Consider the following 68,961-nt stretch of genomic DNA (forward strand, 5'->3'; position numbering starts at 1 on the left):
GGGGCCGTGTGGGACCCATAATCCATACTCGCTTTCCCTTCTCCGTTTACACCTGCTGCCTGCTAGGTGCTAGCTGCTTTGCTCTCTACTATTTTTTTTTCATGAGTTTCATTCACCTCTCTGTTCGCCGAGTGTGTATCCTCTGAGATACCTTATATTTTGCGTGACTGACGTGTCCGGTGCCTATTCGGGGATAGCGCAGGGGCTTGTATTATTTCAGCTTTGAGATTCGTGCACAACGTATTTGAACGGTTTAGATTTTGAAAAAAGTTGCGCAAAATATGAGATATCTCAGAGGATGCGAATTCCCCTGTTCCTCACTCACCTTTTTTTAATCTTTATATTACCTTGTTTTTATAATGCTACCCTTCACCAGAAAAAAATACCCCACACCGATAAAAGAAGCTCCATTTCCTCTCTCTCTCTATTCCTCTCTAGATCAGAGAGAGGATTGAACGCAAAGAAAGATAACACCGCACCAAAAAGCCGCTTTTCAAGTTGAGATAGAGCTAGAGAAACCGAGAGAGAGAATTCTCTGTAGCTAAGCGTGTGAGAGAGGGACAGAGACAGTAAGATTTGCTTTTGAAAAAGAAGGAAATTTTGAGAAGCCACACAGATGTCCGGACAGTCGCCGCCGCCGTCGAATGGGACGGCCCCTGCGGCTTCGCCGCCGACCTCTCCTGCCCCCACTCCACCTCCGGTTGTCCCTGCGCCGCCACCTAAAGCTCCATCTCCCGCATCTCCACCTCCGGTTGCCCCTGCGCCGCCACCTAAAGCCCCACCTCCCACATCTCCATCTCCACCTCCACCGACGGCAAACCCACCTCCTGTTACCCCGGCGTCACCTCCTTCTACTCCAGACGCACCAGTGGCCCCACCACCTCCCGTGACGCCAGACACTCCACCATCCTCGCCATCTCCGCCTTCGCCTTCCAATCCTTCTCCTTCCAACCCTACTCCTTCAAACCCCTCGCCATCTAAGCCCAATTCTCCACCGTCTCCGCCATCTACACCGTCTTCATCTCCACCGTCTTCTGCCTCATTGTCGACTCCTATAGTCGTTGGAATTGCAGCTGGTGGTATTGTGGTGTTGCTAATAGCGAGCTTGATATGCGTCTTATGCATGAAGAAGAAGAAGAGGCGCCGTGAGGATAATATTCCGATGCAATACAGTGGGCCCCCGCCTCCACCCGGGATGTATAAAGGTATGATCATTGACTCGTTGGATCAGATCTGGTTGCATGCTTGTGAATTGGGGTTTTAGATCGAGATTTGATGAGTTTATTTTACGGATTTGGATTTCAAATGGGTTTTCTTTAGTTATGTTATTGTTGGATAAAGATTGAAAAGAAATCAACTTGAGGGAAATCAACCATTTTTTACTTGGTTTTTTTTTTTACTGCTTTACCACTTGCATAGTTGTATAGGAAATCGATTTTGTTTGTTTGTACTTAGGTTAAATTAGTCAGCTTTGATCTAAACTAAGATTTTTACAGTTGAAAGGAATTTTTGTTGAAATCTTCTTGTCGTGTTTGTTTGATTATGTTGTTTAGCTGATTTTTGTAAACAGAAGTCGTTTTCTATTGATGTTGATTTGCATGCAGAATTACTTGGTCTGTTAATTTCTCTAGATACTATTTGCATGGGAAAATCGATTTTGCTTTTAATGCTGCACCAAAACATGACCCAAAATCTTGTGACCGTCACTGTTTTGATTTTTGTTCTATTCACATGGCATGCAATGTATCATATTTGGCACCATGTAAATACAATTAGCATTATATTTATTTTGACACCATATATAATTGTCACCTTAATTGAATCATTACAGACAAATTTAATTGTTCCAACCTCGAATTCCTTTACAAAATAATTTGGTTATGTTAACAGTGAATTTTTGTTATATCATCTTTTTTTTTTTTTAGGTTATTGTTGAGGATTTGTTTTTAACCAAATGATCTGATGGATTATATGTCTAAACATATCACTCTAAATGACATCAAACTAAACACATCACTGAATCCTTCTTTTAACAATAAATTACTTTTCAACAGAGGACCCATATGTCAGGCCATACCAGCAATGGCAACAGCCGTCTGACCATGTGGTGAAGCCATCCATGGACCCAGGCCCACCCCCTCCATATGGTTCACGACCTCCACAAGGACCCCCGACCCCACCACCACCTCCTCCTGGGCAAATAAACAGTGGCGGTTCAGGCTCCAACTACTCCGGCGGGGACCATCACCCCCCTCCTTCGCCCGGCATGGCGTTTGGCATGTCAAAAAGCACTTTCACATATGAAGAACTCGTCATTGCCACTGATGGGTTCTCGGATGCAAATTTGTTGGGCCAAGGTGGGTTCGGGTATGTGCACAAGGGGGTTTTGCCAAATGGCAAGGAGGTTGCAGTGAAACAGCTCAAGATTGGGAGCGGGCAGGGGGAAAGGGAGTTTCAAGCCGAAGTTGACATCATTAGCAGAGTACATCATAAACACCTCGTTTCATTGGTTGGTTATTGCATGTCGGGTAATCAGAGACTGTTGGTCTATGAGTTTGTGCCGAATAATACGCTTGAATTTCATTTGCACGGTATGTTATGTATACTTGTCCAGTTTTCTTTGCAATCATAAAAATAATAAATATACTGAGAAATTAAATGGCCAGTTTGTTAAGCAACCACCACAAGTCGGGATTGAAACTCTCTGTTTGGGTTATTTCATTTGATTTACTAGCTATAGTTTTCTGAATATCTCATGGTTTGTTATTTTGCTAATAAAAATAGGCAAAGGCCGTCCAACAATGGAGTGGCCTGTACGACTTAGAATTGCTTTGGGATCTGCAAAGGGTCTTGCATATCTTCACGAGGATTGTAAGATTTTATTCACATCAATAACGTTCGATATTTTTGTAGTCCCTTGTTGTGAGCATGTACTCTTGATGTACATTGTTGTAAATTACTAAATTCGTATATACACTTTTGTTGGTTTTTTGTAGGCCATCCTAAGATTATCCATCGTGACATAAAGGCATCTAACATTCTTCTTGATTATAAATTTGAGGCTAAGGTGAGCTGAATTTTTAATTTGTTATTTGCTTCTTCATTTGTACTAAACCTCAATTAGTTTCACACACCTCATGTTGTACATACGATCAAATTAATGAAACAAAATCAGTCTTGTGCTAGGTCTAAGACACGAAAGGATATTTCTATTTTATGTGCTGTTATCCATCCTATATCAGCTCAAATTATGTGCAGGCCAAAAAAAAGAAAAAAAGAAGATTTAAAAAATAGAATACTAAAATTTCTTCTAATAATAGAATATGTCATGGACGTGATATGTAAGTGGTTTTCAATCAGAATTTAAACTACTCAATTAGACTATCTTGTTGGACCTAATCCATACAAGCCCATAGACTTTTTTTAAAATCCCTGTTCCTTTTCTTCTTCTTTTCTCTTATTGGACTTTGAAACGTCCACATAGACATGCTGTAGATGAGCAGATTCTATGCTGTTATCCATCCAAGATCAGCCTGATTGTGTGCTGGCAAAAAAATAGTTATTTTAAAAAAATAGAAGAAAAACCTTTGCTAACAATAGAATAGGTGATTGACCTGATATGCCAATGGTTTATTATTAGAAAACTAATTGACTCAGTTAGACCATCTCGTCGGACCTTTTAAAATAACCCCATCTTTTCTTCTTGCTTTTGTCTTGGGCTTTGACATTTTCAGTTTTTCACACAGTCATAATTTCGAATTTTTTTCTTTCTGTTTTTTATTCTTGAACTTCGACATTTTCACATAGACAAATTTTGAAGTCTGACTTTTTCAAGTCAATTACATCTGTTCATACTACTGTTATTTTCTTATAATTTTTTGCATTAAAAATTCTCTAAAGGGTGTGTTTGGATGAAAAACTTGGGTTAGTGAGAATATTGAGCTAACCCAAATTTGAGATAGTGAGCTAACCTAACTTTTGGTTGGGTTAGTAGAATGGCATGCTAACCCACAAAAGACAAACAAAGAATAGTCCATTTTTGCTTACCCAAACACATCCAAACGTAGAATAGTAGCTCGAGATAGTCGCTAAACCGGGTTAGCACTATTCTTTACCTCATCCAAACGCACCTTAAAGGAACTCTCAACTAATACTTGGTCAAATGAAGATAAAAAAGCCGATCTCTCAATTTTGTTATACGGAGTTTTGACTGTTTATTGAATGCATTTTATCAGCACTGTTCATTACTATAAAAACTGCCAGTGTTCATGAAGCATAAATGATTTAATCTCAAACTTCTTATTATTTGCAGGTTGCTGACTTTGGTCTTGCAAAATTCACTGAAGAAAACAACACTCATGTTTCAACTCGAGTAATGGGGACCTTCGGGTATATTTGTTTATCGATTTTACATCTAATATTAGTTGCATGCAACACCATCTTAAAGTTAAAATAGTAAAGAAAGAAATAACTCTTCAGGTACTTGGCGCCAGAATATGCCTCTTCAGGCAAGCTCACTGAGAAATCTGATGTGTTTTCCTTCGGGGTAATGGTTCTTGAGCTAATAACGGGTCGGCGACCCGTCGATACAACTCAGACCTACATGGACGATAGCTTAGTTGACTGGGTAAGTATCACAATCCTTTATTTCCTTTATGCTTTATGCATTTGGCAAAATTTACAACAAATTTGAAAATAATGTAATGGACAAAGTTGATGATTTTGATCCTGTCAATTTTCAACACTTAAGTATCAAATTCTTACTTCATATAAGAGGCAAATTTCTCTCAAGATTTTGAAAATTATAATGTTCATGCAGGCAAGGCCTTTGATGCAACGTGGGATCGAGGATGGCAACTATGAACAGTTGGTGGATCCAAAGCTACAGAAAAACTACAGAGAGAATGAGATGGCACGAATGATTGCTGTTGCAGCTGCTTGTGTGCGTCACTCTGCCAAGCGCCGACCCCGCATGAGCATGGTAAACTCCATTTTGGTTAAATGTTCAAAGTAGCTTGTCTTAGTGCATGAAATTGTATGATGCTGATAGGCAAAGCTCAGATTTGAATTGCTATATACATGCAGAAGGTAAAAATTGGGTAGTAACAATTTTGTAGAAAATGTTATGTTCAAACATTCATTTGGTAAAAATTTAAAGGTAAACAACTTGATACAAAAATTATGGCTAAAAATGTATATAACAATTAAGTAAAAAATTATGGGCAAACATCCATTTAGTGAAATGTCCATGTAGCCTATCGTACCTCATCATTATAATATGAGGTGTATATGCAAAGCAATGATTTGTATTTCTCTATGAATGCAACAAATGTAAATTGCTAGCAACCATTAGTAAATGTCGTAATTGAAAATGATTTTGCACTGAAATTTTCTTTTTATACATAAGCATGCACTTGACACATACATATGCATACATTATGCGTAGTGGTATATACTCGCTCAAATTTGTTCTTTTCATTTGTAATAGGTGGTTCGTGCACTGGAAGGAGACACGTCACTAGAGGACTTGCAAGATGGCATGCCGCCAGGCCACAGCCGGTACGTAGGCGGCTCGTATACCAGCTCAGAGTACGAATCAAGCACCTACAATGAGGACATGAAGAAATTCCGTAAAATGGCAATGCAAAGCGGTGATTACCAGAGCAGCCAGTACAGTGCGCCTACCAGTGAGTACGGCCTCAACCCGTCAGGTTCGAGCAGTGAAGGCAAGAACACACGTGAAATGGAATTGGGGAAGATGAAGAAAAAGGACAGTTACTAATTCAGCAGGGAAGGGCATTGAGGCCATTTGACTTGACTTAAAAGGAAGTTTAAATGTATGTAGAGAATAGAATTTTCGTGATTTGACTGTGATTGTGAGTCAATTGTTCAAGCTAAGATATAGTTTTTCTTTTGATTTTTTTTTCCTTTACTATTTTCTATTATTGATTTTTTTTCTAAGTGAAGATTCAATATTCTTTTGTTTTTGAAATTTTCCTGGGCGGGAAATGGTGGTCGGCCGAAGTGCGATTGTCGCTTATTTGGTGTTGAATTGGCCGATTTTGCATGTAAAGTTGCTTCTATTCATAATGTTTTGTTCTTGTCAATTATTTGGAAGATTTATGATATTATCTATGCATGTGGCAGCCATTTGAGAAAAAGAAAAGCATGCCTGTGTGAATTGAAATGTAACAATGATTACACCAAATCAACAGCTTGTTTTTGTCGAACAAACCAAAAATACACCTTTTCAACATCTCTAAGCAAAGGGAATATAATTCATCGATTTAAACAAAATATCTATCTCTGTCAAAGGCAAAGCAGATAAGCCCATGTGAGCCTCTTAAAAAGTCTCTATCTTACAGCTCACAATGGGGAATTTTGACAGCCTTGGCAACAACAATAAATAAACCAATGATCTAGAAATGACACTATGACAGCCTTTGCACTGCATTTTGTTTGCAATTATAAATGCATATGTTTGGGTGTTTACCGAACAATCTTATCCTTTTGTTGATAAGCCCGGTGAGGCTGTGCACTCGTTGTCAGTACAAAGAAAGAAAATTGGATCACCAAATTGGTTTTTATTTTATGCGAATTCAACTACACTGAACACCTCTATTTCTTTCTCCCAAATTTTTTTAGCATGCATTTCTCCAAAAATTGATAGATTATACTGAATGAGTTTGCATGTTATACTTCTCCTGAAGGGAATAAACATCATCTTTAGACTTTTATTATTCTCTATTATTTAACTGCAAGGAGAGGAATGAAGTTTTGTCAATATACTAACACTAGCATTTATGTCGAAATGCTAATCGTTGAAATCAATTCTTTTTTGTGCGGTCAGCTGATCCAAGTCATTCAGTATGATTTACATATCAAAATCTTGTAAGAAATCAAGTTTTCCTATTTATTTTAATTTTTTTCAAGATAAACCCTTTTTTTATGAAGTATTTGTATTTTTACAAATTTAGGGTTATCTTTCAAGTTTCAAACATTCATATAAACAATAAAAACATAATTTTCTAAAAGATTTCTATAAGTGCCGTTAAAGCAATGTTCTAAATAGCGATTATAGTGCTATAACTTTTAAGATTCAAAAAAGCTATAGCTTAGCTATAACGCAACTATAGCTAGAGCTATTTAAAATTATTACAAGAGAAAAGCAGTTAGTGACGTTATAGTTTTTGAGGTCTGAAAAAGTTATAGCGTAGCTATTGCATAGCTATAGCTAGTTACTAGTATCGTGCCCGTGCGTTGCAACGGAGACATATTATAAGATTGAATCAAATATAAAGAGAATTTTTTTTTTGACATTCACACAAAATTGATATTTTTGAATGAAGATTGGGAATGAGTTAAAGATATAGAATAGTTAAAAATCCTCAAAATCCGATGGAAGAGAAGGTCAGATGGGCGCAAGACTTGTCAAATGCAGTGAAATTAAGACTTGTTCAAATCCTCAAAGTCGGGTGGAAGGGAAGGTTTGTCAAATTAAGATTTATCAAATCGGGTGGAAGGGAAGTGAATGGATGTGAGTAAATTGGATTTAATTGAGATGTGACAACTAATGGACAAAACCAAAGACTTGTAAAATAATATCCCGATTTAACAAGTCCAGTCTTCTCTAAATTAAGACTTGTCAAATAAAAATATATTCATCAAGTTTTTATTGTGATCCAAAATTTTATATTTTTTGTACTATTAAATTGAATTAGACAAATTATATATAATTGATTAATTAATTATATGAACCATATATTAATATGATTCAAATTAACTTCAATTTATACGTTTCAAACATTATAAGTAATAGATGGTTTGCACTTTATTATAAAAAAAACTATGTACTTATTATAATCGGATGGGCACAAGACTTGTTAAACTAAGACCTATCAAAATCGGTTGGAAGGGAATGTAAGCCTATATTCTTATTATACTTTTCATTTATATAATTTTCCGATTTGACAAGTTTAATCTTATCCAAATTAAGACTTGTCAAATAAAAATATATTCATCAAGTTTTTACTATCATCAATTTTTTTATATTTTTTGTACTATTAAATTGAAGTAGACGAATTATATATAATTGATTAATTAATTATATGAACCATATATTAATATGATTCAAATTAACTTCAATTTATACGGTTGAAACTTTATTGGTAATACATGGATTGCACTTTATTATAAAAAAAACTATGGAACGTTTTATAAGGTTTAATTATGTACGGATTTAAATGTGAATCTTATAAATTTTTTACTTTATTGGTAATACATATCTGGTTTGCACTTTATATAAACTTAATGTCTTCAAACGTTACACTAATTTTCATTAATCCCGAATTTAATTAGAAGAAGCATGCATGTATAACTATATACATATAAATTTAATTTCAAAAAATGGTAAACCATATAGGTATATGTGATGTCTTACGTAAATTATATTTCACTAGTATTGTGCCCGTGCGTTGCAACGGGACATATTATAAGATTGACTCAAATATAAAGGGACTTTTTTATTTGACATTCACACAAAATAAAATAAAAATATTTAAATGAAAATAAAAAGAGAAATGAAAAAAAAGCGAAAATCCAAATAATAATTAACAATAAAAGAAACAACAACAAATGAAAAAAAAAAAGAGAATCAAATATAACATAAATAATTTTTTTTGAAGTATCATTGAGATTTAATATCTAATTTTCTCCACAAAAAAGACATGTCATTAAACGATTTAGAGGAGAAATGATATGTAAAGAAACAAAATTGAAAAAGATATAATTAAATGATTTAAATAAGGATTTTCTCTACGTATATATTCTTGATGATTTTATTTTAATAATGAAAATTTCGCTACACGAAAGTTCTAGATATTCTTCATTTTCTCTCCAATTTAGAAATATATGATTGTTTTCATTAGCACAAGATTTGCTATTCATCTATTCACAAAGATACAATAGCCCTAAACAAAATCCGAAAATATATGATTATTTTCAATTTCATTGTCGAAACTATAGAGGAAGAAGAGAAATGAAATGGAGGAAGTGAAGAAATAAAATAATTTAATTGTTAGGAGAAATAAAGAAACTGATCGCTAGGGATTTATTATTTTTTAATGTGATATACCATGCAACAGTTTGTATGGCGAGTATATTTTTAACTAAATTTAGATTTTTACACATAAAATAGATGTATTTAATCAAAAGAAGACAGATTATGTGATTGGAGGGTTGATATTCAATTCGAAAATTCATCTTTCAATCTCAGTCATTGGCGGATCAGAACAAGTACTTGTATATTATAGAGATTTAGAACCCTGCGTAAAATTGAATGACTTAGTTCGGTTATTCGGATAAAATAAATACATTTGGACCTTATGGCCACAAAGGAAAGAGCCTGATAAGTGCTACCAACGTACAATTATTTTTTTGTTTTTTAATTTATTGGTTTGGTTGAATGGTTTATTAAGGCTGCGGTGAGTTCTTTGTGCATTCCTTCACTAAAAGCAGAGTTCAGTTCTACAAAAGTTACCCAAAATTTGAGTTTGAATCCAGACCGTCTGATCAGAATCTACACGAATATTGAGAGGTCTATAAATTATACGGATTGACCAGAATTTTGATTGAACAATCTGGATCTAAACTCAACTTGTGAGTAAGAGTTACTATTAGTATTAGCCTATTAGGCGATCTGGACCCCTAAAAGCCCAATGGATTTTGGGCTTGAAATGTTTTTCCAATTCGGATAATTCCGATACGAAGTCGCTCGATTAACCTGTTAAACATTTGGCCCAATTAGGCCCAATTTCGCTTGCATCTGCCATTATGTAGAGCTTTGTCGAGTGAGAGAGCTTCATCCACTAATCTCCTGCTCTCCCTCAATACACCGAGAGAGCGTGAGCGAGAGAGAGGGAGAGATGAGAGATTGCTCTGGTCGGAGGTTGTCGGTAGTCGACGCCGCTTGATATCCGGCCGCGACGAGTTTTCATCCTTCGCAGCCCGTACAGGATTCATCGCCTTTTGATGTTTCCTTTGAGCATCGCCTCGCCGTGATTTGTATACCCTTCTCCTCTTCGTAAGTCTAGGTTTCCTCTTCCTTTTCTCATATTTTTGTACTTGTTATTTCCCTGCTGGCAGTGAGGGATGTAAAACTTATTCTTAGTGAGTCAGTGATAACAATTTCAGAAGAATTGGTAAAAAGATTACACCAGGATATCCTATTAGGGTGGGGGTCGCTGCAGAAATGCTGATACTCATGAACATTTTGAGTATTTAATCTCAATTATCTGTGTAAGTCAATGTGTTGTTGATCTTTTGTTGTAGCTGTTTTGCTTAACTCTGTTTTAACATCACTTTTTTCACATTTGAATTTTAGATTTTGAATGGAGCTAAACACCAATTTAGAATACTTCACCCTGGTGCACTCAAAGTCTCCGACTCAGAATAGATCTGCAATTGGAAATTTCAAGTTGACATTTTGTTTTCCTTCTATGAACTGTTCAACCTGAATTAGAAACATCATTTCTGTTTCATACTCAATGTTCAAAATTAAGAAGATATTAAAGGAGATGCTTCCTGTTGCCACAACTCGATTAGACTTGAGAGTTTACTTCTCGAATTCTTCTTGTTGCGGTAATAACCCAATCTATTCCTTCATAGTTTATAGTTTCTATGGGATGTTTTTGTTCATATCTTTTTAACCATTCTTGTATTTTATATTTCAGGAGTAAACAGAAGGCCATTAACTAGCAATTCTTCAGTTAAGCCTTTCAATCATTTTTCTTTTGTGCGGCGACCAATTTCAAATTCTTCAGCTCAAGTCCAATCAAAAGATCAAGAGATTGTGATAGCACTAGGTAGCAATGTGGGGAACCGAATACAAAATTTCAATGAGGCCCTTCACTTAATGAAAAATTATGGTGTGACCATCACTCGGCATGGTTACTTATATGAGACTGAACCTGCTTATGTCACTGATCAACCCAAGTTTTTGAACTCAGCAATTAGGGGCACCACCAAGCTTGGCCCTCACGATCTTCTCAGAGTGTTAAAACAAATTGAGGCGGAGTTGGGCCGTACCAGTGGAATCAGGTATGGGCCTAGGCCCATTGACCTGGACATTCTCTTCTATGAAAATCTACGTGTCAACTCAGAAAATTTAAGTGTACCGCATGAAAGAATTTGGGAAAGGCCTTTTGTATTAGCCCCTCTGATTGATTTATTGGGGTCATGTGTAGAAAATGACACAGTCGCAACATGGCATTCTTTTGCGAATTGCAAAAGTGGGCTTTTTGGTATTTGGGATAAACTAGGGGGAGAGTCTTTAATTGGAAATAAAGGGATAAACCGGGTATTACCATTAGGAGACCGATTGATTGACTGGTCAAAGAAGACACATGTCATGGGAATTCTCAATCTGACACCTGACAGTTTCAGTGATGGTGGAAAGTGTCTACAAGTAGGTGATGCTGTCTCACATTTCAGGTCTTTAATTTCGAAAGGTGCTGATATAATCGACATAGGCGCACAATCGACCCGACCATTTGCCAAGAGATTGACTGTTGACCAAGAGCTTAGTAGATTAATTCCAGTCTTGGATGAAATCACGAAAGTACCTGAGAGCGAAGGGATTGTTTTATCGGTCGATACCTTTTATGCTGATGTGGCTTCCGAGGCAGTTAGTCGAGGGGTTCATGTGGTTAATAATGTCTCAGGTGGGACCCTTGATCCGAAAATTCTTAGGACCTGTTCGGATGTCATGGGATTACACGGAATGAGATTTAACAGGCGCGGGAACCTACTTTTTCAAAAGTGGGAATCCATTAATATGGGTACACACAGGAATTTTTGTGGAAATTTGCTAGAATGAGTGTTCGGTTGTATCGTGGGATTAATTGTGGGAAATTCTATTTTTCTTTATAAAATGTTTGATATTATACAATTTTTTTATTAACAAAATTATCAATAATACAATTAAATAAATAGATTAAATAATAACATAACATTACTTATTAATTATTTCTTTATAAAAATATTTTTTTATAATTAAATAAGAAGTATTTAATAAGATGGAACTCTTGTATCTTCTATTTAATATTTAGCATGTTAGATTAAAAAAAAATAGCTCCAAAATATTGTCAGCTATGAATAGCTCCAATGCTATATATTATTTTGATATAAGACTTATTTAAATGACACAATCATGAAAGCAAGTCCAGATTAAAAAATATATATATATGAACAAATAATTTGATTTGTACAAATAATTACTATACAATTTGTTATAAAAAAAAAGAATTGGTTTGTCCGGATCAGAATAGTATTTAGTCCCACAATGTAAAGGGAAGTTGAACAAAACCCTTTATTATATAGAGAGTAGTCCACAGAGAGTATTCCACGTACGCTCGTTTGTGCAGAGAAAGAGAGAGAAAAGTGAATTATGGGCCCCATCCACGTGATTAAAGACAGAAGAAAGAAGAAAGAGAAGATTGGGAAAAAAATAATTCAGTCGGACATAACAAATTTTTTCCCATAATTTAAGCCTTTGATGGAAAGATACCGGGAAAAATGAAGGGAAAATTTTAGCTGAAAAATAACCTGCCGAACAGGTTAAGGATTAGTTACCCAATCCCATTTAATTTCCCACTCATCCCAAGACCTCCGAACAGGGCCTTAGTGTTGTTACAAATTTGGGGGTTCCTTTTATCACAATGCATATGAGGGGAGATCCTTCTACAATGCAAAATTGTAATAATCTGCATTATGAAGATGTGTGCAAGGAGGTGGCTTCAGAGTTGTACCAACGGGTCAATGCAGCGGAGTTAGCGGGTATACCGTTGTGGAGAATTATTGCTGACCCGGGTATTGGGTTCTCAAAAGCATCTGATCATAATTTGGAATTAATTTCAAATTTGTCGTGTGTTAGGAGAGAGATTGAAAAATCCAGTCTTGGTGCTTCGCATATGCCATTTTTGGTGGGGCCCTCTAGGAAGAAGTTTTTGGGTGAGATTTGTGGCAAACCTGACCCAGTAGAGAGAGACCCTGCTACAATTGCTGCTGTTGCTGGGGGTATTTTGGGTGGTGCGAATCTTATACGGGTTCACAATGTAGGTTTTGGTGTGGATGCGGCCAAGGTATGTGATGCGCTGGTTAAACATAAGAGAAAAGGATAGAATCTTTAATGCCAACTTCCCAAGTTGTAGTCTTAGATAAATTTTGATGATCCGTAGCAAATCAGTCACCTTTATGGATGTCTTTAAGAGGATCTTCTTAATAAAATAATTCAAAATACTACCTGCACGCTATGCAAATTACTCAGCACCACATATGCTCTCAAATGCACTGCAATATAAATTTATATTTCTAACACTTTAGAAAGTTTAGACAAGAAAGTGTCTCATTTAATTTGTTGGAAATCACCAAGAGATTGGAAATCAATATAATCTTTATTCATGTTTTCTTACATTAATTAATTGAACATGAAATTGGCTCAATACTTTGTTTAATTTATATTGTTTATAGCTAATTAATTAATAAATACATTTAAGAACATATATAGTAAAAAAAAATTTTGGATCATCAGATCAGCGACTTTCAAAATTGCTTAATAAATAGTAAAAAAATTTCAAAAAATGTAAAATTTGGTCTCCAAGAACATTTCAATATGGAGAACAAGATGAACGGTTTGGATCGACGTTTTGAACTTTAAAATCGCAAAATATAAGTGTGAAGTAAAATAGTCGCTTTACTTTGCAACTCACCGTAGCCCACCTCTATATATAGAGAGAGAGAGAGAGAAGTTGGCTGTTCTGCTTCCATAAGCATTGAAGGCATGTATTTATAATTATTTTTTTATGTTCCAGTTGATTTCTTTTATAATTTTCATTCAAGTTTTCCCTTCATGTCAAGTATTAGTTTTTCACTTTAAATGGATACAGATACGGAGCGGATAATCCGAAAATACGGATACAAAACAAATAATTGAGTAACATTAACTTTAAGATATAAATACTAATTAAGAAAATTAAGCAAAACAAATCAGAAAATAAAAAAAAGCAATAGTAAAATAGAGGTGTTCAAGAACATAAATAAAATGCAACAATATATATGTTCCGCACAAGAAAAATTTCAAAAAAAAAAAAAAAAACAGATTCGGATCGATATTATCCGCTCCGTTCCGTTCCAGACAGAACCGAATATCCGTTCCGTTTACAAATTATCAAATTTATTTGTTTTCGAATTGGGATACTTATTAAATATCCGATAAAAAAACAGATCCGAAGCAGGTCCACTACCTGCTTGGTTCACTGATATCTGGTAGCTTTCTTTCAATTTTCTTAACAAAAAAAAAAAAATTTAAATCAATATAGTTTTACAATTCGGGCGAGAGAATTATGGAATTGGTCCAATAGGTTGGATTGCCTTTTCCTCGGTCCATCGTTCTCTTCAGCACATGAGTATTATTCTTTATTGTTGTGTGTAATTCTTGGAATTTGGAATAGATGACTTGTTCTTATTGTATAACTTAATTCACTCAAGTTGTTTGTTGAAATGCTCAAAGTCGAAATTGTGTGTTTCTGTTTTCCAGTGCATCAAGTAGCAAATATATTTAAACCTATTATGTTATGTTTTACAGCTTGTACACTTAATTAATAGTTTAGTCAAGATTTGGTCTTTTTTATATTTGGATTAGAAAGATTGTATTTATATATAAATTAGATTTTAAAAGATCAGCAGTTAACTAGTTTTTGCACAGATTCGACTAAACCGTTAACTTGAAATTTTACCTTTTTATGATCTATTTGGCTGGCAGGAATAGGATTGAATTTAAGGATGACAGAATTTCGAATATACAAGCTTTAGGTTCAAAAATTATCTCTCTTACTTATTTTTAAGCATCACAACAAAGATTGATCTTACTTCTCAAGTTAAGTTAATTTTGCCTTGTAACGTGAAGGATCTGATAGGTTTCTGTAAAAGAAGCACCGTGTCAAAGAAAGAAAGTGTCATGACCCATGAAAGATTAGATCATGATTCATGAAGTACTCGTCAAATTATATTGCTCATGATCCATGAAGGATTAGATCATGACTCATGAAGGAATCGTCAAATTAGATCTTGCTGATAAGAAAATAAATTTTCTGTATATTTCGGCATAGTACTAGAGAGTAGTAAATCAATATTAGATTGTTAGATTGTTTCCATTAGTAAGAAATATTATTTCCTTACTTGGAGATGTAATAGCTGTATTGCTCTATGATATAAAGAGCATATGCAACTCTAAATCAATTAATTCTGTAATACAAAAAATATGATAATAAATAAAATTGGAAGGGAAGGGAGTTCATGGGAGCGCTGTGTTCTTTAGTTTTATTTCATTAAATTTGTCAGTTTCACTATAGCAATTTTTATGGAGGATATACAAGATACAATCCTTATGAATGGAGGCGGGAGACATACGGTTGGTGAAGATAACCTTCAGCTGATGCACTCGGAGAATTTAAATTTTATAGGGGCTTAATTGAAGTTTTAACTGTTTTGGTGTTTTTATAATTATAGGGTTGTAATTGCACTATGTTTCTACTTGGTTATGAATGTTTTGTATTCAGGGTAGTCCTTACTGTTGCTCTTTGTTTTGTTTTGTTTTGTATTACCTGATTAACTATGTTTTTAGGTATGTTGCTGGTACTAGATTGGTGGCATCAGTTAAAAAATGTATTTTCTTTGGGTTTTTATTTTAATGAAAATCAGTGGCATTACTTATTTCAAAAAAAAAAAAACTTAAAATTTTACTGAATTAATGTTTTGTTTAGTTTTGATATCATTGATCGCAACGCTATAATGGAAGACCTCTGCTTCTCTTCACTCAAATTACTAATGTAAAATATGAAACCGATTTGATGGGTTTTAGAATTAAGTTCACAAAATACTTTGGTGAGCTTAAGAACACCCTAGTTCTACTCATATCAGTATTAAATTTTCAAATACGAATTCTGTTGAATATATCCGATCCGTTTTCACCTCTACATGTATTGTTCTTGATTTCTGAACCATAATTTGTTCAAGTGGGGTCATTATCTGAAATTATAACTTTGTTTAATTGAATAGTGGTCTCGGGAATTCGTATCCTCTGAGATATCTCAAACTTTGCGTGACTTTATGGAAACTCCCAACCGTTTAAATACATTATGCACGAATCTCAAAGCACACATAATGATGACCCCTCACATCACCCCCGAATAGGGACCGGACACGTCGGTCATGCAAAAGTTGAGATATCTCAGAGGATACGCACTCGTGGTCTCGGCCCATTTTGTAGAGCTCGTCCAGTATCCTCTGCATTAACTCAAAAATTCATTTTTGAGTTAATGTATTTCGATCGTCCGATTTGCTTTAATATCCGTGCAGATTAGATCCACACTAATATTAAAGAACTTTTTAAATTATAGGCTGTGACTGGATTGAATCCGCTTAATATCAGACGGTCAAGATGCGTTAACTCAAAAGATACTCTTTTGACGTAACGCAGACCATGCGGACTCGTTTAGGTGTGCGTATCCTCTGAGATATCTCAACTTTTGCGTGACCAACGTGGCCGGTGTTTATTCGGAGGTGATGTAGGGTCAGTATTATGTGTGCCTTGAGATTCGTGCAGAACGTATTTAAACGGTTGGGATATTCCATAAAGTCACGCAAAGTTTGAGATATCTCAGAGGATACGAATTCCTCGTATAGTAGGAGGCTAGGAGCGCTTTCTCTCCTGTCCTCCCAGGGTACGCAAAAGAAGAATAAAAGGAGATAGAAACACAAAAGGGAGATTGCTTTCGTCGAAGCTTGTCGGCAGTCGACGCCGCTTATCTCGTCTAAATCTCCAATTCATAGCTGTCCGCGGCGAGTCTCGATCCTTCTCCGACCGTGCAGGATTTGTCGCCTTTTGATTGCACCGCCTCGCCGTGATTTTATTCCCCTTCTCCTCTTCGTAAGTCTAGGTATTCTCTTCGTTTTCTCCCTTTTTTGTGCTTGCTGTTTCCCTCGGCGGTGACGGTGGTAGAAATAATTCTTAGTGTGTCAGTGATAACAATTTTGAGGTGAATTAGTGAAAAGATTACACCAGATTATCCGAATTTACAAGGTAATTTTGTAAATTTCAGTGCGGTAATTTGATCTTATACCCTTGTTTGTTATCTGGCATTGCCTCTAGGGGTCTCACTGCACCGCTCATGCATAATAAATCTTTCTTTCTTTTCTGATTTAAGCCAAATGAACAAATTGGATAGCCAGCAAATGCTTGGATTAGGGATGCTCAGCTGTGTATGATACCTGTTTCTGTGTAAAATTATTCTGAGTATTTTTAGGGAAAAAAAACCAAAAGTTTTTCTTAGCCTTTATTAGTTAAACATTTTGCAGCATGCTACTTTACCGTGCTTAGAATTCTGCAAGATTAGTAACATATCCTGTACCATAGATAACATTTCCTGTACCTTTTGTATGAGCCCCTCTGATTGATTTATTGGTGTCATGTGTAGACAATTAAAATCAATTGGACATTCTCTTCTCTTTCACCAAAAAATTGAAAATCAATCTAGTTTTACAATTCAGGCAAGAGAACTATGCAATTGGTGCAATAGGTTGCCTTTTTTCTCTGTCCATCGTTCTTCAGCACATGAATATTGTTCTTTATTGTTCTATATACTTGGAATTTGGAAGTTGACAAACTCATAATTGATTTGTTCTTATTTTATAACTTATTTCACTCAAGATGTTTGTTGAAATGCTCAAGTCTAAATTGTGTGTTTCTGTTTTCCAGTGCGTCAAGTAGCAACTATATTTTAACCTATTGTGTTATATTTTATAGCTTGTACACTTATAATTAATAGTTTAGTCAAGACTTGATCTTTTTTATATTTGTATTAGAAATTTTCTATTATAAATTCGATTTTAGTTTGGGACTAAAGGATTGGTTGTTGTTGTATTTATAAATTCGATTTTAAAAATTCAGCAATTAACTGGTTGACCAATAAATAGTTAACTCGAAATTTTATCGGACCAGTGTCTAGTTTGATTATGATATCATTGATCACAATGCTACAATCAAAGGCCTCTGGTTGTGTGGTATGGATAGTAACGAGATTTTTGTTGAGTAATAAGTAATAGAGAAATTCAGGAATGTTGTTGTATTACTTCATCTAATTTGTGTATAAAATAGGGGGTTGCAAACATCACCATGTCAAGTGGGTACAACTTTTAGGCCTTAAAACTTCTGGCTGTAATTTCTTCTCTGACCCTACTTTGTAAAGCCTTGTAGAGAAATTTTGTGAAGGAACCCACCATTTTAACTTCTATTATGTATCTAGGCAGTTCTGATGAGAGAAAATTACAATGTTAATTAATAACATAATGAGTGTTCTATAGGATGTTGGGTTCTTACTTTCTGGGTTAATCTTTATAATTGAGGAGGATATTTTACTATTTGAGTGGGGGTTGGTACATAAACGCTGAGACTTGTGAACTTTTTGAGTATTTATTCTCATTATTTATGACAGTCATTTTTATCAAATTATTTGTGTAAATCAATGTGTTGTTGATCTTTTGTTGTAGCTGTTTTGCTTGACTCTTGCTTTAACTTCAGTTTTCTTGGATATGGTAAATTTTAATATGTGTAATTAATCTCTGCTATTTCATAAAAAGAAAAATGTCCAAACGATAGACGCAAATAAGTGCCATCCGTCTGTAGTTACTTTATATTTTGATGGAGGGACTGGCTTAGTTGAGGGTTTCACACTATTTCCAGACAAAGCTTAGTTGGTTAATTAGTAAGTCGTTGTAGAGACAGATGAAAAAATATTCATTTCTCGTCAATTGTTTGATTTCTTTTCAGGTGCAGATAAGGAATTAATTTCAGTTGGAAATGGAGGATGGCAGATGGGATCCGTTAGAATGGCTAGGACTGGATGCGTCAGCTACTGTTATCAATTACCTCAACAGCCCTGCTGATGTGGCGCGGGCCGCTGCTGTCTCTAAATCTTGGGGCAAATTTGGTATTAAAGCAATCTTTCTTCTTCTTTTTTAAAAATAATTAATAGAAGACCCCATATCTGCAGCAGTACTGGTATTAAGTTTTACTTTTTTTTTATTTTTTTTCGGCTGAACTAAAGCAGTCTCAGATATTCATATTGTACCAGCTGTGTATTGTGTTTTTTTTTTCTTTATTAACACTTCCACTTACTAATACTTAATGTGCTTCTTGAAATACTTTGTAGTTATTTCAAATGAATTTGGCAAGAGACTGTGCATGAAACTCTGCCCTGAAATCACAAATTTCACCGACATTGAATTACTGGATAGATCCACCTTAAGACCTCTTCAAGAGGCCAGCTCAAGCACCTCCTCAGAACAGATTCTAAAGAGAGCACACCTAGTCTACACATACTTTGCTCATTGTCTTTTTACACAAAATTCTGACAAGGCCTGTGTACTATCATGCATTGGCGCATCTAGTACTGATAATTTCCCAGAGGAGAGCATAGAAAACACACTTGTACCAAATGAAAGAGTTGAAATGAGATACTCTTATTGGTCAAGTGGTGGTCAAAGGGATCCAAATGTGCAAGAGAGTTTGGTTTATCAGCTCAGATCGGGTTTGTACACTGTCAGTGAGATAAGGATTCAACCTTTCAAAGGTTTAATTTTTTTTTTCTACATACAATATTTCTTGGGTACTTGTTTTTTCAGGTCTAATTGGACAGTCACAGAGAAAGATTGGGTCAAGTGGTTACAAGTAACATTTTGCAGTTCTTACTTTAGGTGGTCCCCAGGGTTGATTGGGGATTATTTTTGAGTCAAATTGTCAATCCCAAACATGCGATTTAGTTGGTTGTTATTTACTGCATGGAATTAAGGATTGCAATACTAGTGATTTGAGTTGTAATTGCCAATTATTATTATTTTTATCAAACAAGGGAAAAAAGCACACCTCTCCTTTGGCATAACCATCAGAGGAGTATACCTCCCATTTTATTAAACATAATTAAACAAGTTATTACAATTTGCACCTAATACATCCACACAATATTGTCATTGCAAATTTAATAGATAATTGTGGTTAACATGGTTACATTGGGCCTTGCACAACTGTAGCATAGCTTGAGGCTTGGTTGTGTTGAATTGACCAACACAAATTTTTCTTAATTAATAAATTGGGAGAATCAGTGATGAAATCCAGTACTGCACATTTGAGCGTTAAATGGTTCATCAAAGCAAATTGGGTTGAGATTTAGTGGCATATTAGTTGATTAATTGGGTTTATGGTGCACGCTTTAATTGATCATTTTGGAGCTGCTACCAAAATCTGGTACCAATGATTTGGGAATCAACTACAGGTGGATTGTGGGTTGTATTGAGGCATGCTCAATTATTTGATAGCATTTTTTTTATCTTTTTAAATGCAGCCTTCTTCCAGAATGGCCATCCGATTTATTCTGCAAAGCGTGTTAGATTTCGAATGGGTTACTCGAAGCTCGACTTGTCAGAACTAGACCTTATTACTGGAGAGGAAGAAATCCTATTAACTAGAGATGAAAATTATGTTTGGACCTACACTTCTCCCGAGTATCCCATGTCTCAGGTGGGAATACTATTAGATATTTTGGAACATATGTAGTAACTCATGCTGTCATCTATCTTGTAGCAAACCAGTTATATGGATATACTGGTATTTAGTACGGACCAACGGTATGATTTTCTGTTATATGAAAATCGGTGGCTAAGCCACTTCTTTCAAAAAAAAAAAGTACGGACCAACATATTTATTAAATTATGTATAGTACCGTTGCTGCTCCAGGCATATGGCATTGATTTTTTTAAGCTCTATAATTATCATCGCATTATGTACTGTATTTAATTATGTACTACACATATGACAGGCCTGACAGTAAGATATAATTTTTTTTAGCACTGCATCATCTCATAGGGTATTGCTTAGTATCGACCAACATATGTATATAATTATGTACAGTACCGTTGCCGCTCCAGGTTTATGGCATTGATTTTTTTTAGCTCTGTAATTATCATCTCAATATGTACTGTATCTAATTATATACTACACAGATGACGAATCCATATCCTCTGAGGTAACCAAACATATCTGTTTAGATTCGGACCATCCGATCAGAATCCGGGCCTATCCGTCCCAAGATGGAATGCACGGGGTCCCTTCAATACTTGTGCGGATTCTGATCGGACAGTCCGGATCTAAACTGAAATATTCTGTTACCTTAGATAATATGAATTTACAGATGACAGGCCTGACATTAGGATATAATTTTTTTTGCACTGCATCATCTAACAGGGATTGAACCAAGCTTCCATAGGCATCTGCCTGACTTGGATACTTGAGAAATTAGTTCCCAATAGGTCTAGTTTGCTAATGCCACAATATATATATATATTTTTTCTCCCTAACCAGGCAAGTAGTTTGCAAGCATTCAAATTACCTCGCCCCATTCTATGCATAGGCGGCATCCTAAAGATTGAACTGCTTGACCGAGTTCAGAAACAGGAAATGGATGGTCTATACTACATCTGGTGAGTTTCTAATTTTCCCCTTCAAAACTTCAAATTTCTTTCCAATCCATTCTCTTTGAATTTTCTCCTAACTTTTTTCTAATCTCTACTTTGAAGTGTCTGTCATGTACAAGTGATAGGCTGCCAAGTCTCCCCCGTCCTAGATGTTGCCACATCAGCGAACCACACTATTCTCAGATACTGCCCTCAAGCTGGCACGAGATCTGCAACAGCCGAATTGTCAGAAGGCTTTTCTTCAAATGACAATGAGCGGCCCCGTTGGCAGACTTTAGCTGACAGGTTCCTACCCAATACACTGTTCAATACCCTTTTTGGTGGTGTGCCCGTGCAGATTCTTAACGTGGAGGAAGATGATGATGATGATGATGATGGAGATGGCGTTGGTGATGATGGCGATGATGGCGATGATGGCGATTATGATGTTGATTTGCTTGATGTCCCCGAGGAAGAGGCTGATGCATAAATAAATCTGCTGCCCAAAGTTTTTTATGAATGGGGTGTAGTATTGTGTCTTGTTTTTTCCTTTTTTTTTTTTAATCCTTTTCATATTTTCTTGTTTTTGGCTTTGTCTTGTAACAGAAGAGAAGGATTCTGTGTTGTGTAGATTAGAGAGTTAGCTGCTGTTACGCATATTTCAGAATTTAAACTTTTATATATACATAGTTTATAATATATATTTTTTTTTCATGTACTAAGTTATGTTTGGTTGCAATGTTAGAATAGTAAGAATCGTAAAATTGATATTTGTCTTATTAGAATAGTTTGTTCTAACTTTTTTGTGAGAATAACTTATTCTAAAAGACAAACAAGTTTGATTCTCTATCTAGCTATTCTAATCTAACCAAACACCGAATAGCTTGTTCTCAAGAATAGTATTCTCATTGCAATCGAACATAAAATTAGCCAAAACATGCATAATTGTGCCTATGTTGGAGCCAAAATGATATGCCAAATTACTAACCAACTAAATTAAAAACATGCAAGTATCAACGTTTTGGTTTCGACGATAGTAAATCAAAATATCAAATGAAGTGATTATAACGGTCACTTCAAAGTATCAACGTTTTTTCAGTATGAATTTTCTCCAACCGTCCGTACATGAACCCGATATATTTTTTTTAACATTTACAAAAATAAACAATTAAAGATGTAACCTGTATATGGCGAAATTTCGAATCTTAGTATGAACATTTTTCCATGAAGCGTCTCTGTACAAGTAAAAAAAAAGGCTTCTTCAGAGAGCACTTTTTAGTTAAGTTCATGTAGGAGTGTTTTTCTAATTAATCAATCTTTGATATGCTGTTGCATTTATTTAATCGAACAATTTTAAGGCAAGTTATCCAGTTATGTATTCAACATTATTCACTTAATTTACCTTCTCAAATATCGCAAATTCATTTGTGATACAAAATGTCAGATGCCATTTGCTCATTACTCATTACTCAATAAAAATATATATGATGCTAAATACAACAATAAAAAAAAGAGGAGGGTTTAAATGCCTCTATTTTTTGTGCCTCTATCATGCCTCCATTTTTTAAAACTTAAATAACTCAAAATTTAAAACTTAAATGTCAAAATAAAACAGTTGGATGTGATCTATGTTATTTTCTCTATGTGCCCATAAAAAATTATTACATTTTAATTTTGCTTTTATGTGAATCAATAAGTTAAAAAAATCAATGTCTATAAATTATCCACATTAGTATACATTTTTACAAGCTCAAGATGACAACCAAAACAAAGTTGAAATGATATAGTTTTTTACACGTGTATAGATAATATGATGTAGTTCATATCCAACGGTTTTATTTTGAATTTTAAGATTTGAATTTTGAGTTATTAAAGTTTTTAAAAGTAGAGGGATGATGGAGGCACAAAAAATGGAGGCATTTGAACACTCCTCATAAAAAAAAAATACTATTTATAATGCAAAAATGAACAAAACAATATCAATTTTTTAAATGTATACAGGCCTGTCCGACATTTTTATTTTTACCCCATTAAAAAATTATTTTAATAATAATAACCAAAATTTAGCAACAATTTTAAAAATACCCCACCCGTGGAAATTTTTCACGGGCTGGAATTTTAATTCCCATTTTTTTTTTTATAAAACAGAAATTTGTTTTTATTTTTTGTATTGAAATATTAGAAATGTTGGATATATTTCTTTGAAAATAGATGGAATACAATATAATTTGATTTATTAGAAAGACTGTAACAAATAACCCGGATCAATATTTTCAGGTCGGATTTTTTGCGGTTGTAAGAAAAATTAATATATTTCTGTATGTGTTATTGGAAAAAAAATAAAAAATGCTTAGATTCTGAGTTATTGATCCCGGTTCAAAAGTCACTTCTATGTAATATAGAAAATATTGTGATCCTTCTAAGATATTTAATTTATGGAAAGTTGTATCTATTTTTCAAAAAAATAAAAAACTTTAAGTTATTTAATAATTATTATTCAAAAAGAATTCTCAAAATAGATACCACTATTCATAAATTAAATGTCCTAGAAGGATCACAATATTTTCTAGATTACATAGAAGTGACTTTTGAACCGGGATCAATAACTCATAATCTAAGCATTTTTTATTTTTTTTCCAATAACACATACATAAATATATTAATTTTTCTTACAACCGCGAAAAATCCGACCTGAAAAATATTGATCCGGATTATTTTTTACAGTCTTTCTAATAAATGAAATTATATTGTATTCCATCTATTTTCAAAGAAATATATCCAACATTTCTAATATTTCAATACAAAAAATAAAAAATAGAAACAAATTTCTGTTTTATAAAAAAAAAATGGAAATTAAAATTCCAGCCTGTAGAAAATTTCCACGGTGGGATATTTTTAAAATTGTTGCTAAACTTTGGTTATTATTATTAAAATAATTTTTTAATGGAGTAAAAATAAAAATGTCGGCAGGCCTGTTATAGAAAATGTTTTCGGAGGAATCGTTATCCTCGTATATATATGTGTGTGATTCTCTCTAACGCTTCCTAAAAAAATTTGTCAGATACAACTTTGATTTTTTTTTTTTTGTTTTTTTGTAAATGCTAAAAAATGAAAAAAAGTCGTCATGAATTACTTAACAAATTTTATGTACGGTAACTGGATCAGTTCAGAGATTGTTTGGTTTCTTTGTAAACTAGTCTTTATTTCATTTTCAGCTGATCATTGATCAGTGGAATCCAAGGCTGGCGGTCGGGAGTCGGGACTGAGTCTGGACTCTGGACCATCCAGTCAAACACGAGATACACATATACCATCTAATCTCCAGTTTAATCTATTGGAGATGTCCGTTTTACTAAAATATGTTATATGGAAATTCAAAGCAGTGTCTCCAGTATTAGATTGAATGGTGATAAGTCGAAGGAAAAGGGAATTTAAATCCAATCGTCCAGCCTAACATTTGAATTCATATCACCTTATGTAACAGAATAAATATTTTTAAATATAGACCGTCCGATTAGAATCCGCACGATTATTAAAGTTTCCCGTGCATTCCAGCACAGGTCAGATTTTCCCCAATTCTAATCGAACGGTCCTAATATAAATAGAAATAATCTGTTACCTCAGAGAATATGGACTATTAAAATTTCCGTTTCTTGTGAAAAAAATTAAAATAAAATGAAATAAATTACTAATAATACATCTGTCGACTTCTATTTATTTCCACTTCTCTCGAATATCCTCTTTTGTTCCCTCGATTTGGGATTTGTTGTCCTAACCCTAGATCTTCTAACCCTCGATTGGAACCCAATTCGAGTCGATTTGAATTCGCGCTCTTGTATTCTTTGAATCGATCTAGGGTTGGGAACTAAAATGGCGTCGAGAAGGCGTATGCTCCTCAAAGTCATCATCCTTGGCGACAGCGGGTTAGTCAAATTCGATCTGATTTCTTTTTGTTTGATTGTATTTATGGGGAATGTTTTATTCTAGCTCAGAAAAATATTGATGTTATGAGAAAGTGGATTTTTGTAATTTTTATAGATAAACGAAATTGCGGTTTTGCTCCTAAAATTTTGTTAATTTCAGAGGAATAGACACTCTTACAATTACACATTATTGGAAGCAAATAACTTTATCACCTTTTCTGATTCTCTCTCTGTTTTTTTTTTTCTTTGAAATGGTAATTTCAGGGTTGGGAAGACATCTCTGATGAATCAGTAAGCACAAATCTCTGTCTCCAAATTATTTCGTTTGTACTTAATCAAAAGCACTTAGATCTTTACAAAATATTTTTTTGCATGATTTAGATATGTGAACAAGAAGTTCAGCAATCAGTACAAAGCAACAATTGGTGCTGATTTCTTGACCAAGGAGGTCCAGATAGATGACAGACTTTTCACATTGCAGGTTCAATTGCATCTTCTAAGCCTCCAATTAGTGCCCTTATTTTCAGTTCGGCATGTATATATTTTGTTTGACCAGTTTCCCGAGTATTGTACTTGGTTCAGTTATGCCCTGGACTTTTTCCTTGTTCAATTAACCCTTAAGTTTTTGGCACTGGCTAATATGAGATGTTTTTTAGTTTTTGATACTCATCTGTGCATAATGTATTCGTTTGGACCAGATGACACTAGAAACCTTATTTGACATTTAAAAGTTATTATTAATTCACAGAAGACCCAATTAATTAATTGAGCCAAAAAATAAGTTTCAAGGATCTGATTGCATGAAGTTGGAATAGCTTTTTGGTTAATTGAACAAACATTCAGGGGCTTCATTGAACTGAGTGTCATGGTTTAAGGGCAAATCCAGACTGTTAGTTTCTATATTTTTACTTTATTAGTAGAGTTTCCAGGTGAAGTTTCATTGCAAAAGCTCATGTTTACAAGAACAGCTTAATTTCATTCTGGATGGGTTTTCATACAGAATCAAACAAGGTTTTATTCTATTTGAGAAGATAATAGAGCAAACCTTCTCTCCATTTTACTCTTACCTTCTCGATCCATTTGCATTACTAACTGATAACAAACATATGGGCTTAGCCCCACGGTTGGTGGATATGGGTACATACAAATATTACAATTGAAGCCGATTCAAGTACATCAAGTTAAACTAGTAACATATATGTATTTATGGATGTATCTAGCTGCATACATTGTAATTCACACATCACTCGTGTGATCACCATTTAACTTACGCTTCTCCTCTTTGAACCCAATAATACTACAGATATGGGACACAGCAGGACAAGAGAGATTTCAGAGCCTTGGTGTGGCCTTTTATAGAGGTGCAGATTGTTGTGTGCTTGTATATGATGTCAATGTTATGAAGTCTTTTGATCACCTTAACAACTGGCGGGAGGAATTCCTTATTCAGGTAAAAAACTTAAATTTTCAGCTTAAGGTCCCATACAATTTCAAGTCTATTGCATGCTTTTTGTTACAAAAAAAAGAAAAAAAAGAAAGCAAAGTTGATATGGTAAAGAATATATTGTCTTTAATGAACCTCAAATTATAAAGCACTGAAATTTCATTTATCATCTAGCTCATCAATGGCAAACTGGGGAGCATGCCATTTTTTTGGGGGAATGTGTGTGATGATTTCAGTTTAAATTTGATTTTATAAATGGTGCAATTAGGCTTTTTATGCCACAAAATTTGTTATTAAATCAGTTGGAGCTCTAGTTGTGTTAATAATTTGGAAGGCTTATAAAATTTATCCTGTTAGTTTTAAGTTAAATACAGAAGACACTTTGTTATAGGTGTACAGCTTGCATGTTGTTTTGTTCTCTCTGTTTTTTTTTTTTTTTTTTTTTTTTTTTTTTTTTTTTTCTATAAATGAGTATAACTAGGATTCTGTTGTATTATTTCAGGCCAGCCCATCAGACCCTGAAAACTTCCCATTTGTTGTATTGGGAAACAAGATAGACGTTGATGGCGGAAACAGCCGTGTGGTGAGCTCTACTACTATTCTTTTTAAGTCAAATTATAATTTTCTCTGAAGGAATTGCAAATTGGATATTGTGGTTTTTATTTGCATGTCCTGAATGAACATTAGAAAGTGGCAAATCTAAGATCATAAATGTTACTACTAATGATGCTTCTTGGACTGTAGAAACAAAACTTACCTTATTTATTTTATATTGTTTTTTTGCTATTTTTAGGTTTCGGAGAAGAAAGCTAGGGCATGGTGTGCATCAAAGGGTAACATTCCTTACTTCGAGACATCAGCAAAGGAGGGATTTAATGTTGAGGCAGCTTTTGAATGTATAGCCAAGAACGCCTTGAAGAATGAACCTGAAGAAGAGATGTGAGTATTATTAATTTCTATTGAACATAAATAGCGGCATTGTTGTGCATGTATTCACCGTTTATTTATTGTCTTATTTTGTTGTTGTAGTTATATGCCTGACACTATTGATGTCGCTGGTGGTGGAAGGCAGGCGAGATCGGCAGCTGGTTGTGAATGCTAGAAAAAAGAAAGGACACAAAATATGTTGTATCATCTATGAGACTTAACTTTCCTTTATTTGTTATGTAGTCACATAGTATAAATTTGCATGGTATTTGTGTTCCAGTCCATATTTCAAAATTCAAAGTGTGGAAAATTGGTTATTCGTTGAATTGTTGAATTTTATCCGCTTCTATGTGTGGCTCTGCTTTTATGTGAGGAGCACTCACTTGTGCATGCTTTGACATGCAAATCTAGTTTCTTGTGTCTAAATAATACCCAACTTTCCTTCTTTTTGTATTTGTCTTGGTGAAATTAATTAAACTTTTCAGTTCTCAGTCTATTGCTTTTGTCAGGTACAGAAACAAATAATATTGTCAAATCTTTAATCTGATATATTATTGTTGGCAAAGCTTTAACAAGCTCACAAGTTGATTGCAAATATAGAATGTTGACTTAAATGAATTAGAAAATAGAGTGAGGCTATGGTAATATGTATATTACGGATTGACCTATGTTAAGAATTCATATCTTCATTTTTAAAGTTCAATCAGTCAATTAATTTAAGCTGTTAAATATAATCTTCATATCCACATTTTACGTTTTAATATGTAGATATATATATATATATATATAGAGAGAGAGAGATGGGCTATGGTGCATTGCAATGCATGAACTCTTTTATGCATTGCACTCTAAATCATGGATTTAAAGTCCAAACGACCAATCCGAACCGTTCATCTTGTTCTTCATATTAATATGTGCTTGGGGACCAAATTTTACATTTTTTGGAATTTTTTTACTATTTATTAAGCAATTTTGAAAGTCGCTGATCTGATGGTCCAGAAAATTTTACTGTTTTTTACTGTTTACAACAAAACAGCAATTTTCAAAAATGCTTAATAAATAGTAAAAAAATTCCAAAAAATATAAAATTTGGTCTCCAAGCACATTTCTATATGGATTAAACATCTAACGGTTCGGATCAGTCGTTTGGACTTTAAATCCGTGATTATAGTGCAATGCATAAGGGGATTCATGCATTGCAATGCACCATAGCCCATCTCTCTCTCTCTATATATATATATATTTAGATAGGTAGATAATCACTTGGAATGAAAATTCCGGACCATTCAAATGCAGTGATTTTTAACCTATTCTTTTGGATAGTAAAAGAATTTCAAAAAAAAAAAAAAATTAAAATTTGATCTCCAAATACATTTTCTTATGTGTATCATGTTTCCAGATCGACTGAAATTGAAAATAGGTTCATAAATCCATAGCATGACTCAATCCATAATATACATATTATCACAAGTTCATAACCTCACTCTTACAATATAAAAGATGTACGATTAATTGCTACAGAGCGCATGTGATGTTTCTGGAGACTGGAGGTCTCTTTTTAAAAGCTTCTAGATTCTATTCATGCATTTCTCTCCAATTGAGCATATGGCTAAAATGAATAGTGCGAGTAACAGAGAGTTTTTCATGAATGTACTCTCCTCTCCAAAGCAAAACAATTTTAGGGGCAATGTGTGCTTGCTTTTTTGGGAACTAGTGTTCTGTATTAGTCTAAACTTTAAGGTAGAATAATATCTGCTAAAAGCACCAAATGATTTGGAGAATAAAAACTGGTGGAATCCTGGTAAAGACACTGTACTAAGTGTTTCCACAGAATAAGGACGTACTATAGTACACTTGATTCTTCATGCAAATTACAGGCGCCCCAAAAAAACACTTTGTTTTTTCCACATACAACACTTATATATGGTCACAAAATACTCTTTTCCCAAATCCAAAAAATCTCACACAAAACAGTTTCTGAGAGAGGTAAAAAGAGAGATGGAAGAGGGTAAGGTAGACTTGAATAAGAGGGGTTGCATCAAGGGAACTAGAGGTCCCTGGGTAGTAAGGAGGAGAGGGAAAGATGGAATGCTCGTTACATCTTTGCGTAGACCGAGTGAATGGGAGCGTGAAAAGAATAGAAAGAGGGAGCAGAGACGAAGAATGGTGGCCGGAAAAATATTTGCGGGTCTGAGAGCACAAGGCAACTATGCCTTGCCAAGAAATGCCGATCAGAATGACATTCTTAAGGCTTTATGCGAGGAAGCGGGGTGGCATGTCGAGGATGACGGGACCATTTATCGCAAAGTAAGAAGATAAATTGAGTGGATTTATATCTTTTTTTTATGAAATTCTTTCGCATTATAGGATGTTATTGAGAAGTGTATAAATAAGTTCAAAAGATTTATTGTACAAGTTTTTGTAAATAAACTGTTTTATTCAGGTTCCCACATTGTTCATCAAGTTTTACCATCTTTGGTAATAAAAAATTAAAAGCCAGACCTTTGCATTTTATAGTTAAAATAATTAGAAATTGTATTATGAGCTCAACCAGTTTTTAAAATTGTTTTGCCTTCCTCATATTGAATAGTATTAACATATGTTGTGCTTGCATCAAGGTTTCTCCTCATAAACTCTAACAATGAATTTTATCTAAAAAATTACATTAGATTTTCAAACTTAAGCAATGAATTTTGGATTAAGGTGGTAAATTGACAAAAGAAATAAAAACAAGACCAAATATTTTGGAAGTTCTCATATGGAATTAAGGATAATTTTTTATTTTATTTTATATGTTTGACAGTTGTAATTTGTACTGCTTTTCACCCTTCTATTCTATTTAAATTACTACGGTTAATTTATTAATGAAGATTTTCATTTACAGAGTGTCACAAGAGCATTTCAACGTGCAATGGAGGCTCCAGTTGAGACCGAAGAAGACGAGTTGTCAACTAACTTGACACTTTCATTCAAGTACATGTAACCTAATATTAGAAAGCTTAGTTAGCTACATATAAAAAAATAGAAAAAAAAAATTAAGCTTAGTTTTCTAGAAATAAAAAATAGAAGAAAATTAAGCTTAAATGTTAGGAGCTTAGTTTTCAAGATATCAGAAAGAAAGAAAAAAAAAATAGAAATTAGGCTTGTTTGCAAAGCAAACTAAAGTTAGCAGTTCTTTGTTTCCTGGAGACAGAGATAACATATATATTAACAACACTTGTGTAATGTTACATATAGTTTACTTCTAATATATATACTAGAAATTAGAAAAATACAAAGATCAAATGTAACAACATGACAGTATATTTGCCTGGTCTGGGACAACTAACAAATTAAAAAAAAAAATCAAGCAAACTGTACTTGATGTTGCAAAGCTTCATAAAATTGTGATAAAAAGACAGTATATACTTGTATAGGTGAGCAATAAACAAATTATTCAAATAAACCAGGCATCGAAATATCAAAAAGACAGTACGTTATCAGTTCAAATGTTTTTTTTTTGAAGGTCAGGGGCAAGGTGCCCTCCGACAATTATCAGTTCAAATGTTGAACTGTTAAATGTTGAACTGTTATGTGGCACTGAGTGGTCATTTGTATATAATAGCGTGCGGTTATCTAGTCGGTTTTTCGACCATAGTTATGGTACTATCTGCTTGTAAAAATGTTAGTCTCAGTTCAACTCTGGCATGGCAACTAAGCAAAACTAACAAAATGATATGAAGGTTAGTCCAGTGAACAGGCAAGACGCAATGGCTAGGTACCATACTTCTCTTGGAAATTTTTCCTTTTGGATTGATACAGAAATCAAAATGGTTTTATCAATGTGAAGACTTGAGCTTTCAACTTGGATTTGAAAAGCTTTAAAATTGATGATAATGGATATGGCAGCGAATTCGATTGAAACCTGTCGATCAAGCCGAATTTGAGACCGGCTTGATCCACAGGTTGGTGCATTATAGTGTCAATTTGCGTTTAGTTAGCCATGAAATCTTCAGCAAAAGGAAGAAAAAGGAACAACAATAAACAGCAAAACAGCGCCAGGCTTATCTTTTCTTGTTTCATTTTTATTTTTATTGCATCCCTTTCAAATTATCTTTTAGTTTCGGGTAGTATAGCAGAGAGTAGAACTAGGGTGTTTTAAGTTCATCAAGTTTTTTTATCAACTCAACTCTAAAATTTATCAAATTAGTTTCAAATGATGAATTTAAACCGTTGAAATTCTTCTACCTTATGAATGATGCGTCTACATGTGAAAATTTAAAGTTTCGAATTTAAATTTCAAAATTAAAAAGTTTATAAATTAATTTTAATGCATTTATTTTTAGATGTTTTTTGACCACTTGATTCTATACAAAATTAATTTAAAATTTTAAAATTTTCACAATTGATACATTACTCGTAAATCGTAAAGTAGTAAGGTAAAAAGATTTTAATGATTTAGATCTATCATTTAAAATCAATACAATAAATTTTAGAGTTGAGTCAGAGAAACTAGATAAACTTCATACGGTAGATTCCTTGATAAATGACTTGTACTGGCAACTGGTTTTCGCTTTAATAAAGTGAAATGTGTAACATGTATTGACAACTGATACTTTTGTACTTACATGGCTCACTAAGAATATCTATATTAATAAAGTTAAAATGAAACTAAATACAGTTGTTTTGTTCGAAGTGAAAATTATTTGTGAATATTATATAATTAGGTGACTTGATTTCTAATTTTTATTAAAAAGAAAAAGAAATACAACTGTCATAGAAATAATGAAAATTAACTTAGAACGGAAAATTAATTAAAAATTGTCATGTTCTATTACAAAATTAGGATTGAATGTAAAATTAGTAATAAGTAAACAACAAATATGATTTTTTTAATTTTGTTGGTTATGAAATTCTCATAGATTCAAAAAATAAAAAAGTAATTGTCACATTAAATTAAAAATTTGAATATCTTTCTCCTGTTTTTCATTTTAACAACATTTTTTCTACATTGGACAAGTTTGACCTGTCCATCTAATCAATTTATTATTATGTAAAGTAAAATTTAATCTTGATCGTTTAAATCTGAAATAAACGATTGAAAAATGTTTTCAAACTCTCCAATTTTAACTCTTTAGTTATACTCAAGGCTGCCAAAAAAGCTCGTAGTTCATGATTCAATTGACTTCGATTCAAAAGAAAAATTCGCAATTAACTTGTTCGATTAAAGTTCGTTTTGAAATAATTCAAACCAGTTCAGTTCGAATCTTATTCAAACTCAAATTTTAACTAGGTATAGTTCACTTGAAATTGGTTCACAAACTATTTAGGTTCAAATTTCAAATTAACATGTACCGTTCAAATTAGAGCAACGTCAGTGGCTCAGTGCAAAATGAATGTTTCATTTCAAATAAGTACAAATAGGTATCTGATATGATAAGATAAGATCCAATGCAATACTGAGTTTAAGCTATCCAATTTTTAGAAAATAACTAAGGCTAGTAGGGCTGTCAAAAAAAACTCATAGTTCGTGATTCGATTGACTTCGATTAAAAAAAATCACAATTAACTTGTTCGATTGAAGTTTATTCTGAAACAAATCAAATCAGTTCGTTCAAATCTTATTCAAAATAAAACTCAAACTTATATAAATTTGATTTGGTTTGATTCCTTTGCAGCCCTACTTGTACTTCTCCGTGCAAAATAAAAATAAAAATAACAATTATTAGAAAAAGTAAAACAGGTTTCTACGCTGTTTTTCATAATCTCTTTCTTTTCAAGGTCATACCTGAAAAAGTTCCCAAAATTATTTTGTACCAAATCGCAGCCTCACATCAGCTCTTTCTCTACTCAGATCTCCTTTCCCAACTAAAACCCTAAACATTATCCCAATCTCTTTCTCTCTCTAATGGCGGCCTTCGACGCCGAATCCGCCGGAGGCGGCGACCTCGCTTACGACCCTAACTTCGTCCCCGACGCCGTCAAGACCTTTGTCGTGCACCTCTACCGCCACATACGCGAAAAAAATGTGTACGAGATACACCAGATGTATGAGGGGAGCTTCAACCGCCTTACCGATCGTATGTTTCGCGACTCACCATGGCCGACAGCCGAGGCTGTGGCGCCGTATGTCGATGGCGATCACGTGTTCTGTTTGTTGTACCGTGAGATGTGGTTTCGCCACGTGTATGCCAGGCTGACGCCGACGCCAAAACAGAGGTTGGAGTCTTGGGATAATTACTGTAGTCTTTTTGGGGTCGTTTTGCATGGGGTGGTTAACATGCAATTGCCTAATCAATGGCTCTGGGATATGGTTGATGAGTTTGTGTACCAGTTTCAGAGCTATTGTCAATATAGAGCTAAGTTGAAAAACAAGACTGAGGAGGAGTTGCAACTTCTGAGGAATTTTGATCAGGTGAGTAAAACAGTGCTCTTTTTTTTTCAATACTACTGTACTATTCTGAGCTTTGGATGTATCAAGGTTATATTCATTGCTAGATGATTGGTATGGTTCAAAATGTTTACAAGTAATTTTGTTTAAAAGACAATATTTGTTAATTTACATGTCATTTCTTAATTTTATTACTTAAAAGGTGCCTTGAAGTTTGTTCATTTGTGCTCATATTTTATATGTAGGCATGGAATGTGTATGGTGTTCTGAACTATCTCCAAGCTCTAGTTGAGAAATCAAACATAATTCAAATTCTAGAGAGAGAAAAAGAAGGCCTTGAACAATTCACGGCCACTGACGGGTACGACTACCAGGGTGGGAGTAATGTTTTGAAAATGTTGGGTTACTACAGCATGATCGGGCTTCTCAGAGTGCATTGCCTCCTTGGAGATTACCGTACCGGTCTCAAGTGCATGGCACCAATCGACTTGAGTCAGCAAGGGGTATACACAACTGTTATTGGAAGCCATATCTCGACCATTTACCATTATGGTTTTGCAAATTTGATGCTAAGGAGGTAAGTTTATTCTGCTATTTTGTCATAATAATCGGCTTTCGCTTATATTATGTTTTTTAGGGATTTCCATTTTCCTGTACATAATATGTACCGGGCCATGGCTGTTACATGGTACTATGGGATGATATAATTAATTGTAAGAAGGGAGAGCAGAATTCTGAAAAGATTGTGTATGAATGCTGAAAAAAAATGGGAAGTACCTATAAAGTGGTTCTTTCCTATTGGCTGGCATAGTGTTGTGAACCAAAATACATGTTGTAAATAAAGAGGTTTTATTTACAATGGCATTTCAAAAAAAAAAAAAAACTTTCTAGTTTTAATTTTCCATGAACAATATGATAGATCCTAATTGATTGTATCAATAGATATGTTAAATAACAAAAATGATAAGATACCATGACAACCTGGTTTGGTCACCAAATCTTCTGAAAAAATTGAGTAGAAAATCACATGTAAATACAGGTTTTGAAGCTCTCTTTTTTCTACTTTATTCAACTTCTCTTTCATGATCTCAGTTCGTGATTACTCCAATTCTTTTACTGCATCTGCAAATAAACAAGCACATTAAATGACACCAAGGAATAAAATAAAAAAAAGCCAATTCAACAAAATAGAAACCAGCAAAGAATAAGACATTTACGGCAAAAAGATGTTTTTTTAATCGAGAAGTTCATAACAAGTTATTCTCTGAAAACATTTGGTTCTGTATAGCTTTTTTCTTGACAATTCTGTACCTTCTATATACGTCAATTGAAAAGGTATGGGGATGCAATACGAGAGTTCAACAAGATACTCCTCTACATTTTAAAATACAAACAGTACCACCAGAAGTCACCACAATATGACCAGATATTAAAGAAAAATGAGCAGATGTATGCTCTGCTGGCTGTTTGTCTCTCACTCTGTCCCCAGTCAAAACTGCTCGACGAAAATGTGAGTACTCAGCTCAAGGAGAAGTATAATGACAAAATGACCAAGATGCAACGGTGCGATGACGAGGCATCTACAGTTTATGATGAACTTTTCTCGTATGGTTGCCCCAAATTCATTACCCCTTCAGCTCCTGCTTTAGATGAGCCTCTGACAAACTATAACCAGGTAAAATATGCACATAGGAGAAAACAGATATTTTTTTATAATCAATGAGTTTGACGGAACTTTTGGTTTGCTTTGGTACCTGCATCAGCGAAAGATCTCTTATTAATTACGCAATTTTTTTTATGCCAAATGCTTTCCTCAAGTTTCTTATGCCTTATTACCTTTCTTATTGGCACATATGTAGCATGTAGTGCTCAGGTAAATCTCTTATTTGAGAAAATAACAATTGCCAAATGTGGTGCATGTTTTTTGATTGACCGATATTCTTCTTTTATGTAATTCACATACCTTCTTTGACCAGTACACAATTTTTATGATAAACCTTTTCTCATCTTATCAAACCTAACTTTTTTTTTGGATGATTTTTGTCTGTGCCTTTGTGGATTACATCCAGACCCCATTTGTACCCAAAATGAAAAAAAATATAAAAAAAGTGAATGCATATAAAACAAATTCTAATGAGGACATAAAATACACAGTCAAAAGGGTTTGAAAAAGAGAAAAAAGAAAATAGTAGTCGTTTACCTTACAATGCCATTTTAATGTCATCACATGCAAATAAAATAATAATGAAAAGCTTGGTGGTATTTTTTTTTTTTTTTTAGAAAAACTAATTTTGTCCTCTAATTGTGCAATGCAGGAGGCATATAGACTACAGTTGAAGATGTTTCTCTTTGAGGTGAAGCAACAACAGTTGCTTGCTGGCATAAGGAGCTTCCTAAAAATATATTCTTCTATGACTGTTGCTAAGCTCGCTCAATTTATGGAGGTCGATGAGGCCACATTGAGGTTTGTATTGTTCATTCATACTCCTGCGTAATGTCAAAAACTTGCATGCCATTTCAAATATTGAGAAATAACACTTGAAGTCTATGACCTTATAAACTGTGAAATAATCCATTGTTACCCTCCTTGCCAATTTGGTCTTTAAGGTATAGGTTGTTTGGTATAAAAGAAGCTGAGAGAGGATTGTCCATGTTATTTTTCATTATGTAGGGGTATGGATGATATTATTTTCATTTCTTGTAGGAGAATATAGAATATAGGTATTAAAAGTTTTACCTCATTTTTTCATATTTTCCATAGATATTTTACATTTTGACATGTGGCAGGACAATTTTGATGACATACAAGCACAAGATGCACTCAACTGATAATGATGGGAAGATAGTTTCCAACGCTGACATTGATTTCTACATCGATGATGTAATTGTTAAATGCTAGTTTAAAGCACATCTGTTCAAATTTATCACCCAAAAGATTGATTTTAAGTTTTTAACGAAGTCATTCTGTCTATAGGATACTGTACATGTTGTGGAGGCAAAATCGACAAAGCGGTTCGGGGATTTTTTCTTGCGCCAGATTTTGAAGGTATTTGCTGATCATTGAATCTTTGCCTATGTTATTGTTACGCATTATTTTTAGTTTGTTTTGTATTTGAAATATCGATGTCTCATTAATTGCCTTATTATGACTGAAATATTGCAGTTTGAGAAAATGATCGACGAGTTAGACAAGGTGCAGCTCGATTAAAGTTAGCTCTTTCAGAAGTATACATTATTATATGTTACTTCTATCTTCTTTACATTTGTTAGCCTGACTTGAAGAGTTTATCATGCCCTCTCATAGGGCTTTGAGAGTTGTGTAGGGTTTTGAGAGCAGTTGCTCAACAGCAAGTTTTCCTTATAGTTATTATTGTTTGCACTGGTTCGTTGACTGAAATTTTCAGTACTGTGTCGCTTTTTTAAGTATTTTCTGAAACATCTGGATATTTTATTTCTGTAATCTTTATTATTTAACTTTAAAAATGGTTAGCACTTGCAATATGTAATCTTTAATTATTCTTTGTTGTGTTGCAATTTCAAATTCCAAAAAATGCTTTGTTGGCATTGGCATACAACTGGAGCATACATCGATTATTTATTTATTTACATTCTGCCCAAGTTTTATAATCACAGGCGAGTTGTGTTTTATCTGCGTTGTGATTTTTATAAATTCCTTACGATCATAGTGATATAATATTGGCGAGGGTTTTATGAAATGCACGAATTTAAATGTGCTGCTCACGGCAGTTAGGAAATTGAATACAGTCGAACTGGTAGTCAGTTTTCAAATTTTGAATACAGCAGAACTTTTCATTCCGTTTAGGTATTGCTTTTACTAAAATCGGCATTCCATTCCGTTTTTTAAGATTAATTTTTATTGGGTTATCAATCAATTTTAGATTGTTGATTCAAAATGGATTGCAAGATAGTGAAAATCCTGGTATTAGTAATGAAACCTTTAACACAGTTGAAGAATGCATCTCATAACTTCTGGATAGAAGTGTAATTTAAATATCACTGTAGCACGGGCAAAGAATCCAGCGAACAAGAAATAAAATATCAGAACAATGCCATGGTCTCAAATCTCTCTTCTTTTCTCCACCTTTTCATTTTAATAGGTCTGAATCTCCTTTAATTAATAAATAGAACATATTCAAAACATGAAGCAGAAAGCGACAATACATATCCTTATTACTACAGCTAAGCAGCTTACACATGGCAAATAGCCACAAGGTAAACAATAATTACTATAACGAAGCAATTATACAATGGTAATTACGAAAATAAATGACACAATAGCCACATCACCTTCAGTTTTTCTTGAATTTGTTACCACCACTTGGTTTTTCTTTCTAACAGAAGTCAGCGGCAATTCTTCAAGAGATGGGAAGACGGGCTGCTTATTGGGTTAAGTGAAGGACCCACTGACCTTATCCGCCTCTGTTCTACCATTCTGACAGGAGATGAACACTCAGTGAAATCAAGAACACGGCCTCCTGTCTGAAAAAGAAATGAAGCATAAAAAAACTTAGTTTAGTTGCTAACTTGCTATTACAATTTCTTTTCTTCAACTAGAGTTAAATAGACAACAAACTGTCCCTTTGCAGCATCATAGAAAACTGAATGTGGATCAAAGGAAAATGATATATGTACCATTCTAGGTTGCTTGTCCGGTCTAGTGTTTTCATCATGGGCTAAATCTCCCTTCGCAGTTGACTTTTTGTTGCTAGCATTTAGCACTTCTTGTGCCTCAGCCACTACATCAGCAGTGTTCTCACTGAAATGCTGCATCTGTGCCAGAGCATCATATGATGCAACCGGACTCATAAAAAACCCCATCTCCTGCAAAACATTAGAAAATTGATAGAGTGATCAATTAGGGGAAATTTTATAACTTTATGTTTGGACGAAGTGAGAATAGCTAGAATAGCGAAAAAGTTGCTATTCTCTGTTTGGTTAGCTAGAAAAGGTTGGGGTTAGGGTATCCAGGTTAGGGTTTAGGGTATATATACATATTAATAAAAGGTATTTCATCAGTTCATCTTTACATAAGGATAAAGCTTCAAAATATAAGTGATAACTACCTGGAAAGAAAATTCCGGCTGTCCAGTTATGTGAGAGTTCATATACCATGGTGATTTCCGCTTAGAAGGTGATTCTAGACCTCTTTTAATTCCTGGTGTATCAGCAAATCTAAAATGCCAGAGATATATATACATTAAGAGCAGAATATACCAAATTGCTTCATTAATGTGTCAACAGAAGGCATATTTAATAGAATTATGGCAAGTGTTCCTCAGTCCAGGTTATAATATCATGTTGACAATTTTGTATTTGTACTTGTAAACAGATTGTGTTGATAAAGTCAATGGCTTGACACATTGGCTTGGTTCTAACAGCTAGGCTTTACCCCTAAATAGACAACATTAATTTTACCGAGGGTTCAAATGCCTCATATCCTTTATCTTTGTTTTCAAAGTCCAAACAATCGATCTGAACCGCTTATCATGATCTTCATATTAAAATGTGCTTGGAGACCAAATTTTATATTTTTTGGAAATTTTTTACTATTTTTTTAGATATGTCAAAACAGTCATTTTGTACCTATATAAAAAATAGTAAAAAATTTCCAAAAATACGAGAGGCATGAAGATTTGTATTGCTTTTCACCCTTCTATTCTATTTAAATTACTACGGTTAATTTATTAATGAAGATTTCCATTTACAGATTGCCACAAGAACATTTCAACGCGCAATGGAGGCTCCAGTTGAGACCGAAGAAGACGAGTTGTCAACTAACTTGACACTTTCATTCAAGTACATGTAATCTAATATAGAAAGCTTAGTTAGCTAGATGTCAAAATTAGAAAAAAAAAATTAAGCTTAGTTTTCTAGATATAAAAATAGAAGAAAATTAAGCTTAAATGTTAGGAGCTTAGTTTTCAAGATATCAGAAAGAAAAAAAAAATAGAAATTAGGCTTATTTGCAAAGCAAACTAAAGTTAGCAGTTCTTTGTTTCCTGGGAGACAGAGATAACATATATATTAACAACACTTGTGTAATGTTACATATAGTTTACTTCTAATATATATACTAGAAATTAGAAAAATACAAAGATCAAATGTAACAACATGACAGTATATTTGCCTGGTCTGGGACAACTAACAAATTAAAAAAAAAAAAAAAAAATCAAGCAAACTGTACTTGATGTTGCAAAGCTTCATAAAATTGTGATAAAAAGACAGTATATACTTGTATAGGTGAGCAATAAACAAATTATTCAAATAAACCAGGCATCGAAATATCAAAAAGACAGTATGTTACCAGTTCCAATGTTGAACCAAAGGTTTAAATCGCGTTTATTGCGTTATAGCGTATTGGCTGAAAAAACAGCTCTATTCCCAAATAGTGCCGCTATAGCGCAGAATAGCGCGCTATAGCTTTTATGGTCCAAAAACGCTATAGCGCGCTATTTAGAACCCTGTGTTGAACTGTTATGTGGCACTGAGTGGTCGTTTGTATATAATAGAGTACAGTTATCTAGTCGGTTTTTCGACCATAGTTATGGTACTATCTGCTTGTAAAAATGTTAGTCTCAGTTCAACTCAGGCATGGCAACTAAGAAAAACTAACAAAATGATATGAAGGTTAGTCCAGTGAACAGGCAAGACGCGGTGGCTAGGTACCATACTTCTCTTGGAAATTTTTCCTTTTTAATTGATACAGAAATCAAATTGGTTTTATCAATCTGAAGACTTGAGCTTTCAACTTTGATTTGAAAAGCTTTAAAATTGATGATAATGGATATGGCAGCGAATTCGATTGAAACCTGTGGATCAAACCGAATTTGAGACCGGCTTGATCCACAGGTTGGTGCATTATAGTGTCAATTGGTGTTTAGTTAACCATGAAATCTTGAGCAAAAGGGAAGAAAAAGGAAAAACAGTAAATAGCAAAACAGCGTCAGGCTTATCTTTTCTTGTTTCATTTTTATTTTTATTGCATCCCTTTCAAATTATCTTTTAGTTTAGGGTAGTATAGTAGAGAGTAGAACTAAGATGTTACTAAGTTCACCAAGCTTCTTTGTGAAATCAACTCTTAAATCTATTGAATTGATTTCAAACGACGAATTCAGACTGTTGAAATTCTTCTACCTTACGAGTGATGCGTCTGCATGTGAAAATTTGAAGTTTCGAATTTGAATTTCAAAATTAGAAGATTTATAAATTAATTTTAATGCACTCATTTTTTTAGATGTTTTTTGACCACTTGATTTTATACAAAATTAATTTAAAATTTTAAAATTTTCACATTTGACACATTACTCGTAAGATACTAAGGTAAAAGAATTTTAACGATTTAGATCTATCGTTTAAAACCAATGTAATAAATTTTAGAGGTGAGTTGAGAGAAACTGATAAACTTCATACGGTAGATTCCTTTGATAAATGTACTGGCAACTGGTTTTCGCTTTAATAAAGTGAAATGCGTAACATGTATTGACCAATGATTACTTTTGTACTTACATGGCTCACTAAGAATATCTATATTAATAAAGTTAGAATGAAACCAAATACAGTTATCATGGTCGCAGGTTTGAAATCAGAACTAAAAATTATTTGGGAATATTATATAGTTGGGTGATTTGATTTCTAACTGTCATAGAAATAATAGAAATTAACTTAGAATGGCAAATTAATTAGAAATTGTCATGTTATATTACAAAATTAGAATTGAATGTAAAATTAGCAATAAATAATCAATAAATATGAATTTTTTAATTTTGTTGGTTATGAAATTCTCATAGATTCAAAAAATAAAAAAGTAATTGTCACATTAAATTAAAAATTAGAAGATAAAGTTCAATGTAAATTATCTAGCTGGATTGCTCTGAACTTCAGACCTATTAAAATGTTATATGGTAACCAAATCGGTACAATGATTTAGCATCACTTTGGATTAGGGCTGAAAACGGAGTCGGATTATCCGTTCCGAATCCGCTCCGTATCCGACCCAGATCCGAATACGGATAAACGGATTCGGATAATTTCCGGATCCGGATGCGGATATTTGATATTTATCTGTTATAGAATATTGATTCGAATTCGGATACGAATACGGTTATTATTTCATAAACGGAACGGATATCCGGGATATCCTCGAAACCCATTAAGCTATACTCCATTCGCTGAATCCACGTGACTTTCCTAAAAGCTACTTTTTGCCTCTTCACTTTTTTCAAAGGACAAGATAGATGCACGTGGGTTTTGAACCATTGTGACAAGAGCTTGTATTATATATATAAAGTTCTTACTTAATAGTAAAAGTTGTGGGACTATTTGAATAATTTGAAAACCGGATCAGAGCTTATTTTTCTTTACAAGTTGTCAAAGATAATCTGAGCCTATTTATTGGTCCATTAAATCCTCTCTAATTTGAAAACATGTACTGTCAGTTTTTATAAACTATATCCTCTCTCATTTTTGTATTTATTTATTAATTAATTAATATTATTATTTTAAAGTTTATATAACTCAATATTCGATAATTATCCGTTTCGTATTCGTATTCGAATCCGTATCCGTAGATTATCCGCTCCGTATTCGTATCCGTTTAAGGTGGATATGGTTTTGAATTTTGATATTCGTTTACTATCCGTATCCGTATTCGTATCCGCTTATTATTCGACGGATGCGGATATGGTATCAGCATTATCCGCTCCGTATCCGCTCCGTTTTCACCCCTACTTTGGATGCATGTGATCCGAGCAAATTGACCAAATGTATATATATGTGTTTTTTTTCCCCTCCTATTTTTCATTTTAACAACATTTTTTTTACATTGGACGAGTTTGACCTGTCCATCTAATCAATTTATTATTATATAAAGTAAAATTTAGTCTTGATCGTTTAAATCTGAAATAAACGATTGAAAAATGCTTTCAAACTCTCCAATATTAACTCTGCAGTTATACTTAGGGCTGTCAAAAAAACTCGTAGTTCGTGATTTGATCGACTTCGATTCGAAGAAAAATTCATAATTAACTCGTTCGATTAAAGTTTGTTCTGAAATAAATCAAACCAATTTGGTTCGAATCTTATTCAAACTCAAATTCAAGCTAGGTATAGTTCGTTTGAAATTGGTTCGCGAACTATTTAGGTTCAAATCTCAAATTAACATCCATCGTTCAAATTAGAACAATGCCAGTGGCTCAGTGCAAAATCAATGTTTCATTTCAAACAAGTACAAATAGGTACCTAATATAATCAGATAAGATCCAATGCAATGATTAGTTTAAGCTATCCAATTTTCAGAAAATAATTAAAAATGGTCGGGCTGCCAAAAAAACTCGTAGTTCGTAATTCGATTGACTTCGATTAAAAAAAAACATTGCAATTAATTCATTCGATTGAAGTTCATTCTGAAACAAATCAAATCAGTTCGTTCGAATTTTGTTCAAACTCAAACTCAAATTAGAGTAAATTTGATTTGGTTTGATTCCCTTACAGCCCCAGTTATAATTCTCCGTGGAAAATAAAAAAATAACAACAATTAGAAAAAGTAAAACAGGTTTGTACGGTGGTTTTCATAATCTATTTCTTTTCAAGGTCATACCTGGAAAAGTTCCCAAAATTATTTTGTACCAAATCGCAGCCTCACATCAGCTCTTTCTCTACTCAGATCTCCTTTCCCAACTAAAACCCTAAACATTATCCCAATCTCTCTCTCTCACTCTAATGGCGGCCTTCGACGCCGACTCCGCCGGAGGCGGCGACCTCGCTTACGACCCCAACTTCGTCCCCGACTCCGTCAAGACCTTCGTCGTAGACCTCTACCGCTACATACGCGAGAAAAATGTGTACGAGATACACCAGATGTATGAGGGGAGCTTCAACCGCCTTACCGATCGTATGTTTCGCGAGTCACCATGGCCGACCGCCGAGGCGGTGGCGCCGTACGTCGATGGCGATCACGTGTTCTGTTTGTTGTATCGTGAGATGTGGTTTCGCCACGTGTATGCTAGGCTGACGCCGACGCCAAAACAGAGGTTGGAGTCTTGGGATAATTACTGTAGCCTTTTTGGGGTCGTGTTGCATGGGGTGGTTAACATGCAGTTGCCTAATCAATGGCTCTGGGATATGGTTGATGAGTTTGTCTACCAGTTTCAGAGCTACTGTCAGTATAGAGCTAAGTTGAAAAACAAGACTGAGGAGGAGTTGCAACTGCTGAGGAATTTTGATCAGGTGAGGAAAATAGTGTTTTTTTTTTCTCCCAATACTACTGTCCTATTCTGAGCTTCGGATGTATCAAGCTTATATTCATTGCTAGATGATTGGTATGGTTCAAAATGTTTACAAGTAATTTGTTTAAAAGACAATATTTGTTAATTTACATGTCATTTCTCAGTTTATTTCTTAAAAGGTGCCTTGAAAGTTTGTTCATTTGTGCTCATATTTTATATGTAGGCATGGAATGTGTACGGTGTTCTGAACTATCTCCAAGCTCTAGCTGAGAAATCAAACATATTTCAAATTCTAGAGAGAGAAAAAGAAGGCCTCGAACAATTCACGGCCACTGACGGGTACGACTACCAGGGCGGGAGTAATGTTTTGAAAATGTTGGGTTACTACAGCATGATTGGCCTTCTCCGAGCGCATTGCCTTCTTGGAGATTACCGTACCGGTCCCAAGTGCATGGCACCAATTGACTTGAGTCAGCAAGGGGTATACACAATTGTTATTGGAAGCCATATCTCGACCATTTACCATTATGGTTTTGCAAATTTGATGCTAAGGAGGTAAGTTTATTCTGCTATTTTGTCATAATAATCAGCTTTCGCTTATTTATTTATTTTTAGGGATTTCCATTTTCCTGTAGATCATATGAACCAGGCCATGGCTGTTACATGGTACTATGGGTTGATATAATTAATTGTAAGAAGGGAGAACAAAATTCTGAAAAACAAAATTCTGAAAAGATTGTGTATGAATGTTGAAAAGAAAAAAAAAAACTAGTTTAATAGTGGATGTACCTATAAAGTGGTTCTTACCTATTGGCTGGCATAGTGTTGTATAGTTTTGTGAACCAAAATACATGTTGTAAATAAAGAGGTTTTATTTACAATGGCATTTGGAAAAAAAAGACTTTATAGTTTTAATTTTCCATGAACAATATGATAGATCCTAACTGATTGTATCAATAGATATGTTAAATAACAAAAATGATAAAAGGTACCATGACAACCTGGTTTGGTCACCAAATCTTCTGAAAAAATTGAGTAGAAAATCACATGTAAATACAGGTTTTGAAGCTCTCTTTTTTCTACTTTATTCAACTTCTCTTTCATGATCTCAGTTCGTGATTACTCCAATTCTTTTACTGCATCTGCAAATAAACAAGCACATTAAATGACACCAAGGAATACAATAAAAAAAGGGCAATTCAACAAAATAGAAACCAGAAAAGAATAAGACATTTACGGCAAAAAGATGTTTTTTTAATTGAGAAGTTCATAACAAGTTATTCTCTGAAAACATTTGGTTCTGTATAGCTTTTTTCTTGATAATTCTGTACCTTCTATATACGTCAATTGAAAAGGTATGGGGATGCAATACGAGAGTTCAACAAGATACTCCTCTACATTTTAAAATACAAACAGTACCACCAGAAGTCGCTACAATATGACCAGATATTAAAGAAAAATGAGCAGATGTATGCTCTGCTGGCTGTTTGTCTCTCACTCTGTCCCCAGTCAAAACTGCTCGACGAAAATGTGAGTACTCAGCTCAAGGAGAAGTATAATGACAAAATGACCAAGATGCAACGGTATGATGACGAGTCATCTACAGTTTATGATGAACTTTTCTCGTATGGTTGCCCCAAATTCATTACCCCTTCAGCTCCTGCCTTAGATGAGCCTCTGACGAACTATAACCAGGTAAATTATACACATAGGAGTAGGGGTGCAAACGGGTCGGATATTACCCGTCCGAATCCGGATCTGTATCCGAATTTTTGCGGATTCGGATATTCGGATACGGATACGGATAGTTGCGGATTCGGATACGGATTTTTTTTATGCGGATACGGATACAGATTTTTTTTATGCGGATTCGGATATGGCTACGGGTTGAGTTTCGGAATTGGATACGGATACGGATAATTATCCGGATCCGGATCTGGATATTTTAATTTTTCGGATATCCGGATATGTTAAGATTTGAGAGAATTTTTTTTGTGTCTATTTATCTTTTGTATTAGAATATCTTTAAAGAGTATCTTTTGTGTTGGTATTTTTAATTAAAGTTAGTTATGCTGGTGAATTTTAGTTAATCAGATATATATTTTGTAATGGTGTAACAAGTTAATTAGATATATATTTTGAATTAGAAATCCGAATTATATCCGTATCGGTATTCGTATCCGAAAATATCCTATCTGTATCTGTATCCGTTTAATATCCGATCCGTATCCATATTCGATTACTATCCGATCCGTATCCGGAAAAAAAATACGAACACGGATATGGGTTGAATACTATCCGATCCGTTTGCACCCTTACATAGGAGAATAGATATATATTTTTTTATAACCAATGAGTTTGACTGAACTTTGGTCTGCATCAGCGAGAGATCTCTTATTAATTACGCATTTTTTTTATTCTCAATGCTTTCCTCAAGTTTCTTATGCCTTGTTACCTTTCTTATTTGAGAAAATAACAATTGCCAAATGTGGTGCATGTTTTTTGATTGACCAATATTCTTCTTTTATGTAATTTACATACCTTTTTACCAGTACACAATTTTTATGATAAACCTTTTCTCAACTTATCAAACCTAACTTCTTTTCGGATGATTTTTGTCTGTGCCTTTGTGGATTACATCCAGACCTCATTTGTACCTAAAATGAAAAAAATTATAAAAAAGTGAATGCATATAAATCAAATTCTAATGAGGACATAAAATACACATTCAAAAGGGATTGAAAAAGAGAAAAAAGAAAATAGTAGTCGTTTACCTTACAATACCATTTTAATGTTGTCACATGCAAATAAAATAATAATGAAAAGCTTGGTGGTATTTTTTTTATTTTTTGGAAAAACTAACTTTGTCCTGTAATTGTGAAATGCAGGAGGCATATAGACTACAGTTGAAGATGTTTCTCTTTGAGGTGAAACAACAACAGTTGCTTGCTGGCATAAGGAGCTTCCTAAAAATATATTCTTCTATGACAGTTGCTAAGCTCGCTCAATTTATGGAGGTCGATGAGGCCACATTGAGGTTTGTATTGTTCATTCATACTCCTGCATAATGTCAAAAACTTACTTGCATGCCATTTCAAATATTGAGAAATAATATAACCTTATAAACTGTGAAAGAATCCGTTGTTACCCTCCTTGCCAATTTTGTCTTTCAGGTAAAGGTTGTTTCGTAAAAGAAGTTGAGAGAGGACTGTCCATGTTATTTTTGCCATGTTTTTTTCATTATGTAAGGGTATGGATGATATTATGTTCTTTTATTGTAGGAGAATATAGAATCTATGTATTAAAAGTTTTACTTCACTTTTTCATATTTTCCTTACATTTTGACATGTGGCAGGACAATTTTGATGACATACAAGCACAAGATGCACTCAACTGATAATGATGGGAAGATAGTTTCCAATGCTGACATTGATTTCTACATCAATGATGTAATTGTTAAATGCTAGTTTAAAGCACATCTGTTCAAATTTATCACACAAAAGATTGATTTTAAGTTTTTGACCAAGTCATTCTGTCTATAGGATACTGTACATGTTGTGGAGGCAAAATTGACAAAGCAGTTCGGGGATTTTTTCTTGCGCCAGATTTTGAAGGTATGTAATGATCATTGAATCTTTGCCTCTGTTATTGTTAGTCATTATTTTTAGTTTTTTTTTTTTTTTGTAGTTGAAATATCGACATCTCATTAACTGCCTTATCATGACTGAAATAATGCAGTTTGAGGAAATGATCACCGAGTTAGACAAGGTGCAGCTCGATTAAAGTTAGCTATTTCAGAAGTTTACATTATTATATGTTACTTCTATCTTCTTTACATTTGTTAGCCTGACTTGAAGAGTTTATCAATACCCTCTCATAGGGTTTTGAGAGTTGTGTAGGGTTTTGAGAGCAGTTGCTCAACAGTAATTTTTGCTTGTAGTTTTTATTGTTTGCATGCTCGTTGACTGAAATTTTCAGTACTGTGACGCTTTTTGAAGTATTTTCTGAAACATCTGGATATTTTATTTCTGTAATCTTTATAATTTAACTTTAAAAATGTTTAGAACTTGCAATACGTAATCTTTATAATTATTCTTTGTTGTGTTGCAATTTCAAATTCCAAAAAATGCCCGCAGGTTAGATACATAGGTGGTGCTTCTTTGGCATTGGCATACAACTTGAATATACCTCGATTATTTATCTATTTACATTCTGCCCAAGTTTTATAATCACAGGTTCAGACCTGTCAGCAAGAAGAGGACAGCTATGAGTACACCTGTTATGTTGATGGGGCTTGGATCAAACCATGGAGCGGAGGAGTTGGGTTCATGATATATAAACAGGGAAAATTGGAAGTGTACAGATCTGAGGGGATTCAATCTTACTGCGCAATACAATCTGAAGCAACAGCCCTCCTGCATGCTATCGAATATGTTGAACAACAAGGCCTAAGTCCTGCTCTCTTCTACTCTGACAGCTCGGAACTGGTAAGTCACTGCAAGAAGAATTCACCACCTGTCAATGCTAATCGGAGAGCGGCACATGAAATCTCTCAATGTTGGATGGCAATCAGGAGGAACAAAAATTTTGCAATATCCCATGTCAGTAGAAGCCATAATGAACTGGCGGATTTACTGGCAAAAAGAGGAAGAAGGGAAGGTGCGGGCTGGAGCTATACAGGGCATACTTTTCCTTTATTCGAGGATTAGCAAGATGAATGTAAGAGTTTAGACAATAATTAGTGTAATCACAAAAACTGATGTAACTCGAATTTCTTTTATCAATGGAAAGCCTACGGGCATGTTTGAACGCAAAAAAAAAAAAAAATAATAATCACAGGCGAGTTGTGTTTTATCTGCTTTGTGATTTTTATAAATTCCTTGCGATCTATAGTGATATAATATTGGCGAGGGTTTTATGAAATGCACGAATTTAAATTTGCTCCTCACGGCAGTCGAACTGGTAATCAGTTTCAAATTTTGAAAATCAGACTGAAATAAAATAAACTCTGTTAAAAGCTACGCTTATAACTATGTCAAAAAGGATGTACTTTTCCTGTATGACTTAGTTTATCTAAGACCAGCTGATAGCAGCAGAACTTTTCATTCCGTTTAGGTATTGCTTTTACTAAAATCGGCATTCCATTCCGTTTTTTAAGATTAATTTTTATTGGGTTATCAATCAATTTTAGATTGTTGATTCAAAATGGATTGCAAGATAGTGAAAATCCTGGTATTAGTAGTGAAACCTTTACCACAGTTGAAGAATGCATCTCATTACTTCTGGATAGAAGTGTAATTTAAATATCACTGTAGCACGGGCAAAGAATCCAGCGAACAAGAAATAAAATATCAGAACAATGCCATGATCTCAAATCTCTCTTCTTTTCTCCGCCTTTTCATTTTAATAGGTCTGAATCTCCTTTAATTAATAAATAGAACATATTCAAAACATGAAGCAGAAAGCGACAATACATATCCTTATTACTACAGCTACGCGCAGCTTACACATGGCAAATAGCCACAAGGTAAACAATAATTACTATAACGAAGCAATTATACAATGGTAATTACGAAAATAAATGACACAATAGCCACATCACCTTCAGTTTTTCTTGAATTTGTTACCACCACTTGGATTTTCTTTCTAACAGAAGTCAGCGACAATTCTTCAAGAGATGGGAAGACGGGCTGCTTATTGGGTTAAGTGAAGGACCCACCGACCTTATCCGCCTCTGTTCTACCATTCTGACAGGAGATGAACACTCAGTGAAATCAAGAACACGGCCTCCTGTCTGAAAAAGAAATGAAGCATAAAAAAACTTAGTTTAGTTGCTAACTTGCTATTACAATTTCTTTTCTTCAACTAGAGTTAAATAGACAACAAACTGTCCCTTTGCAGCATCATAGAAAACTGAATGTGGATCAAAGGAAAATGATATATGTACCATTCTAGGTTGCTTGTCCGGTCTAGTGTTTTCATCATGGGCTAAATCTCCCTTTGCAGTTGACTTTTTGTTGCTAGCATTTAGCACTTCTTGTGCCTCAGCCACTACATCAGCAGTGTTCTCACTGAAATGCTGCATCAGTGCCAGAGCATCATATGATGCAACCGGACTCATAAAAAACCCCATCTCCTGCAAAACATTAGAAAATTGATAGAGTGATCAATTAGGGGAAATTTTATAACTTTATGTTTGGATGAAGTGAGAATAGCTAGATGTTGCTATTCTATGTTTCGTTAACTAAAAAGGTTGGGGTTAGCTAGAATAGCTCGCTATTTTCTATTCTTTCTATTCCTACAAAAAGCTGGGGTTAGCTATTCTAGCTATTCTAACTTCCCATTTAAACATACTGACACGTCAGCAGATAGTGTACAAGTAGTGTATTGCAAAAACATGGCGTGTTGACACACGTGCTAGCACACATGGCTAAGGACATGTCTTGTTAGACGTGCCTGCGCCGTGTCCTTAGTTGTGTTGTGTCCTATTTTTTTTGAGATCGGCACGTTTAAACACGGGATGTCTAGACACGGGCACAGCTAGATTTTTTATATTTATTAAAAATTTCTCAGAATATTTTTAAAATTTTTTTACTAACAAATCTTTTCTAAATTATACAAAAACACAAAAATACTACAAAATATTTTGAAAAAAAACTGAAACTTATGGAAAATTTAATTTAATTTAGTTCCGATTTGCTTGATATTTTTCCAAATTTTTTGGACATTAAGTACACATTTTTATAGTAACAAATTACCAAAATCTAAAAAAAAAACAGACACGCCACGTCTAAGTACCGGCGTGGCACGTCAAAACACGCCACGTCTAAGTACCGGCATGGCACGTCAAAACACACCTTACCAAGCTGTGCAGCCCGACAAGGAACGGCCCATCTAGAAATTTCGACGTGTTAGCCCGCCACGGCACGTGTTCCGGGCAAGCATAAACACAGCACCGCACGGCTTCAATACACTATGTACAAGATATAGCTTTACCGGTGATGGCAGTTGAGGAAAAGGACCAACAAATTATTTGGAAAGAGAGAGGCTATCCAGGTTATGGTTTAGGATATATATACATATTAATAAATCAGTTCATCTTTACATAAGGATAAAGCTTCAAAATATAAGTGATAACTACCTGGAAAGAAAATTCCGGCTGTCCAGTTATGTGAGAGCTCATATACCACGGTGATTTCCATGCAGAAGGTGATTCTAGGCCTCTTTTGATTCCTGGTGTATCAGCAAATCTAAAATTGCCAGAGATATATATACATTAAGGGCAAAATATATCAAATTGCTTTATTAATATGACAACAGAAGGCATATTTAATAGAATTATGGCAAGTGTTCCTCAGTTCAGGTTATAATATCATGTTGACAATTTTGTATTTGTACTTGTAAAGAGATTGTGTTGAGAAAGTCAACTCTGGCTTGACACATTGGCTTGGTTTTAACAGCTAGGCTTTACCCCTAAATAGACAACATTATTTTTACCAAGGGTTCAAATGCCTCATATCCTTTATCTTCGTTTTCAAAGTCCAAACAATCGATCCAAACTGGTCAACATGATCTCCATATTAAAATGTGCTTGGAGACCAAATTTTATAATATTTGGAAATTTTTTACTATTTTTTTAGATAGGTCTGAACTCCAAATAGTCATTTTGTACCTATATAAAAAAATAGTAAAAAATTTCCAAATATACAATGAGGCATGAAAGACATGAGGCATTTTAACCCTCCTTATTTTTACCAGAATAGTGGTAAAAATATTAGGTCGAGTTTGAAAAAAATTCACAAGAGCGGATCAGGAAAAACAATATATACATGTTTAGGCTTTCTGAAGGCCCATCAGGTTTACTGCCAGAACACTCAGGCTCGTTCTCTGTCTTCTGATGTGAGGATCCTGTAGCTGTGACTTCAGAGGACTTGGGATTTGACAAGTCAGGCATGCCAATTTGAGGTCTGAATCTCCTCCTCTCCTTTAGCAGCCGCACTCCAGTGCTTATTTCACAGCTATTTGGAGAGAAAAAAATCTGATTTGGGTTTCTCTCCACTAAGACATTGCCAGGCTGAAACAATGGAAAACAGCTTCAATAATAATAATAATAATAATAATAATAATAATAATTGTTGTGTTAATACACAGAGAAAATACAAGTACTTAAAACTCATTTTATGTTAAGAATTCAGAAGCATTACTGGTGTAAATAGGTTTATCTGGAAGTTAAAAGAGTAATATTCCAATTGTGTACAGCTGTATTAATATTGACATCTTCTCATACTAATTTTTGCATCCTAGAAATACTACATTTACAATTTCATTCCCTTCTGACTCCTAACAAAACTAAAACCAGTCCAACACTTCCCCCCACCTAGCAATAAGAAGAAAAAGAAAGGAAAACAAGAAATGAAGATGGAGCCGGAGCTGGTGCCAATGTACATGTCAATTTCATAAAAACAAATTCAAGGTGCCATTTTTTATTTTCTTTGCCCCTTCTATATATCGATTAGATAAAAACAATACACCATTTTTTTTATTTTTCCGTGTAGAGCCCCCCCAACCCCCCTCTCTCAAACACCCCAAAACAAAAAGATAACACAGCAATCAAATGAGTTTAGAAGAATCAATATTAATGGCAGGTCAAATGAGGGATCAAAATTAAGCACGGACTAACCGTGCGGGATATTCCATTGCTGTCACTTGCTCCACCTAAAGCAGCCAAACTTGGGTCTGTCGCTCCTTCCTTAATTGGAGTGGTTTTGCTACCACTTCCTGGATCTGGAGGGATATTTTCCTTCTCTGGATTATCTAAAGAAAAAACAAAATATAATAAAATCACCATCGATGGTTTGACAAGTAGGAGATATAGAGAATGAACCCCAGTCACTTCACAGGCCTGACTAGCACATTATAGTTGATATCCGTAATGGTTAGTTTAAGTATAGAAACAAAAAGGTGGACCATACCTTCTAAAGTGGTATCAATCTCCAGCTCTATACTCTTGGTGTGATTTCCCCTCTTATCCTGTAAGGGTGAGAAAAGCAACCCTCGGCTTCGCTTCTTCACAATAGATGGCGTAGCATTAAAACTCTTAGCAGCACTCTTCAAGAACTCCTCGGGGCTACCCTCACCACTACTTACGCTCTGCAAGCACCACATTCTGCCAGATGGGCTGTCAGAAGAGTACAAAGATGACGTCATAAATTGCCTTATGCCGAGCGGGCTGTACTCCTGCTGTATATCTCCAGAATTGACTAGTTCGCAACTGACAAATGGGATCTCCATGCACGGAAATCGAGGCGGTTCATAGAACAGACCACCTGAGGCATTCTCTCTCTCCTCATCTAGTTTTACAGGCCACTTGTTTTCTTGATTTTCTGGTAACTCATCTTGCATATGACTTGGCTCAGGTGGTACCGGTATGTTGCACTCGACTTCCAATATCTTATCTAATGGCTGGTTTGAGTAAGCAAAACCATCATACGAGCAGGTAATAACACCAGAATCAGCTGTACTGGTTGTGCAAAGAAATGAAGGTGGTACGGCATTTTCTAGGTCCATAGGTACAGGTTGGGCATTTTCCGTATTCATTGAGTTGTTTAACAAAGAGTCCATGTTTACAACATCAGGGATTGCCATCATAGCTTGGATAGAAAGCTCAGGCCATGCCATTCTATCTCCGGAGTCTGAATCATCCTGTACTGGTGGCGATGACATTGGTACAGCTATAGTTCCATTTTCTATATCGGTAGGTCCCATATCATCACACACCATGTAACCGTCAGCTTCATTGAATATAGACTCGGAATCTATATGTTCTACAGTATCAAGTTCGCTTTCAATTCCACGGAAGGGAATTATTGGGTTTTGGGCTGATGAAGAGGAGGAGACCTGATCCAAATCAGGATCAGGATCTGACAGCTCGAGGTCTCGGCTTCCTTGAGGGTTCAAGGCAGATGAAGAGGGGGTGCTGTTGTTTGGGATGCCATCTTGCTGATGCAAAGTGTTTTCAGTTGAAGGGAATGGGGGTGGGTATTGAAGTAAACCCATTGTTGCATACGAATTGACTTTTTTCTTCACAGAGCTGTTCCAATGATTCTTTATAGAGTTGTCAGTTCTGTTACGAAACATAGAATAAATAGAAAAGAATTAGGTTGGTCAAATTGAAATCTTACAAAACCAGGAGATAATTTTATTTATATAAGAGTACTGTTTTGAAATTCATTAAGTGTACAACTCATGCATGTGTCACACAGACACAGATTGGACACAGGAACATAACACCAACAAAAAAAAAGTTACGTGAACAACACACAATGATACACAGACACACATATTATTAGACAAGGAAAGATAATGACTGTCCCCCTCCCTACCATGCACAGACACAGAAACAAAGAAGCAAAGACAGACTCACCTTCCAGGTAAATACTTTGTGAGCTCAGCCCATTTATTCCCATGTATGGAATGTGCATGAATAAGCATTATCTCCTCCTCTTGGGTCCATGCTTCCTTGTTAATATTTGGGTTCAGATGATTATGCCACCTGTATACAAACATAAAATAAAATGGTTCAGAACAAGGTAAAGAGAGAGAACTTGATTGCTCCACTTGCAAAGAAGCACCAAATTAGTAAATAATTAACTGTTTCGCTGGTGGATACTAGTACCATGATGTCATTATGTTCTGAAATGTGCTGGTTGCCCATTTCTTTTGGACTACAGGGATGGATGTCTACTGGTAAAAAAATGCTCTGGTCAAGGATGTAAATGTGATAGATAGGCTGACAAAAGTCAATGAAGCCTGAAACTAAGCATAGTTACTGCACAAGACATGTATTGAAACTAAGCTCTGGTCAGGGATGTAAATGTGATAGAGGCTGACAAAAGTCAATGAAGCCTGAAACTAAGCATAGTTACTGCACATGACATGTATTGAAACTGATTTATAAAGCATTACAGTAGATCTAGAAGGGTGGGATGAGGATTTTGTATGCTTTTTGGTAAATTTGATACACTGAGAATTTAGAACTAGTTTCTATTCTGGAATAAGTTGATTAAGCCACCTAAACATAAATAAAAATAAAAATGGTTGAGGTTGGGGAAGAAAGAGACGATTGTTAGCTTCTCTTGCAAAGAAACCCTACACTAATAACTGTGGTTATACCTCTCACGACATTGCTTTCCAATACGTCCTGGCAGTGCCTGTGCGATTGTGGACCATTTCTTTGGCCCATATTTGTGCACCATCTGAACAATGATCTCATCCTCCTGTTAACCAATGCAGCAAGATCAACATGTATAAAGGAGCAACTGAGCCAGTTTCTACCAATTTCTACATATCACAATGGAGTGTGCTGGACTGTTATGCCCAATATTGCAATCATAGATGCATAATTCTATTCCAAACAAACTGTTCCAGGCTCCACAAAAAGGCTAAATACATCACTGGTAGAAGTGGTATACTAGCTTCCTTTCTGCACTAGTTGTACACTAACCTCCTTTCTGTATTTATATTTACATAAAAATGGTGTATAGAGAAAGCTTAATACATAATCCAGAAAATACCTCCTTTGACCAAGGCCCTTTGATCAATTCAGGGTTGAGAACCTTCTGCCACCTGTGCAAGCACTGAACATCGGTTCTGTCTGGAAAAAACTCAGCTGGAAATTCAATCGAGGATGTTAATTGTCAATGCAGATTCGACAATTCCATTGTAGAATGAACAAAAAAAATGTAAGTCCTTTTGTTATAGTATGGTAACAGTGGACCCGTATCCTCCCAGGTACTTGACTATGGAAAATTAGCAATGGATGGTCCAGATTAATCCCAGCCGGGCCAAACTCAATCCGGTGCCTATGGAAACCATAGGGGGTCTGTTTTGAGATTTGTGCCAATTTAAACGGACGACTCAGATCTAATTGTTTTCAGTCAAGTATTGCACTGGATGTGAATTCGGTAACTGCAGGACTTCTGTGGTACAAACAAAGGTGCCTGGTTGGTCCTTATCCCACACCTGTCCAACCCATTACTAAACAAATCCATTTTGGCAAACAGAGAACTGACTAATTATTACTCTTGGTAGCAAAAGTCATCATAGTGTTAAGAGATCAATTATCACTGCGTATACATATTGAGTACAGTAAACTCTTGGTCACGTACCTATTTTTTTCCAGTTTTTCCCCTGAAATTGATGGACAGCTCTAGAAAGAATCTCATCCTGCAAGAAAATAAAGAGAAGTGTCACGAAAGATGAAAATGGTACTGAACACATCAAGAAAAACTTTAAGTAGTTCAGAAAATCAACTATTCACAATTAAGATGAAAATATGTTGTCTTTTTGGGTATTCTTTGATCTACAGATATGAAAACAAATAGAAGGCATTTTTACCTCTTCAGGCGTCCAATTACCCTTCGACGAGCGGCGTGCTGGTCCTGTAGTTCTCCTAGAAAAAGGAGACAGATAGAGAGAGAGGGAGGGAGATTAAAACCTCAGAACAATGCAAAATATTTTAGAAATTGGGACAAAACTTAAAAAGAATCACTAAAACAAAACAATGAGAGAATTACCCGGGAATAGACCGTCGCTGCTGACAAACATTGTGGGACCCACTCCCACCTGAACAAGCAGTAGAGCTTGGTGCTGCCTCGCCTGTGTCTCCTTTTGTAGGAGCACTTTTCTTTTTACTACTGCTAACCATTGTTGGGGAGTATCTGATTTCCAATCCCCAGGCTCACCACTGAGGGTTTATTAACCATTATTCAAAGCTCAATCATATATGTTGTGCATAAACTGAAAATTAACAAATAAAAGACATGTGGTGCCATTTTAGAATTCAATTGAGAATCAAAATCCCAATCAGGATGTGTATAATTGCTATTTGAGATGAACAAAACTGTATCAAACAAAAATTTAAATGGAGTAGGACTTAGGTATTCAATTATCTAATAGACATCAATCCACATATTAAAACAAAAAAAGGGAAAACACAAACCGCATTTAAATGGATTAAACCCAATTAAACAAACTTTTGAATGGGGGTTTCATAAATCCTATCCTCTATTAACCCCAGCTAATTTTCTCAAAACAAAAAGGAATACGAAGCTCAAAATGCTTACATGATGCGAGCAATTCAAATTCTCACCTCGAAAATCGCAGTTCGCTCACTGTGGGAACCTATCGATCCGATCTTCGAGAAAGGGGAATTGCTACTGACTGAGAGAGAGAACAGAGAGAAACGAAATCTCTTCTAATTTACTTTTTCTTTTTCCGAAAAGCGATTGAGGGTGAGATCTCTTTCTCTCTCGGATCTCTTCGTCCAAATTGAAAATTTTGGAGTGTATTGAGGCGGACTGGAGTTCAAACCCTACCGCTGATTAGAGCGTGAGAATCACGTGACATGAGCCTCCGGGTCCGGGCATAATCAGAAAAAATTTGAATTCCAACGGCTGTCCACTGGCTGTAGCCGGTGAATTGCGTTGAATAACCGGTTAAGACCTGGATATCCCCACTGTCAGTGAGAATTGGAAAACAACATTTTTTTTTAACAATATTTCAAAAATAATATAACGTGAGTCAATGATGTTGTCTATTCATTAATTTTTTTTTTTTAATAAGAATGCATTTAATTGTTAATCATTGCAAATCAATGCTTCTTTATTTAAAAAATAAATAAAAGCTACCAGTTCTATTGGGGTGTTTAGTAGTAGGGATGTCGTGACTAGCCATGTCGTGATCAAGTTAGATTTATATATATTATGTCACGATCAAATTTAAAAAGAATGATCATGACATGTTAATCACGCTGTGATCACACGTGCCATGTCTAAACGTGACAAGTTACATTTGGTCACATTTAACTATTTTTTTCATAATTTATGTTAATTTATTCAAAATTCACTATTTGATCGAGATCTAACAGTTATAATTACAAATGACTTGTTGACCACGTGCCATCTTGTGACTGTATCTTTTGTGTCACATGTTATACTAAATTTTCAAAATATAATCACATTACATGAAGAATCACATGACGTATCATAACGTATATGATCACAGACTTTTTTGAGATCTCTATTTAACATACTTGGCTAAGATATTATTTTTCTTATGTGAAATTATGGATTCAAAAGTCAAAACTCAGTAGGTACTACTAAGTTAATTTGAGAATTTAAATTCTCACCTCACTTCCAAAAAAATTCTATTGGCGTTTCTAACATTGCCAACAAATCAAAATTTAAATAAGAATTCGTAAACAACTGTTTTGATTTTTTTTATATATATATTGGATTTCAAAACAATTAAAACTAATATTTATTTTTTACAAAAACGGGTTCAACATTTTTTACTGAACACAAATATTTTGAGCATGGTACATAATTTATAATTATTAGATAAAGAAAAAACGAAAATTTCTTGATAATTTCCCCCCTTTTTTTTTCCCATCAACAAGCCAGTGAACAAAACATGCTGGAGAAAAAAAAAAAATTAGTAGCCTTGTTTAAATATCAAACTTTAAGTTTCTTAAGTATAATTCTTCAATTGCTTAAATATTAATATGGAGTCCGACTAGTATGACATCAGTGTCACATAACACTAATTTTAAAATCGATTTAATAGACTTCAAACGACTAATTCAAACCGTTCAAACCAATTTACTCTATGAGTGATTCGTTTACATGCAAATTTTTCTATATTTTCGAGTTATTTTAGTATCAAATCAAGTGGTAAAAATGTTGAAAAAATGAATGTATTAAAATTAACTTAAAAACTTCTACATTTGACTGCTTGACTTGATACCAAATATATTCAAAAGTTTATAAATTTTACATGTACATGCATAACTAAAAAAGTAGATCGGTTTGAACGGTTTGGATTCACCGTTTAAAGTCGATTTGATAGATTTTGAAGTTTGTGTTATATAGATTGAAATGACACTGATGTTATACTAGCCAGACTCATTAATATGTAAGCAAACTTGCACTAACAAATGTCAACTATATATTTCTATGACAATGGCAATAATATAATTAGTGAAGAATTTGAACAATAATTACCACAAAAAATTGAATGAGTTTTAGCGAGTTATGGATCTAAAAACATATGGTTTTTATATATCAACAACCTTCACAGAATATATTATTCATTAAAACTTCCAATTTTAAATTTAAAAACCAAATCAATCGCATATGAATTTAACATCAGATTTTTTTTTTGTTTATAAACAATATTCTAAATAACTAATTATAGTTGTGCTATAGCTACGTTATAGTTTTTTTGGATCATAATAATTAAGCTATGAGATAAAAGTGCGCTAATTCAATTACGACCACTATAGCTAGCTGTAATAGTTGGTAGCTATAGCTGTAATAGCTGACCGCTATTACCGCTACGTGCTACTCGCTATTGCTATTGCTATGTTACATGGATTTTTTTTTTGATATTTACATAGGCTTGTATGCTTCTGTTCCTATTTCTAATGCTACATAATCTGCTATGATAAGTATGCTAAACCGAACTATGTGCTTCTGTTTCTATTTGTGACTTAGTTTCTCATGCTATATCATAAAATATTCAAATATTAATTCTTCCTTTTGCTTGCTCGTCGTCTATTATTCATTTGTAAAATTATTTTTGTTCATTTTATTGAGCTGGTTTTGATTATTATAATATATTAGATGTTCAAATAGTTATACTGGTTTTATTTCATTTGTAAATTTAATTGTTCTTTGTCTATTATAATATGTATTATTATGAAGTATGAACAATTAAATAATATTACTTTGTTGATCTCTTTTTTTTATTTGCATGATCGAAAATAGTATAGACTTAGATTAGTTGTTATTCTAATTCTCCATTATTGATCATGTTGATAATTAGTAGATATATAGAATATAAATTTTGAAAAGAAAAGAAAAAAAAAACTACTATGTACGATAACTTGTGTTATAGCTACGCTATTCGCAATAGCTTTTTTTTTTGTCTCCTCACTATATTGCTATAATTGTTATGTAGAACAGAGTCCGGCTAGTATGACATCAGTGTCATTTTAGTCTATATAACACTAATTCCAAAACCTATTAAATCGACTTCAAACGAAAATCTAAACTGTTCAAACCGATCTACTTCATTAGTTGTGCATTTACATGCAAAATTTATAATGTTTCGAGTTTATTTAGTATCAAATCAAGCGGTCAAATGTGAGAGTTTTTAAGCTAATTTTAATGCATTCATTTTTCAACATTTTTGACCGCCTGATTTGATACTAAAATAATTTGAAAATATATAAAATTAGCATGTAAACACATCACTCATATAGTAAATTGGTTTGAACGGTTTGGATTTATCGTTTGATATCTATCCGATAAATTTTAGAATTGGCGTCATATGACACCAATGTCATACTAGCCGGACTCTTTAGAACATTGTTTATAAACGATTGGCGTTATCCCTAGATTTTAAAGATCATATTTGAGAAGTAAATAGTTTGATCTAAAATATATGGTTCGAAGCATAAAAATGTATTTGACTAATGCGCTGCAACAAGCCGAATTAGTGCGGTTAATATCCCTGCACCAAGTCCAGTCATGCATGAGTTGACAATTACTTAGTGTTACAAATCTGGACGTTTTGCACTTGATGAATTACATACTTTCAATAAATCTGGACGTTTTTCGAAATAATATGTACAATTTATTTACATCAATAAATAAGATTATAAGAATATGATGACGGGATAATTTATAAGAAAATCTACCGGTTTTACACTAATTAAACTTTAAGTTCATTAACACATTCTTTTTAATTTGATAATTATGCAAATTATATATGCAACCGGTTCATAAAAAAAACCGGTACATTTATAAAAAAAATTGACAGACTAATCGATTACAACCCTGATTATGAAGTATGGCTAATATAACATCAGTGTCATTTTAATCTATATAACACCAACTCCAAAATCTATAAAATCGAGTTCAAATGGTGAATCCAAACAATTCAAACCAATTTACTTTATGAGTGATGCGTTTACATGCAAACTTTTTATATTTTCGAGTTATTTTAGTATCAAAACAAGCGGCAAAAAAATTGAAAAATGAATGTATTAAAATTAACTTAAAAACTCACACATTTGACCGCTTGACTTGATATCAAATAAACTCAAAAACTTATAAATTTTAAATGTAAACGCACAACTAATGAAGTAGATCGGTTTGAATGGTTTGGATTCACCATTTGAACTTGATTTGATAGGTTTTGGAGTTGGTGTTATATAGACTGAAATGACACTGAGTTATATTAGTCATACTCCTGATTATGATGAGGTGCTAACCGTAATTAGTTAAAATGAGGCTAATTGCATAATTGGTGACAAACTGATTAGGATTTGACTTTTTTTTATTTTATTTTATGAATTAGAGATCAGAATATATATATTTTTTTAAAAAAGCACAAAACTCGGTGAAGTGTAAACCTCCAATGGCTCCCTTAGAATTAAGTTGTGAAATTCTTACTCCTTTCAGTTTTTTTTTTTTTTTTATATTATTATTCTTCCTTTTTTTTCATGCTTCATAAAATACCCGTAGGCCAATATATAACAAGTCACGAGCTTGCATCAAATGTGGTCATTTATTGTCGGTGGTCCCTGAGTAGAGAATTTTGAGATAAATTAAAGCAAGAAATTTAATAATCAAGTAGTCATGCAACCAATTGTGAGGTCCCATGCATTCTTGATTAGTTTGTTTTTCTTCAGAATCAATATGACAAGCTAAGACAAAACACCGTGAACTATATATCTTTGTGTTTTAAACGTCATCACATGAAATGGGAGAAGAGAAAATGAAAGCATGACCACTGTTGAGCACCTGTTGAGTACTAGCCATATATAAATCGTTTGATATCTATCCGATAAATTTTAGAATTGACGTCATATGACACCAATGTCATACTAGCCGGACTCTTTAGAACATTATTTATAAACGATTGGCGTTATCCCTAGATTTTAAAGATCATATTTGAGAAGTAAATAGTTTGATCTAAAATATATGGTTCGAAGCATAAAAATGTATTTGACTAATGACGAATTAGTGCGGTTAATATCCCTGCACCAAGTCCAGTCATGCATGAGTTGACATTTTACTTAGTGTTACAAATCTGGACGTTTTGCACTTGATGAATTACATACTTTCAATAAATCTGGACGTTTTTCGAAATAATATGTACAATTTATTTACATCAATAAATAAGATTATAAGAATATGATGACGGGATAATTTATAAGAAAATCTACCGGTTTTACACTAATTAAACTTTAAGTTCATTAACACATTCTTTTTTATTTGATAATTATGCAAATTATATATGCAACCGGTTCATAAAAAAAAACCGGTACATTTATAAAAAAAATTGACAGACTAATCGATTACAACCTTGATTATGAAGTATGGCTAATATAACATCAGTGTCATTTTAATCTATATAACACCAGCTCCAAAATCTATCAAATCGAGTTCAAATGGTGAATCCAAACAATTCAAACCAATTTACTTTATGAGTGATGCGTTTACATGCAAACTTTTTATATTTTCGAGTTATTTTAGTATCAAAACAAGCGGCAAAAAAATTGAAAAATGAATGTATTAAAATTAACTTAAAAACTCACACATTTGACCGCTTGACTTGATATCAAATAAACTCAAACACTTATAAATTTTATATGTAAACGCACAACTAATGAAATAGATCGGTTTGAATGGTTTGGATTCATCATTTGAACTCAGATTTGATAGGTTTTGGAGTTGGTGTTATATAGGCTGAAATGACACTGAGTTATCTTAGCCATACTCCTGATTATGATGAGGTGCTAACCGTAATTAGTTAAAATGAGGCTAATTGCATAATTGGTGACAAACTGATTAGGATTTGACTTTTTATTTTATTTTATGAATTAGAGATCAGAATATTAAAAAAAAAAAAAATAAGCACAAAACTCGGTGAAGTGTACACCTCCAATGCCCCCCTTAGAATTAAGTTGTGAAATTCTTACTCCTTGAAAGGAATTTTTTTTTTTTTTTTTTATTCTTCCTTTTTTTTATGATTCATAAAATACCCGTAGGCCAACATATAACAAGTCACGAGCTTGCATCAAATGTGGTCATTTATTGTCGGTGGTCCCTGAGTAGAGAATTTTGAGAGAAATTAAAGCAAGAAATTTAATAATCAAGACATACAACCAATTGTGAGGTCCCATGCATTCTTGATTAGTTTGTTTTTCTTCAGAATCAATATGACAAGCTAAGACAAAACACCGTGAACTGTATATCTTTCTGTTTTAAACGTCATCACATGAAATGGGAGAAGAGAAAATGAAAGCATGACCCTCTGTTGAGCACCTGTTGAGTAAGTATTTTGTCCTGGAGTACTAGCCAAATTTAATAAAATCTCATAGCACTTAAATACCTAGCTAGCTTTTGATTCTAACAGTATTCTTACTTCTTGGGTTCACATCACATTTTCTACTTAAAGCTTAGCAAATTGCTTTGCATTCCTTCTCACCGAAGGTTAGGAATAAACCAAATTGGAGAAGCTACAAAGGGGATGTATGGTTTGAAGCTATAGTATCTAGAAAAGGAACGTTGATCCATGTTATAGATCTGGAGATCTTTACACCCAAACTTCTCTGTATAATATAGAGGCATATCAGTTAGGTAGAGAGCATTCTTTTTGCACCTATCATATTTGCTAGCATCAACAGTCACACATGAGTTTGCACCCATAAACACTGCATGTCCATCCACCGGCTTGTACTCGTGGTAATTTTCCTCCTCTAAATCAATAGTTTTGACAATAACTTTTTTTGTCATGATAAGGCCCCCCTTTAATTCCTTTCGCCACCTTTGCACCACCAATAGCTGTCCCATATAATCCACTAGGTATGAAAATGAATCATGCTCTGGAACCTTGGGCCCAACTCGCTTAATTTTTGGATCCGGCCCGACATTAACAACATATATTTCATTGTGCCCGCACTGACTTCCAATCGCATAGAAGTTCTCTTTGAAGAATATAATGTCATCAATCATGGCGTAAAAACCTTGTATTAGTGTCCAGGCTGAATCACCAAGGCACCAATATGCTAGTTCCCGATAACTGCCATACGTTATTAACACCTTAAAATCCGAGCATTTACTAGGATCACAATCCAAGATGGCCTTGGACACCAAAAGGAGCTGCATTTCAGCAAATGTATAATCTTCATCGGATTGGCTCACCTTTACGTAAGTTGTCATGTGATGTTTATCATAGGGAGGAAGAGGAGGCAGGTCGTAGCATTTTTTGGTAAATGGATTGAGCAAACGGAAATTTAATTCGATGTCCATGGTGAAGAGCCATCCATAGGATGAACCACACAACCGCTGCCCCCGCAGCTCGGAAATGTCAATCAAGTAATGTTTCTTCTCATCGATGCTATACAACTTGCGTTTGTGGGTGGTATCATCCTCACCCATTACCAACCATGGTAATTGTCGAGGCGGATGACGCTTTTGTTTTGCCACTGAGAACCAATTTTGACAGACAGCACCGAATCGACTATAATCGCTCAGGGAGAGGAAGCTGGTCAGGTACTCAAGTATGTCACTATGGAGCTCCGACCAGTCTGGAATCAATGTAGATTCCATATTGATTTTCCCTGCAATATATATACAAGTGTTTGAGAATTCTTTAAGGATCAAATATGTTAATGTATGTTATGACAATTTCTTTAAATTTCCTTCAATTTAAAGAGACCCATTTTCCGAACAAGGACAAAATCTGAATGCAATCTTTCCTTTCAAAAAAAAAAGAAAAAAAAAAAGAAACTAATAACTGGCGTATAACCAAACACCAACTCTGTGGTTAATAAAGACATGAAACATGGCTTGTAAGTAATGGAAAAATACGAAAAGTATGTCTTGCCTCTTCATGAAGAGATGCGTGTTCAATTATCACAAGAGGCATCTAAAAAATAATTTAATGCCGAGCCAGGCTTAAATGTGCCTTAATTTTAGATTTAAAAAATAATAATAATAACAACATTATATGATACGATTCTGGCAGCTGATAACAAGTGCCGGTTTTCTGGAATTAAAACTTTGCAACCAACAGTGGTTGATGTAATGGGATATCCTAAAAAGAAAGGTATCATTCTCAAAACCTGGAAATGACAACATTACCAGATCAAGTTCAGAGAGATTTTACTAAAATTACAATGATCCACATCTCAAGTAATTTTTTTTTTTTTTGGACTAAAAATCCCTTAGACAACTATTTAGAATTGCAAATGAAAAGAGTTGCAGTGCTGTACGGTACCAATACAAGATCTAAATGAACTGACTGACTGTATTAAGAGGAAATAAAAATAAAAAAAAATCAACCCCTGTTAAACTCTTAACCTATCATCTTGAGAACTTACAAATTTGGGTAATCCCTAATATTGGTTATTTGTCAGCGTTTTGAAGTTAGAGCAAGTAACAGGAGAGAGAAAGGTAAAAACTGAACCTAGAAGAAGAGGAAGAGGGCGAGAGAGAGAGAGAGAGAGACCTCTAATCCGCTGGAAGTAAGGAAGCAAGGAAGAAAATTGATGTCGATGTTGGAGAATTATCACGGAATTGAAACAGATCTAAGACAATTCTCTTGCCAGACTTCTCTTTTCCCAAATCTATCTCCGCTTTTATCTTCTAGTTTTTCTGACAATTTATACTTTTAAACATGCCCCTCCAACTTTAGAAATACTAAAACATGGGAAACAAATCTGCTGAAATCCTAGAGGATTTCAAGAACCTGAATTTTTCACTTCAACAGTCTATATGTTTCAATATACATTTTGAGATTTGTGCATAAAAACTTTCTGCTTTGAGATTCGTGTATACAAAATTTAGACCGCTAAATTTAGTATTTCAGGGTCCCTGAAATCCTTTTGGGATTTCAGCAGATTTGATTCCTAAAACATGCCCCTCCAACTTTAGAAATACTAAAACATGCTCCTCCAACTTTAGAAATACTAAAACATGCTTCAAATAGAAAAGTTTCTTCTATTTCCAAAATATAAAAACTGTAATGCAAGAAAAGAAAAATATAATTATAGTTTTGAGATCAAATATATATATATATATATATATTTCTAATAGGCAAACTCATGCTAGCAACAAGCACCAATGTTTCAAAAGTAGGCCTTTTAAAAAAGTTACCCCCTCTGTTGAACAAAGAAATTGGCATGTGATAGTGTTATTTTAAGAGCAACGAAATATTGGACACAGGAACATAAATGTACAACTCATGCATGTGTCACACAGACACAGATTGGACACAGGAACATAACACCAACAAAAAGAAAGTTACGCAAACAACACACAATGAAACACAGACACACATATTATTAGACAAGGAAAGAGAATGACTGTCCCCCTCCCTACCATGCACAGACACAGAAACAAAGAAGCAAAGACAGACTCACCTTCCAGGTAAATACGTACTTTGTGAGCTCGGCCCATTAATTTATTCCCATGTATGGAATGTGCATGAATAAGCATTATCTCCTCCTCTTGGGTCCATGCTTCCTTGTTAATATTTGGGTTCAGATGATTATGCCACCTGTATACAAACATAAAATAAAATGGTTCAGAACAAGGTAGAGAGAGAGAACTTGATTGCTCCACTTGCAAAGAAGCACCAAATTAGTAAATGATTAACTGCATGTTTCGCTGGTGCATACTATCTAGTACCATGATGTCTGCTGGTAAAAAAATGCTCTGGTCAAGGATGTAATTTTTTTAAATTTTATTTCCTTGTTGGTGGAGGTTTTAGGCAATGCAAATAGTCAGGCAGCAATTATCAGATAAAGGGACTCGACATCTGTTTTCTTTAAATTTATTAATGTCCACCTTATTACGGTTTCTGTACACATGCAATAACGACAACGAATATATGGACTCGTGAACTGGTATTATACCAACTACGTACTTTCTAGATATCATAACTTACAATTATATTAGTGTTATATATAAGCTTGTGGCATATAATTTTTGTTACATGGCAACAAATTAAAGCATTTTTCAATTGCAAAGTTCAAGCTTTCCACAAGTACGTACAGTGCTGGTTTGTTAATTTGTAGCATGTTGCTAGTTTATATTTACATTTATGTTTAGTTTGTTTTTAGATACTTGGTTAAAAATGGAGGTTGTGATGTTATGACCTAAATTTCTGTTGTATTGACCTTCTTATCGCAACATATATATAACTACTCTTTTGCAAGAGTACTTTATAATCCAAGCCACAAGATCCTGAAATTAACTATTTTCATTCGGTCCAGCAATAATTTTGTAACGTTTGTTATTTTTTTTAATGAAATAAAGTGATTTATTATGATTTATATTTTTTTATGTACAGAATTTTTTTGAAATTTGAACTTTTTAGTTGGAACATAATTTAATAATATGAAAAATGATAAATTAATTAAGACAAAAGAAATACAAATTGTGTGATTTTTAGTTAGTTCAAACCTGAAAAACAAATGTGATTACTTTGGTGGTTTCACACTGAAAATGTGATTACTCAATAGTTTCATGCTTCATATTGCATATTGCATATTGCATGACTTTTCTAAAATAAAAGACGCACAACTGAAATGGAAACCTTTTTATTAGCTTAATATATAATACTACAATTAATCATGAAAACAAACTCACTTTTTAAATTTGGCATTAGGTGATGATACAACTATTTTTTTGTGACAATCGAATAGAATGTTGGATGAAATCAAATAAATAAAGGAAATATATAATGCACAATTGAATAGAATGCATGCGATGTTTGACATAAACCTCACAGATTTGATCATGTTAGAAATATAACCATTATCGCTTGTTAACAATACGAATGACTATAACAAATATGAAAAGTTCGATACAGCAGCAAACAATTAAAATAATTGTCAAACTAAAAAAATAAACAAAAGAATGAAAATGAAAAAAGAAAAAAGAAAAATATGAAATCAGATCTTCATTATTCCAACTCAACTGAGTTGGGGAACATACAAAATAAGAGGGTGGTTTTGCGTGAAAGAGAAAATATGCATAGAAATTAAATTTGTTGATTCTCAATTCTTATAGATGTTTATCTATATTATATTATTAGTAAAGTAAATATAATAATTAAATTGTTCGGTGGGAGATCCGTATTCATTCTCCATTAATAAATGTTACGTGATAGCTAAACTGCACCCCGTTGCTCTTATTCCAAAGTTTCAATAGAGGTATTTTTGTGTACTTTAAAAATAAAGATTCTCGTTGAACAAGTTTTCATTTCAATCCAAAAAAAAAAATCAATTGACGATATTAATAGATATTAAATTCAATAACTTCAGCAAATAAAATATTTTTAACTTTATCTACAGAGCCCGGTAATCAACTAAAAATTCAAATGTCTTTTTTTTCCTTTCTCATTTATCTA

At 34.1% G+C, this 68,961-nt stretch overlaps 10 protein-coding genes and 1 long non-coding RNA gene across 15 annotated transcripts; 7 read left to right on the plus strand and 4 right to left on the minus strand.

Moving 5' to 3' along the window:
• The first annotated feature begins 324 nt into the window (after positions 1–324).
• Positions 325–6,107, plus strand: PERK1 (proline extensin-like receptor kinase 1). Its single transcript, XM_078318201.1, has 8 exons — positions 325–1,205; positions 2,055–2,591; positions 2,785–2,871; positions 2,997–3,067; positions 4,313–4,389; positions 4,480–4,627; positions 4,820–4,981; positions 5,489–6,107. The coding sequence occupies exons 1-8, from the start codon at positions 617–619 to the stop codon at positions 5,780–5,782; spliced, it is 1,965 nt and encodes a 654-aa protein (XP_078174327.1). The 5' UTR covers positions 325–616; the 3' UTR covers positions 5,783–6,107.
• Positions 3,708–4,305, minus strand: LOC144567992 (uncharacterized). Its single transcript, XR_013515576.1, has 2 exons — positions 4,054–4,305; positions 3,708–3,892 (listed from the first exon to the last, which is right to left on the minus strand). It is a non-coding gene; the product is annotated as an uncharacterized LOC144567992 (long non-coding RNA).
• A 3,837-nt stretch (positions 6,108–9,944) lies between the features above and the next one.
• Positions 9,945–13,226, plus strand: LOC144567991 (folate synthesis bifunctional protein, mitochondrial-like). The gene is made up of 4 exons (XM_078318202.1): positions 9,945–10,081; positions 10,382–10,638; positions 10,731–11,761; positions 12,675–13,226. Exons 2-4 carry the CDS (start codon positions 10,545–10,547, stop codon positions 13,176–13,178), a joined length of 1,629 nt encoding a protein of 542 aa, XP_078174328.1. The 5' UTR covers positions 9,945–10,081; positions 10,382–10,544; the 3' UTR covers positions 13,179–13,226.
• A 3,536-nt stretch (positions 13,227–16,762) lies between these two features.
• On the plus strand, positions 16,763–22,276 carry LOC144567993 (F-box protein At4g00755-like). 3 transcript variants are annotated; one of them, XM_078318204.1, is made up of 6 exons: positions 16,763–16,994; positions 18,884–19,043; positions 19,266–19,685; positions 20,454–20,629; positions 21,470–21,588; positions 21,685–22,276. In XM_078318204.1, exons 2-6 carry the CDS (start codon positions 18,914–18,916, stop codon positions 22,049–22,051), a joined length of 1,212 nt encoding a protein of 403 aa, XP_078174330.1. In that variant the 5' UTR covers positions 16,763–16,994; positions 18,884–18,913; the 3' UTR covers positions 22,052–22,276. The 3 variants fall into 3 exon arrangements, with proteins under 3 accessions (XP_078174330.1, XP_078174331.1, XP_078174332.1); XM_078318205.1 differs by having other exon boundaries at positions 16,763–16,984; XM_078318206.1 differs by lacking the exon at positions 16,763–16,994 and adding an exon at positions 17,121–17,145.
• Positions 22,277–25,228: 2,952 nt separating this feature from the next.
• LOC144567988 (ras-related protein Rab7) lies at positions 25,229–28,349 on the plus strand. The gene is made up of 7 exons (XM_078318200.1): positions 25,229–25,484; positions 25,749–25,775; positions 25,866–25,965; positions 26,788–26,934; positions 27,431–27,511; positions 27,722–27,867; positions 27,958–28,349. Exons 1-7 carry the CDS (start codon positions 25,432–25,434, stop codon positions 28,028–28,030), a joined length of 627 nt encoding a protein of 208 aa, XP_078174326.1. The 5' UTR covers positions 25,229–25,431; the 3' UTR covers positions 28,031–28,349.
• A 1,394-nt stretch (positions 28,350–29,743) lies between these two features.
• On the plus strand, positions 29,744–31,020 carry LOC144568786 (BES1/BZR1 homolog protein 4-like). Its single transcript, XM_078319175.1, has 2 exons — positions 29,744–30,162; positions 30,740–31,020. Exons 1-2 carry the CDS (start codon positions 29,779–29,781, stop codon positions 30,836–30,838), a joined length of 483 nt encoding a protein of 160 aa, XP_078175301.1. The 5' UTR covers positions 29,744–29,778; the 3' UTR covers positions 30,839–31,020.
• Positions 31,021–33,624: 2,604 nt separating this feature from the next.
• On the plus strand, positions 33,625–48,542 carry LOC144567996 (uncharacterized). Of its 2 annotated transcripts, XR_013515577.1 has the most exons (8): positions 33,625–34,249; positions 34,471–34,802; positions 35,561–35,900; positions 36,541–36,689; positions 37,013–37,106; positions 37,200–37,271; positions 37,389–37,648; positions 48,468–48,542. XR_013515577.1 is itself a non-coding variant. In XM_078318210.1 (7 exons), the coding sequence occupies exons 1-7, from the start codon at positions 33,743–33,745 to the stop codon at positions 37,431–37,433; spliced, it is 1,539 nt and encodes a 512-aa protein (XP_078174336.1). In that variant the 5' UTR covers positions 33,625–33,742; the 3' UTR covers positions 37,434–37,724. The 2 variants fall into 2 exon arrangements, 1 of the variants encoding a protein (XP_078174336.1); XM_078318210.1 differs by lacking the exon at positions 48,468–48,542 and having other exon boundaries at positions 37,389–37,724.
• Positions 38,335–39,448, minus strand: LOC144568001 (transcription factor MYB3R-4-like). The gene is made up of 3 exons (XM_078318215.1): positions 39,310–39,448; positions 38,879–39,067; positions 38,335–38,725 (listed from the first exon to the last, which is right to left on the minus strand). Exons 1-3 carry the CDS (start codon positions 39,442–39,444, stop codon positions 38,588–38,590), a joined length of 462 nt encoding a protein of 153 aa, XP_078174341.1. The 5' UTR covers positions 39,445–39,448; the 3' UTR covers positions 38,335–38,587.
• Positions 43,844–48,542, plus strand: LOC144567995 (uncharacterized). Its single transcript, XM_078318209.1, has 7 exons — positions 43,844–44,470; positions 44,693–45,024; positions 45,825–46,164; positions 47,358–47,506; positions 47,825–47,918; positions 48,012–48,083; positions 48,208–48,542. The coding sequence occupies exons 1-7, from the start codon at positions 43,964–43,966 to the stop codon at positions 48,250–48,252; spliced, it is 1,539 nt and encodes a 512-aa protein (XP_078174335.1). The 5' UTR covers positions 43,844–43,963; the 3' UTR covers positions 48,253–48,542.
• Positions 48,543–49,853: 1,311 nt separating this feature from the next.
• LOC144567994 (transcription factor MYB3R-1-like) lies at positions 49,854–57,877 on the minus strand. 2 transcript variants are annotated; one of them, XM_078318207.1, is made up of 13 exons: positions 57,620–57,877; positions 57,045–57,267; positions 56,866–56,920; positions 56,637–56,694; positions 56,043–56,137; positions 55,642–55,745; positions 54,893–55,021; positions 53,442–54,592; positions 53,150–53,283; positions 52,299–52,543; positions 51,611–51,719; positions 50,417–50,605; positions 49,854–50,263 (listed from the first exon to the last, which is right to left on the minus strand). In XM_078318207.1, exons 2-13 carry the CDS (start codon positions 57,173–57,175, stop codon positions 50,126–50,128), a joined length of 2,538 nt encoding a protein of 845 aa, XP_078174333.1. In that variant the 5' UTR covers positions 57,176–57,267; positions 57,620–57,877; the 3' UTR covers positions 49,854–50,125. The 2 variants fall into 2 exon arrangements, with proteins under 2 accessions (XP_078174333.1, XP_078174334.1); XM_078318208.1 differs by having other exon boundaries at positions 57,045–57,214; positions 57,620–57,852.
• A 6,044-nt stretch (positions 57,878–63,921) lies between these two features.
• Positions 63,922–66,193, minus strand: LOC144568528 (putative F-box protein At4g22165). Its single transcript, XM_078318890.1, has 2 exons — positions 66,055–66,193; positions 63,922–65,164 (listed from the first exon to the last, which is right to left on the minus strand). Exon 2 carries the CDS (start codon positions 65,151–65,153, stop codon positions 64,026–64,028), a length of 1,128 nt encoding a protein of 375 aa, XP_078175016.1. The 5' UTR covers positions 65,154–65,164; positions 66,055–66,193; the 3' UTR covers positions 63,922–64,025.
• Between the last annotated feature and the right edge of the window lie 2,768 nt (positions 66,194–68,961).

Source organism: Carex rostrata, chromosome 17, assembly GCF_964058835.1.
Source record: "Carex rostrata chromosome 17, lpCarRost1.2, whole genome shotgun sequence".
Classification (NCBI taxonomy): domain Eukaryota; kingdom Viridiplantae; phylum Streptophyta; class Magnoliopsida; order Poales; family Cyperaceae; genus Carex; species Carex rostrata.

Bases quoted from the DNA above. Each gene is read 5' to 3' on its own strand.
- LOC144567988 (XM_078318200.1), top strand. From the start codon at position 25,432: ATGGCGTCGAGAAGGCGTATGCTCCTCAAAGTCATCATCCTTGGCGAC. The intron at 25,485-25,748 runs GTTAGTCAAATT...TGGTAATTTCAG, and splicing joins ATCATCCTTGGCGACAGCGG to GGTTGGGAAGACATCTCTGA. The intron at 25,966-26,787 runs GTTCAATTGCAT...ATAATACTACAG, and splicing joins ACAGACTTTTCACATTGCAG to ATATGGGACACAGCAGGACA.
- LOC144567996 (XM_078318210.1), top strand. From the start codon at position 33,743: ATGGCGGCCTTCGACGCCGAATCCGCCGGAGGCGGCGACCTCGCTTAC. The intron at 35,901-36,540 runs GTAAAATATGCA...TGTGCAATGCAG, and splicing joins CTCTGACAAACTATAACCAG to GAGGCATATAGACTACAGTT. The intron at 37,107-37,199 runs GTAATTGTTAAA...TTCTGTCTATAG, and splicing joins TTGATTTCTACATCGATGAT to GATACTGTACATGTTGTGGA.
- LOC144568001 (XM_078318215.1), bottom strand. From the start codon at position 39,444: ATGTATATATATCTCTGGCATTTTAGATTTGCTGATACACCAGGAATT. The intron at 39,068-39,309 runs GTAGTTATCACT...AATGTTTTGCAG, and splicing joins AGCCGGAATTTTCTTTCCAG to GAGATGGGGTTTTTTATGAG. The intron at 38,726-38,878 runs GTACATATATCA...TTTCTTTTTCAG, and splicing joins CGGACAAGCAACCTAGAATG to ACAGGAGGCCGTGTTCTTGA.
- LOC144567994 (XM_078318207.1), bottom strand. From the start codon at position 57,175: ATGGTTAGCAGTAGTAAAAAGAAAAGTGCTCCTACAAAAGGAGACACA. The intron at 54,593-54,892 runs GTGAGTCTGTCT...GTTTCGTAACAG, and splicing joins ACAAAGTATTTACCTGGAAG to AACTGACAACTCTATAAAGA. The intron at 51,720-52,298 runs GTATATATTGTT...TGGCAATTTTAG, and splicing joins CCTTCAGAAAGCCTAAACAT to ATTTGCTGATACACCAGGAA.
- LOC144567995 (XM_078318209.1), top strand. From the start codon at position 43,964: ATGGCGGCCTTCGACGCCGACTCCGCCGGAGGCGGCGACCTCGCTTAC. The intron at 45,025-45,824 runs GTAAGTTTATTC...TCAATTGAAAAG, and splicing joins GCAAATTTGATGCTAAGGAG to GTATGGGGATGCAATACGAG. The intron at 48,084-48,207 runs GTATGTAATGAT...GAAATAATGCAG, and splicing joins TCTTGCGCCAGATTTTGAAG to TTTGAGGAAATGATCACCGA.
- LOC144568786 (XM_078319175.1), top strand. From the start codon at position 29,779: ATGGTCACAAAATACTCTTTTCCCAAATCCAAAAAATCTCACACAAAA. The intron at 30,163-30,739 runs GTAAGAAGATAA...TTTCATTTACAG, and splicing joins ACGGGACCATTTATCGCAAA to AGTGTCACAAGAGCATTTCA.
- PERK1 (XM_078318201.1), top strand. From the start codon at position 617: ATGTCCGGACAGTCGCCGCCGCCGTCGAATGGGACGGCCCCTGCGGCT. The intron at 1,206-2,054 runs GTATGATCATTG...ACTTTTCAACAG, and splicing joins TCCACCCGGGATGTATAAAG to AGGACCCATATGTCAGGCCA. The intron at 4,982-5,488 runs GTAAACTCCATT...CATTTGTAATAG, and splicing joins GCCGACCCCGCATGAGCATG to GTGGTTCGTGCACTGGAAGG.
- LOC144568528 (XM_078318890.1), bottom strand. From the start codon at position 65,153: ATGGAATCTACATTGATTCCAGACTGGTCGGAGCTCCATAGTGACATA.
- LOC144567991 (XM_078318202.1), top strand. From the start codon at position 10,545: ATGTTCAAAATTAAGAAGATATTAAAGGAGATGCTTCCTGTTGCCACA. The intron at 10,639-10,730 runs GTAATAACCCAA...TTTATATTTCAG, and splicing joins CTCGAATTCTTCTTGTTGCG to GAGTAAACAGAAGGCCATTA. The intron at 11,762-12,674 runs GTCATGGGATTA...ACCTCCGAACAG, and splicing joins TTCTTAGGACCTGTTCGGAT to GGCCTTAGTGTTGTTACAAA.
- LOC144567993 (XM_078318204.1), top strand. From the start codon at position 18,914: ATGGAGGATGGCAGATGGGATCCGTTAGAATGGCTAGGACTGGATGCG. The intron at 19,044-19,265 runs GTATTAAAGCAA...AATACTTTGTAG, and splicing joins TAAATCTTGGGGCAAATTTG to TTATTTCAAATGAATTTGGC. The intron at 20,630-21,469 runs GTGGGAATACTA...CTCCCTAACCAG, and splicing joins CCGAGTATCCCATGTCTCAG to GCAAGTAGTTTGCAAGCATT.